At 39.9% G+C, this 50,886-nt stretch overlaps 3 protein-coding genes across 5 annotated transcripts; 1 reads left to right on the top strand and 2 right to left on the bottom strand.

The window, feature by feature from the left end:
- Window positions 1–20,369: 20,369 nt before the first annotated feature.
- Window positions 20,370–27,767, bottom strand: LOC131219360 (uncharacterized). 2 transcript variants are annotated; one of them, XM_058214451.1, is made up of 2 exons: window positions 27,365–27,748; window positions 20,370–20,860 (listed from the first exon to the last, which is right to left on the bottom strand). In XM_058214451.1, exons 1-2 carry the CDS (start codon window positions 27,542–27,544, stop codon window positions 20,687–20,689), a joined length of 354 nt encoding a protein of 117 aa, XP_058070434.1. In that variant the 5' UTR covers window positions 27,545–27,748; the 3' UTR covers window positions 20,370–20,686. The 2 variants fall into 2 exon arrangements, with proteins under 2 accessions (XP_058070434.1, XP_058070437.1); XM_058214454.1 differs by having other exon boundaries at window positions 20,740–20,879; window positions 27,365–27,767.
- A 1,343-nt stretch (window positions 27,768–29,110) lies between these two features.
- On the top strand, window positions 29,111–32,142 carry LOC131219339 (pentatricopeptide repeat-containing protein At2g03880, mitochondrial). Its single transcript, XM_058214429.1, has one exon. It carries the CDS (start codon window positions 29,249–29,251, stop codon window positions 31,169–31,171), a length of 1,923 nt encoding a protein of 640 aa, XP_058070412.1. The 5' UTR covers window positions 29,111–29,248; the 3' UTR covers window positions 31,172–32,142.
- Window positions 32,143–34,826: 2,684 nt separating this feature from the next.
- On the bottom strand, window positions 34,827–48,245 carry LOC131219346 (uncharacterized). Of its 2 annotated transcripts, none has more exons than XM_058214437.1 (4): window positions 47,307–48,245; window positions 44,019–44,156; window positions 41,788–42,036; window positions 34,827–35,165 (listed from the first exon to the last, which is right to left on the bottom strand). In XM_058214437.1, exons 1-4 carry the CDS (start codon window positions 48,168–48,170, stop codon window positions 35,052–35,054), a joined length of 1,365 nt encoding a protein of 454 aa, XP_058070420.1. In that variant the 5' UTR covers window positions 48,171–48,245; the 3' UTR covers window positions 34,827–35,051. The 2 variants fall into 2 exon arrangements, with proteins under 2 accessions (XP_058070420.1, XP_058070426.1); XM_058214443.1 differs by having other exon boundaries at window positions 41,788–42,027; window positions 47,307–48,242.
- Window positions 48,246–50,886: the final 2,641 nt, after the last annotated feature.

Below are 50,886 nucleotides of genomic sequence, written 5' to 3'. Positions count from 1 at the left end.
ACCCACCATTGAAACCTTCCTAGGGACCAAAATGGCGTTTATTTGAGATCACCTATTTATAAGTTAACACAGACATAGAACAACGGAAAACATAAATATCAGCTTGATAAAAAACCTTCATTGGCCCACAGAAGTTTTTTGATGGTAGGCGTTCAATCGTCACTGATAACTATGATGGGATCGGCTTGAGCTTTTAATCTGACTCAATCAACGGTGCGGATACAACACATACATCATAGTGGGGACCACATAACATGGTGACGTCACTTCAGTAGCAGCGAGACTCCTACTGTCGAGTTCAGTAGCTAATCCGCGTCCCCGCAACTCTACTGAAAGTAATTGGAGGGGCAAAATTGTCTATTTGCTCCCACATTTTATACGGCAGGATGTAGAGTTTTCCCTTGCGTTATTTTTCTTGAGCGTCTATTTGCAAGAGACTGATCAATGGATTGGTATGTTCTGACTTGGATATTTTATTAGCATCTTACATCCACACAGGGCCCCATCAAATAAACGGTTTGGATCACTAAATCATGGGTCCAATTGCTCAAATGGCAAAAAAGGTCACTAGTTACGTTCTTGGTTCATCTTCCGTAATGTTTTTCTTTACCTGATCTGTTAAAGTTGAGAAATCTACGACTGTGGACCCCACCTTTTATCCATCGGATATTCTTGAAACAATACAAACATAACATACTCACTTAGACCTCCTCGTACGGACGACAAATTCCAAGACGAAAATACCCCTCCTTTTAACAGAAACGGATTGGCTACTCCGCCTGCCAACCGCCAATGGCAGATCGTTGTGATCTGTGGGCCCCAACATGATTTATGCCTTTCATCCATGCCGTCCATATATTTTTCCGGATCATTTTATGGTATGAGACAAAAGATAAGGTATATCCAAATCTTAAGTGTACCACATTACGGGAAACAGTGTTGAATGAGTGTCAACCATTAGAAATCCTCCCTGTCTAAGTTGGGGCCCACTGTGATATTTGTGAGAAATCCTCCCCGTCTAAGTTCATTCATAGGGTCACAAAGACCTGGATGAAGATGAAAAACAAACTTCATAATGATCCAAAACTTCATTAACCCCTGAAAGGGTTTCAATTGTAGACGTTCAATTCCCAACTGCATTTTACAGTGTGGTCCACTTGATAGTTAGATCTATCTTTTTATTTTTTTTCCCTCAAGCCTTAATATGAGCTCACCAAATAGATGGACGGTTTGGATATAACACAGACATTATGATGGGACCCACGAAAACAACTTAACAAAAAAAAATATTTGGCACAGACGGTCGCGGCACTGCCACCGGTTCGGCGGTAGTGCCGCGGCTGTCTGGTAGTTTTTTTTTTTTTTTTTTTTTTTTAACAGAGAGAACTTTTTCTCTCCTACATTTTTCTCTAATACATAATTATATAAATATGTATATATAAGTATATAAAAATATTTTTCTATCTTTTAATTTATTTCTTTGTCTATTTATTAAACAAGCACATCTCTTAAATTAAAATGTTTTTTTCTCTCTTTTTTTTTAACATGCACACACACACCCCCATGCACTCACACTAGTGGAATTTCACCACGTATGGATACTCTAACACTTGACCGAGTGTTGAAACTCCTAAGAGTCTACCACCGGAGTAAGAGTAAGAATCCTAAACTAGCGGGAAAAGCATGAAAATTAGTGGGGCAAGTATGTAAATGAGTCGGGCAAGCATGATAATCAGCAGGGCAAGCATGAAAATGTGCGGGGAAAACTAGAAAATCAGCGGGGCAAACTGAAATATGAGCTGGGCAAATTAAAAAAATAGTGGGGTAAACTGAAATATGAGCGGGGCAAACTAGAAAAACAGTGGGGGAACATGAATTGAGTGGGAGAAACTAGAAAATCAGCAGGGGAAATATGAAAATGAGTGAGAGAAACTAGAAAAATCAGCGTGACAAACTAGGAAATCAGCGGGGCAAACATGAAATTGAGCGAGAGAAACTAGAAAATCAGTGGGGCAAACATGAAATTGAGCAGGAGAAACTAGAAAATCAGCGGGGCAAACTAGAAAATCAGCAGGGTAAACATGAAATTGAGCGGGGGAAATTAGAAAATCAGCGGGGCAAACATGAAATTGAGAGGGAGAAACTAGAAAATCAGCGGGGCAAACTAGAAAATCAGCAGGGTAAACTAGGAAATCAGCGAGGCAAACATGAAATTGAGCGGGGCAAACATGAATTTGCGCGGGGCAAACTAGAAAATCGGGGAAACATGAAAAGCAACTGGGCAAACTAGAAAAACATCAATGGAAATTGAGCAGGTAAACATGAAAATCATGGGGAAAACATGAAAATGGGAAACATGAAAGCAATGGGTAAACTAGAAAATCAGCGTCCCTTTTTCTATATTTAGAATGGTTTATAACAGTTCCATCTATTTTGAGAGATCATTTTAGGACATGAGACCAAACATGAGGTGGATCCAAAACTCAAAGTGGGCTACACAAGAGATGAGAAATTTACATCGTCCGTTTTTCTATACTTAGAATGGTTTATAAAAGTTTCAAATTTGGAACAGCTTAAAACCAACTCAATATATTAGTTACTTATAAATTATAATTGGGTGTGGATTGTTTGTGTAGAAGGTACAGTAGTGATGTCAGGTCTCATTTGTCCACGTCATTTCCAAGGACTTAAGCGAACAAGATATGTCGGATTTCTCACTCCCAAATAGATTGCGTGTTATGCTACATGACTTTTTAAAGGAGTAGTCCTATATTTTAGCTTGATTTTTTAAAGAAAAAAAATGAAGTTCTTTATGATGAATAATCACATATATAATTAATAAAATCATAGATACAAAAAATAAGTCCTATATTGAAATATAATAAACTAATGTAATAAGACCTAGACAGGTATACACTCGACCAACCTAATCAACCCGTCGAGCCCTCTTGGGTTGGGCTTCTCAACCCAAGATTGGGTTGGGTTGGGTCAAGGTTTAGGTATAAGAACCTTGGGTTGGGTTAGGGTTGAGCACCAACCCGAACTAACCGACCCGACTTTCAGCCCTAATTTCATGTTTGCCCTTCTCAATTTCATATTTTATCCTTTAAATTTCCAGTTTTCCCCACTCAATTTCATGTTTGTCTCGGTCAATTTCATGTTTGCCCCGCTGAATTTCCAGTTTGACCCCGAAGTGATTGAAATTGACCACGAACTGAATGAAATGGATTTTCGACCATCGACCCGATGGAATCTTGAAAAATAGCTAGGTTGATATTCTAGTTTGCCCTACTCATATTTCAGTTTCTCTCATTGCTTTTCTAGTTTGCCATTGCTTTTCATGTTTCTCCCGCTTTCTAGTTTGCCCCTTTGCTTTTCATGTTTCCTCCGCTGTTTTAATCCCTTTCTGATTTTCTAGTTTGCCCCACTCATATTTGTTTGCCCCATTTTTTTCTAATTTGTCCCATTGCTTTTTATGTTTTCCCTGATTTTTAGTTTGCCTCTTTGCTTTTCATGTTTACCCTGATTTTCTAGTTTGCCCATTGTTTTCTAGTTTGCCGCTCATATTTCAGTTTGCCCTTTTTTCATGTTTCCCCCTTGATTTTCTAGTTTGCCCATTGATTTTCTAGTTTGCCCATTGCTTTTCATGTTTCTCCCGTTGATTTTTGCTCATATTTCAGTTTTCCCCGCTATTTTTTTAGTTTGCCCCGCTGCTTTTCATATTTCTCCCGCTGATTTTCTAGTTTACCCCACTCTTTTTCATGCTTGCCTTGCTCATTTTCATGTTTGGCCCGCTCATTTTCATGTTTGCCCCGCTAATTTTCATGCTTGCCCTCTCATTTTCATGTTTGCCCCGTTGAATTTCATGTTTGCCCCGCTCATTTTCATGTTTGCATGAAAATCATATATGGTACGTTAAGCAAATCATTCTAGTTTGGATCCTTACTCTTGCTCGGGTGGTAGACTCTTAGGAGTTTCAACACCCGATCAAGCGTTCGAGTATCCATAGGTGGTGAAATTCCACTAGTGTGAGTGTGTGGGGGTGTGTGTGCGTGTGTAAAAAAAAAAAACAAATCATTCTAATTTAGGAGATATGCTTGTTGAATACATGGACAAAGAAATGAATTAAAAGATAAAAAAATATTTTTATATACTTATATATACATATTTATATAATTATGTATTAGAGAAAAAATATTTTATAACCTTGTTATTTTTCAAGATTCCATCGGGTTGATGGTCGAAAATCCATTTCATTCAGTTCATGGTCAATTTCAATCAGTTCGCGGTCAAATTGAAAATTCAGCGGGGCAAACATGAAATTGAGCAAGGCAAACATGAAGTTGAGCGAGGCAAACATAGGTCTATGTTTAAAAGGACATGTATCAGCAATCCCATGGATCTTAAAACATGTCAAGCTACCCCTCAATGGGCATAAACACTACCAGGAAGACACCACCTCACTCACCAACAACACGGAGGCAAATCTGACTCCTCCACTCTTCGACCTTCTTAAAATCCCACGGGCGGAAGCGACCACTCTCCCTACATACAATATTCCACTTATACAAACCAACCAGCTGCCACACCTTCCCATCTAGCCCTCCCAACTTCTAACCATAAACCATAGTCTGCTGCTATAATCTCACATCCAAGACCCTAAACTAACCTTAGCGACAACACTTCCAAGGGAAGGCCCACCACAACAACACATAGGCAGCATCCACTAGAAGAAGTAGAGAAAGACTGAAGCAAAAAATCATGAAATTGAGCAGGGGAAACTAGAAAATCAGCGGGGCAAACTAGGAAATCAGCAGAGTAAACATGAAAATCACATTGAATGTATGTAGTATATCCACGCCGTCTACCCATTTTTCTATCTAATTTAGCGGTTTAGCCCCAAATTAAAGCATATCAAAAGATCAAGTGGATCACACCACGGGAAACAATGGGCATAATGATTTCCACCATTGAAACCATAATAGGCCCAACAATGATATTTGCTTGTTATCAAACCTATTCATAAGATCATACAGACATGGATTAATAGAAAAACAATTATAAGCTTGATCCAAAACTTCTGTAGCCTCTAAGAAATAATCAATAATAGAAGTTCAATTCAAAATTTCATTTGATGTGGTCCATTTGAACATTGGATAAGTTTAGATTTATCGGCTCAAGCCATAGTTTGCCCCGCTGATTTTCTAGTTTGCCTTGCTGATTTTCTAATTTCCCCCATTGATTTTCTAGTTTGTCCCGCTGATTTTTTAGTTTGCCTCGCTGATTTCATAGTTTGCCCCACTAATTTTCTAGTTTGCCCCGCTGATTTTCATGTTTGCCTCGCTGATTTTCTAGTTCGCCCCGCTGATTTTCTAGTTTGCTCCGCTGATTTCATAGTTTGCCTTGCTGATTTTTTAGTTTGCCCCACTGATTTTCTAGTTTGCCTCGCTGATTTTATAGTTTCCTCCGCTCAATTTCATGTTTGCCCCTCTGAATTTCTAGTTTGCCCCCCTTAATTTCATGTACGACTGAAAGTTGTGCGGGTACAACCCAACTGACCCATGATCGACCCGACATTGGGTTAGGCTCGGGCAGGATATATCAAGTCCGATCTCAAGCTTGGACTATACAAACACCAACCCGATAAAACTTAGGTTGGGTTTGGGTTAAGGTCTCAGGTTGCCTGACCCAACCTGAACCCAATAAATATATTAGTTACTTATAAATTATAATTGAGTGTGGATTGTATGTGTAGAAGGTACACTAGTGATGTCGGGTCCCATTTGTCCACGTCATTTCTAAAGACTTAAGCTAACAAGATATGTCGGATTTCTCTCTCCCAAATAGACATGTATACACTCGACCAACCTAATCAACCGTCAAGCCCTCTTGGGTTGGGCTTGGGTTGAGAATTCCCAACCCAAGATTGGGTAGGGTTAGGTCAAGGTTTAGGTATAGGAACCTTGGGTTGGGTTAGGGTTGAGCACCAACCCGAACCAACCAGCCCGACTTTCAGCCCTAATTTCATGTTTGCCCTACTCAATTTCATGTTTTACCCGCTCAATTTCATGTTTTTTTCGCTCAATTTCATGTTTGCCTCGCTGAATTTTCAATTTGACCGTGAAGTGATTGAAATTGACCACGAACTGAATGAAATGGATTTTCGACCATCGACCCGATGGAATCTTGGAAAATAAATAGGTTGGTTGGCTTAATTAGCTTCTCCTGCCCCAAAATCATATGTGATACGTTAAGTAAATCATTCTAGTTTAGGAGATATGCTTGTTAAATAAATAGACAAAGAAATGAATTGAAAGATAAAAAAATATTTTTATATACTTATATACACGTATTTACTTAATTATGTAGTAGAGAAAAATGTAAGGGAGAAAAGTTCTCCACGTAAAAAAAAAAAAAAAAAAAAAAAGAGGTCGACTGCCGCGGCACTACCGCCGAACCTGCCGCCAAACCGGCGGTAGTACCGCAGCCCTCCATGACTTTTTTTTTTTCTTTTTTGTCATGTTACTTTTGTAGGTCCCATCATGAGGTTGTGTTATATCCAAACCGTCCATCTATTTGCCGAGCTTATATTAAAGCTCGAGACGAAAAATAAGATAGATCTAACTATCAAGTGGACCACACTGTAAAAGGCAGTGGGGAATTGAATGTCTATCACTGAAACCCTTTTAGTGGTTACAGAATTTTGGATCATTATGAAATTTGTTTTTCCTCTTCATCCAAGCCTTTGTCACCTTATGAATAGATTGGATGGAAAATAAATGTCATGGTGGGCCCTACAAAATTTTTAACGTTGAAAATCAATTTCCCCCTTGGTGTTTGTGGTGTGGTCCAGTTGATCTTTGGATATGATTTTTTTTTTTTTTTTTGGGGATAATGCTCCGAAATGATCTCGAAATATGGATGAAAATTGTGGATATAATAAATACATAGCTGTGGGGCCATGTAACTTTGATCTCTTTTGAGCCGTTCGTACAACTCTCGGTTGGAGGAGCGTCAGCGCTCGTCTTCGAAAGGAAGGTGGGGGTATTTAAATTCCGACTCAGTACGAGGAGGTCCAGGTGCGTATTTTAAGTTTGTATTGCTTCCAAAAAAACCACTGGATAAAAGGTGGGGTCCACAGTCGTAAATTTCTCTTTAAAGTTTGATAGCGGTAGCAATAAATTATTTGAAGGCGCGCAAAGAATTCGTGCAGTGCACGTGGGTTCTTAATTTCAGGCTAATGGACCCATTTTCAGTAATCTAGACCGTTAGTTTGTTATATCCCACCATAGACGGATCATGCTAAAAAAATCTGGTCGATAGGGGCAATCAAGACCGTTTGATTATTGGTCTAACAAATAAAAAGTTAAAAAGAAACACCTAAACAGTCCATATTCAACTGGAAAAAAAAAAAAAAAAAGGTTCCAGAGATTGGTGGTGAGGATTTCTCATGGGAGATTTTAGGAGAATGGCCCACCAATAGTGGGAACGGATCATGGAAAATTTTAATGGTGCATAGAAGTCCAGGAAACATAATCAAGGGACCTGAAACAACTAAGCTTTTTAAATTTAACGGCTAATATTAATGGTGCTTGGTTGTTCCACCTATCATTGGCGAGATTTTCAAAATCTCGGCAGTTTTAAATTTCTCGTGATTTTTGAAAAAAAAATATTGCAATTTTTACAAAATAAATATCTAATTTTTAAAAATAAATTCGTTTTACTCAAATTCTAAAATTGTAAAGTTATTTACTAATTTATAATAAATATTTTTAATGTTATATTCTCAGCGAGAATTTCCCGATATTATCCCGAGAAATTCCGAGAACGAAATCTGTCACTGTGGACGGAAGATCCCACGAAATCCGGATGCGCCGTGATTCAACCGGACGGGAATGTAACATAAAGAGCCTAAAACAGCCAAGCTCTGTGGGGCCCATTATGTAGTATATATATATTATCCACTCTGTCCATCAGGTGGGAAGCATTATTTTCACGGTATATAAAAAATATTGGCTCGAGATAAAACTCAGGTGGGCCACATAAATGACAAAAATGTAAATAAACTGAAGCTCAAATGGTGTCGCCCCGTGAGTTGTCGATCAGGTTGATTTTTTAAAATTCAATTTAGTATGGTGATATAAACCTGATTAACAGATTTGATGAAAGATAACACCCCATAGTGGGCCCTACACAAACCTACGGTTGGAATCCCATCGCCAGCGTTCCATGTGGAATGGTCCATCTGAGTTATAATGTGAGTCGAGGGCAGAACATGATGGACAGAGTTGATTTTTCGCGTACAACATGGTGGGCCCCACAGAGTTGGATGGTTTATGCACTGCGTTAGTAAAGCAGGCGTTGTAGACTGTTGTGGTCCGATGCAGCCACGCCCCTCATGTGAGGGACAGAACACTTGGCGGAGATCTAAGTGTAAAGCAGACACGTGTCGGAGAGTCAGCACATCCACCTGTTGGATACACTGACAAAGTGCCACGTACAAAACTCATCAGGTCAAACTTGCATGAGAAAATGGGTGGTTTAAAAAAAATCCAACCGTCCAAAATTCAATGTAGACGTGTGACTCATTTGATGAGTTTGCTATCCTCGTTTTTGGCATATGCCTCATTCACAATGTTCCCTGCTTGATGAATGGTCCAGATCTCTGATATTCATATTGTCTTCCTTTTTCTTTCGAGTTAATTCCACGTCGGATTTGCAAAAGTTGTACCTTTTTCAGCTTGGAACAATCCCTGACGTTAAAAGGTGAATATGACTGTTTCATAAGCGTGAGATATTTAAAAGGTGAATCTGGCTCATAAATCAGGCAGTCCCACTCCTATGAAGGAAATGGACAGCTGTAAGAAGATCACCAACAGCTTATATCCAACGGATGGGAGCGGATCCATACGGCCTTTGCCATGATCCACCATTCCTGCATGCTCACTCATTGATTGGCCATTGGCCCAAATTTAAAGCCGCACATGAGTCGAACCGAGTTCAGCTTGGCTTGGCCACCAGCTAACCACTGCTTGAATTTAGCTTGGCTCGGTCCTTAGAGCATGTTTGGCAGCTCGGTTTAATTTGGTTAGCAGTTCAAGCCAGTTAAAATGGAATTTGAGCATGTACGCTTTTTCTCAAATATGTATAATACATCTTCAATTTCTCAAAGAAAGCAAAACAATAACAATATTTGTATAAGTATTTTATCAAACACATGGAGAGTAAAGTCAAAATCATACAACAAAGGAGCCATGTCAGAATCAAACAACCGATATATCCCCTCCTTCCTCTCCAACACTTCATTGTGTCATTTCATCAAATACACGACCAGCAGCATTCACATCAAAATAATCAAGTCATCCAATTGATTTGCTCCGAGTTATTTTGAGTTAAGGCTCGATCCAAGTTGAATTGAGCTTGAACTTGGCTCGAAATTTTTTCGACAGCCAAAAACTGTAACTGGTTCCAAATTCAATTTTGAGCCTTGACGAGTTTAGCTTCTCAACCCTCGTACAAACTATAACCAAATTTCCTTTGATTGGACTATTTTAACTAAGACTGTAAAATGAGAGTAGCTGCTGATTTTTTTTTATATTTTATTTTCCTTTAAGCGTGCATGTATATGGTGCCCGCTAAAAAGCAAGGTTTGTCCAAACATGGTGATTTTTGGGCGATGATCAATCCACTGTCACAAATAACAAATGAATGGATTAATCTGATCCATGTATGCCGCATGTGCAGCTCCTGAAAGGCACTGAATCTGTTCCCTCTCATACATATATGGACCACCATATAAGTAGACAAGCCTAGATTCTGAGATAGGGTACGTAGGCATAGATATTCATGAGGGATGCAACAGATAAATAGTGAGGATTATGGAGCCATTGGTCCAAATTGTAGAATAGAATCCTGTGTATATTGTACAAAATAGCGGGCGGTTGTATGATATAATCCTGTTTAAATGGCGAGAAAATGACCACTGTAGACGCCACCTTTTACCCTTTGGTCTTTCATGGAGAAATGAAGCTTAACTTTCCAACTTGGACTCTGCACGTACTGACAGCAAATTTGAGGACAAAAATACCCCTCCTTTTCACAGCTGTTGCTTTCACCTCCTTTCCTCACTTCGTTTCTACTAAGAAAGACAAAAAATCCATTTTCTCCGGCACCAAAATCTCTCCATTGGATCGCACCATTCTCCTCATTGGATTGCATCCTCTCCATACATCAACATTTTCTCATCTTCTGAAAATGGGCAGTCCACCGAAGAAAGCATGCACCACAGGTTATTTTAATATATTGCCCATTGGATGAAGCTTGCATCTGAGCTTTTAGTTCATCCATGTATACATCATCCGATGAACATGATGGATTACAAATAAAACATCATTGAGGAGCGTAGCAAGCGAAATCGGATTGCATTCTGAGTTACTCAATACGCTCCTATCATACTGAGTAAACTCAGCTGGGCCCACCTTCAATGTATGTAGTTTATCCATGTCGTCCATCTGTTTTCCATCTAATTTAAGGGGTTGAGCCCAAAATTGAAGCATATCAAAAGATCAAGTGGATCATACCACGGGAAACAGTGGAGATAATGATTTCCACCATTGAAACCATACTAGGCCCAACGGTGATGTTTGTTTGTTATCAAACCTGTTCATAGGATCATATAGACATGGATAAAAAGAAACACAAATATAAGCTTAATCCAAAACTTATGTGGCCCCTAAGAAATTTTCAACAGTAGAAGTTCATTCAATTTTCATGTGGCGTGCTTCATTTGAACATTTGATATGTTTAAATTTTTGAGCTCAACCCATAAAATTATCTGTTAAAATGAATAGATGGAGCGGATAAAATACATAAATGATGGTGGACCTCACGAGGTTTACTCAGTATGTTAAGCATAGTGAGTTACTCACTACGCAATCCACTTTTGTAGCAAGCTTTTTATAGTTGAATCACTCTTTCCTTTCATAGGATCCACCTGATATTTGAATATGCTACGATTTTGGGCTCAAACCCTTAATATAGATGGAAAAACGGATAAATGTCATGGATAGTCCACATACATTCAAGGTGGGCCCAAATTAGTTAACTCAGCACGATAAAAGCATAATGATCAAAATGATTTCAAATTTCAAGAGTTCTTGGTCTATTTGACCTACTTCTCGGAAATATGCTCGAGTTGTCGCCGTCATTCCTAGTTCATGATTGGTTGAATTCCCTGAGTAATACGTGAATTTGATGTTTGGCTACTTCAATTGCATTTCAAGCTCATTAAAATTCATGTTAGGCTAGTTCAATTGCATTTGAATTATGTGCTAGCTCGAAAAACTCACTCGACTCGACTCAAGTCAACTCGGATTGACTTGGCTTGAATGGCCGATTCAGGCCAAGTCAAGCTAATTATTTGAAGCTCGAGTTGAGTTCAAGCCAAGTTCGACTAGAGGGCATTTCAACTTGACTCCACTGGACTCGAAGCTCAAACTTGAGCTCGACTTGGTTCGATTAATAAATATATTAAATATTATATATTATATATTATATATAATATATATATATATATATATATTATATTAATATAGGTTTTAAGTTTTAACTTAAAAAAAACAAAAAAAAAAACCCTAAAGTCTTTACCCGACCGCACGCACACCCTTTCCCTTTCCCTTTCCCTTTCTTCTCTTTCTCTACCCGCTGCCAGCCGCACGCCCGCCCGGACCACCACCACCAGTTTTCATTTCAGCTCCACAATAGTATGATTTCAATCTCTTGAGATCTACTTCTTGGGCGAGAAATCCAATAAATCCGAGATAGGTTCTTCTCAAATTTATTAGAGCTTCAAGGAAATCCAATGATTTGATTGGATAGATCTTTTTATTTGGATTTTTGATTTGTGTTCTGTTTTGTTTCTTTTTTAGTACTTCAATTTCTGCTGGTAAAAGAAGATCAAGAACAGATCGGTTCTTACAAGTTTTCTCATCTAATTTGAAGCTTTGTTTGGTTTTTTCATCGGGTTTTGCTTTGATTCTCCTAAGATTTTTGAATTTTTCATCAATAGAGGAGGATCAAGAACATAATCCATTACTCTCTCACCCAACAAACTCGAGCTCGACTTGAGGTAAACTCGACTTGACTCGAACCACTAACTCGACTCGACAACTTTGGCAAACAAGTCAAGCTTCAATGTTGAGCTCGAGTTCGAGCTCGAACTCGAGTACAACATGGATAAGCCAAGCCGAGCTTGGCCCACCTCGACTCGACTCGGCTCGATGCCCACCTCTAGTTAGGCTAGTTCAATTGCATTTCAAGTTCATTGAAATTCATGTTACCCTCATTGAATTTCATATTAGCATTGCTGAATTTCAAGCTAGCGTCGCTGAATTTCATGTTTCTTTCGCTCAATTTCTAGGTTGCCTCGCTCAAATTGCAGTTTGCCTTGTTCATTGTTAAGTTTGTCCCACTCAATTTCCAGTTTGGTCCGCTCAATTTCTAGGTTTCCCTGCTCAATTTCCAGTTTGCCCCGCTCAATTTCTAATTTGCCTCGCTCAATTTCATGTTTGTTCCGCTCAATTTTATGTTTGCCCCGCAGAATTTCATGTTTCCTCATTAAATTTCTAGTTTGCCCCGCTCAATTTTCAGTTTACCCCGCTTAATTTCATGTTTGCTCCGCTCAATTTCCAGTTTCTCCCGCTCAATTTCATGTTTGCCCCGCTCAATTTCCAGTTTCTCCTGCTCAATTTAATGTTTACCCCGATCAATTTCTAGTTCTCCCGCTCAATTTCATGTTTGCCCTGCTAAGTTTCATGTTTACCTCGCTCAATTTCTAGTTTGCCCCGATCAATTTTCAGTTTTCCCCCATCGAATTTCATGTTTGCCCCGCTCAATTTCATGTTTGCCCTACTCAATTTCCAGTTTCCCCTGCTCAATTTCCTATTTTTCCCACTGAATTTCATGTTTGCCCTACTCAATTTCATGTTTGCCTCCCTCAATTTCTAGTTTACCTCGATCAATTTCCAGTTTTCCCCCATTGAATTTTATGTTTGCCCCGCTTAATTTCATGTTTGCCCTGCTCAATTTCTAGTTTGCCCCACTGAATTTCATGTTTGCCCCGCTCAATTTCTAGTTTGCCCCGCTCAATTTCATGTTTACCCTACTCAATTTCCAGTTTCCCCCGCTCAATTTCCTATTTTCCCCACTAAATTTTATGTTTGCTCCGCTCAATTTCATGTTTGCCCCCCTCAATTTCTAGTTTGCCCCGTTGAATTTCATATTTGCCCTGCTTAATTTCCAGTTTTCCCCACTCAAGCAAAACAGGATGTTGTAGGCTTTGCAAAAGCACAAATATGAAAGCAATGCACATCCCAACTATCAAAGAGAGACCATTTCAAATAAGAGAAATAAGGCCATGGATGGACAAACGAATTGAATTGCAAGTATTCAGTCTAATCAAGGAAATGACAACTAGAACTTGTTCATAATTTTGGAGCTGGATTTCTAAATTTAGTTTTTAATCACTGAATATACATCTTGCGTTAGAATTGTTGTGGCTTATTTTTAATCACTGTTTGGAATTTAATATGCAACTAATTGGGTCATTCTAAACTTGGATCAATCCTACTTTTTATCTACCCTTCGTAGACCTAACATTTGTTTGATTTCAGCCTAATCAAGTTCCGAAATGATGCCATAGCTGCAGCTGTAGTTACAAGTGATAGATGACATAGGAGAAGTAACTATCTTCAACTCTAGAATAGTCATTTCAACCATATACAACATAACTGGATCAACCCTGCTAGCTTACATATCACTAGATTCTCATTTGTTAAACCTAGTACTTTAATACATATAGTCCATGATTCAACATTTTTTGGTAAAACCTTATAATCAGCAATCAATCATTTTATTTTACAAGTGCAAAAGTTGATTAGTATATTAGTATTATAGAGCTTCTGATTAATCATGTAATAGAATCTTTTGGTGGGTGCTTCCAAGTTCCATACAATGTTGATTATGATGGGGATGAAATGAACATGCATGCTCCTTAGTCATTTGAAACATACACGTTCCTTAGTTATGCAAAAATTTACACAGGCTAAAGGCAATGATAGACTTAACACTTTAGGCGACTAGGATTGCATGATGCATTTTCGATTGTGATAGTGGAGTGCTAAATTGTTGTTTTAATATCATCAGAGTTATGAAACATTGGATTAACTTGTCTTTTTTTAATCTCCGGTAGCATTTGTGAGTTCTGCGATCCACTGAATGGTTGTGCGAAACCTAACTGCTGCTTTAAATATGCCAATTTGAAATGATAACCTAAAGGTTACTTTCTTTGATAATGATGAGCTTGACTATAGAACTAGTTTGCATGGAACCTGAGATTGGGAATGGTTTGCTTGGTACAAAGTAAAGAGAATTGACTGAAAGCAGTCTAACAACTATACTTTAGGTCGGATAAGATATGACCCAGCTCTTTGGATCAGATGTCAACCTAAAAATGAAAAATTATCATTAGTGCCTGAAAATCTACATTTTTAAAATCAGCATTACAGTTTTTCTTTCAACAAATATTGGCGTTACACATCCAAATGACACCTTGTAAAGCCTTTCTCTAGCCATATAGATTTTCTCTCTTCAGCTTTTCCGCTGCCAATTGGTCATTTCTTTTAAGACATTCCTCCTACTTGGGAGTTTCATGATGTAAGTTCACTTGGCCCTACGTTATTTTCTTTTCATTTTTATTTTTTTATGGATCTCATTTCATAGAGTTGTCTGTTCTTGGACTGAAGTTTTATCACTGTTCTCTATTGGTCATTCATCTTATGCATTTCTTCCCACCACTTCCTAATTTACAACATGTTTATCAAATTGCGAACTTTTTGTGGTATTACTGGATAAGAGTTCTATTCGATGTGTGTGTATCATTAAGAAAATCTGATCCAAATAGAAGAATCCTTCCAGAATTTCATTATTAGCAAATATGTACTCATGTATGGATTGAATAAATTATGATGTCAATGAACTCTTCTTTTAAATGAGTTAAAAGGCATGTTTTGCTTCTTTGAGCATGTGTTGCTCCATCTGTAGCATTAGTTGCATGGGTGATCTCATTACATGTGTTGCGTGATCGATTTACTGGGTTTCGTTATCAAGTGCAATATTTGTCAATGGTATGTAGATACAATTTGGATGAATCAAATTTGGTAACAAAGAAAATTTCCATTCCTTCTTGGAACCCATCTTCTCAACCAAATTTATTTTCTTTTGCATTGATATTTGCAATATGCAAACATCTCTATCCAAGAAACTTCTAGGCCTTTGGTGTGAGATTGATTTTGATTTTGGAGAAGAGACTACATGGTGGGGACCACCTATAAACACCATTAAACTACTAGCTTCTATATACAGTCTTCTTTTTTCATGTACATCACCAATTGTGCTAGTTGTGTTTTTGTGGACATTTAGCAACATAGAATTTAGAAATTACTAAAGAATTTATTTCCAAGAAACAAATTTTCCAAGAAATTAAATATGTTGGTTAGGTCTGGAAACTGGGAATAAAATTCAGCAGATTCTAGAAATGTGCTTGGGAACTTGGAATTCATTACCTTTGAGTATCTACTTATATGAAAAATTCAAGAAATATTTATGTTTACCCTGCTCAAATTTCAATTTGCCCCACTGAATTTCATGTTTACCCCACTGAAATTTAAGATTGCCCTGCTGAATTTTATGTTTGCCCCGCTTAATTTCAAGTTTGCCCTGTTCAATTTCCAGTTTGCCCTGTTGAATTTCTAGTTTGCTCCGCTCAATTTTCAGTTTCCCCGTTCAATTTCTAGTTTGCCCCGCTCAATTTCATGTTTACCCCGCTGAATTTGAAGAACTCACGGAAATTGAGACGAGCTCAAGTCGATGACAATTGATCGACTACTCATTCAATTTTATGTGAAGTTCGATCAATTCCATGTTAGGATCGGTGAATTTCATGGTCCTGTAAGTAAGTGACTTCTTATGATACATCCTATATGGTGTGTGACTAGAATACCAAATATGAATAGTGTAGAGTCTGTGAAAACGATGGTTTTTTGAAGATTTCCGGCCACACATTCCAACATAGAAGTTTTTTTTTTTTTAATTGGATATGATTGGTGAGAGTATGTAAAAACAAGGTTTTATGAATGTTCGGATCGCTGATGTGTACCATGGATCGGTGATATGAATTTCATGTTTGCTCCGCTGAATTTCATGTTTGCCCCACTTAATTTTTAGTTTTCTCCGTTGAATGTTATGTTTGCCCTGCTCAATTTCACGTTTGCCCCGCTCAATTTCTAGTTTTCCCTGTTCAATTTCATGTTTGCCCCGCTCAATTTTCAGTTTCCCCCACTCAATTTCATGTTTGCCTCGCTTAATTCCATGTTTACCTCGCTCAATTTCCAGCTTCCCCTGCTGAATTTCATGTTTGTCCCGCTGATTTCATATTTGCCCCGCTTAAATTCATGTTTGCTCTGCTCAAATTTTAGTTTGCCTCGCTTAATTTCTAGTTTGCCCCACTCAATTTCCACTTTGTCTCGCTGAATTTCATGTTTGCCCCGCTTAAATTTCAGTTTGCTCTGCTGAATTTCATGTTTGCCCTGCTGAATTTCAATTTGCCCCGCTGAATTTCATGCTTGCCCTGTTGAGTTTTTAGGTTCCCTCGCTGAATTTCAATTTGCCCTGCTGAATTTCTAGGTTCCCTCGCTCAATTTGTACGTTGCCTCGCTTAATTCTTATGTTGCTTCGCTCAATTTCTATGTTCCCTCGCTGAATTTTTAGGTTGCCTCGCTCAATTTCTAGGTTCCTTTGCTTAATTTGTAAGTCGGGTTTTCTTTAGGAAGTTGAAAGCTTTATATCCTACAACTAAGCATTGTTACATCCAACGGAGAGAATGTCAGAGAGTTAAAATGCTCAACCTAAGAGATTTCCAGGGCATCCTCTCTCCACGGTGAGGCTCATTATTTCAAATTTTGGATTTTTGGACCGTGGACCCCACATGAACACAAGTCTTAACTCTTCAACAAATGCTTGATGGCCAGGAACCATAATTCTTGAACAAACTAAGAGCTAAACATGCTTGAATCCCCTGCATTTTAGGTATAAGACTCAAGCAACAAGATCAAGCGACAGCATGTATCTGAATTTCAATAGGGTCACTTCACTCTTTAAATCAGCACAAGGCCCAATCCAGCAATTGTGATGTTTGTGTTGAATTGAACCATGCAAACAAGGAATTCAGCGAGGCCTCACTCAAATTCAGAAGATGGTAAGCTTGCCATGATCGAGGCAACCTAATAATTGAGCGAGGCAAGCTAGAAATTCAGCGAGTCAGGCTGATTTTAAGTCAGGGAAGCATGAAGTTGAGCGAGGCAAGGTGAAAGTTGACCGAGGTAACATACGCATCAAGTGAAGCAAGGTAAAGACTGAGTCTGGCAAACAAGGAAATTAGCGAGGCAAGTTAGAAGATATTGATAATCTATTATGATATTAAGCAACTAGATCTTATACTTATATAATGCTTACCTTTACCCTTTTGAAATCCCACTATTTTATTCCAAGTAAACTTGTACTCTCACCTTCTCTTTCTCAGCTTCCAATGCGGACATCAAAAACCATTACACAACGTTTCATAGTCAAATGGTTATAGAAAATGTTCGTTGGCAACAATCAAACAATTTTGCTTCTTGCTAGAAGATTGTCAGGATTTACAAAGAGTATCAAGATATGCTAGTCACAAGAGTCATTTTTCTTATTTTTGTGGGCTGACTTGGTACTTTTTTTATCATTCTGCCTAGTAAAAAAGATCCCCTTTTCTTATTATAATTATCTTCAATGAATAGTGGAGGGGAGAGCCATCACATGGAACTTGTGAGGTAAAGGGGGGGGGGGGGGGGCTGCCAGATTAGGTTATGATACCTATGATTATGGTGAGGGTCACCAAAGGCTGCCAGATCAGCTTATGATACCTATGGCTATGGTGAGGGTCGCTAAATCGGCGTGGCCTTGCCGGGGGGAAGGGGGGGGGGGAGGCTGCCAGATCGGCTTATGATACCTATGGCTATGGTGAGGGTTGCCAAATTGCCGTGGCCCCGCTGGACAGGCTGACAAGTTTGGCGAGCCCACTCCGATTCGGATTTCATTTTTGGGGTTCATGTACTTATGGCTACAGTTTTAATCCGTAGCCATATGTCTGCTTTGACGACCACTTTCATCCTCAAATGCTCTGTCCGTACTTGCAATGTTCGAGCTGGGAAGTTAAGTTTGGCATGCTCCGTGAAAGACCACTGGGTAAAAGGTGGAGTCTACAATGGTCATTTTCCCTTTAAATTGCACACCCACGTTCCATGATACTGACCCAGTCGACAAGTCAAGCTCAAACAAAAGGTCGTCGATGCGACATGGTCAGACTCATTTGAATTAAATCATCTGGTCAGCATCGATGGAAACGTGGGTTAACCAGTCCAAACTCCAGAGAGGACGAATTATAGAATCCTCCCCCAATGCTTTTTACAGTATGCTCGGGTGCGGGTGAGGCCCATTTTTAAAGCAATCCCATACAGTAAATATGTAAATATGTAAAGCTAAGCGCCACCGGGGATGGAAAATGCTTCAAAAATAAAAATTAAAAATTAAAAAGGACGACCACCTTAATAGGAGAACTGATAAAGGCCGTCCAACTCACCAACACTAGCCGTTTTTTTTCTAGGAGAAGCTCATCCTGCGAAAACTTTGTATGGGCCCACCATGATGTTTTTATATGACGTCTTTAAATCTATCCATCACGTGCGTCCTAAAACATTCTCCATGGAGGCCAAAATCGGACCAATCCAAAACTCAGGTGGGCCGCGCCATGTAAAATCACATTTTGTGGCTCACCTGAGTTTTGGATTGGCCTGATTTTTTTAGGCGTCCATTCATCCTGGTCAGAATCATCTTTTGAATGGTTTGGATGGCATAAAAATACAAGGTGGGATCCACATATAATCTGGAAGGTTTTAAATGGTGGGCGTTCCCATTCCAACCGTTCCCACTGGTTTGGCCAACCTGAGTTTTGGATCAGCCAGAGTTTTGGCTGCCAAGGAAAAAAAAAAATGAAAAAGCACACGTGATAGACGGATCGGATGTCATTTACACAACGTGGACCCCACAAAAAGCTTTGTGGTTTAGTGTGGTGCGGAGGATCCGGCCTCACTGTCAAACATTCGCGATTTAACACCTCCCACACGTTTTCGAATGGATTGCAGATGCACAGGATCTAAACCATTCAACTGAAGCCTATCGTGTGTCCACGCCTCAACGGTAATATCACGTCCGTCCATGCACATGCAGGCAACTGCAGTGAATTGAATCAGTTGAATTCTAAGAAAACAAATGAATGATTTTTCACACAATGCCACTAGTCATGTGTACGGTGGATAAGATGATCCAGAAGCAACGCAAACCACCGCTAAAAAAAACAGGAAAGAAAAACAAAAAGAAAGAAGGGACAAAAATGAGGCCGAGGGAAGGCAGGTGGGGCCACTGATGTCTGTGAGAAATCCACCCTACCCATCCGTTTTGTCGGATCATTTTAGGACTCGGGACAGAAAATGAGGCATATCCAAAATTCAAGTGGGCCCCACAACAGGAACAGTGGGTAGGGAGATGCCTGTGGTTGAAAACTCCCATCAGGGTCCACGGGATGAAAAGAACTTCCGTAACGTGGCCCACTTGAATTTTGGATATGCCACAGTTTTTTATCCTATATCCTCAAATAATCTGAGCTCTCTTCCAAACAAGCCAATCCTGAGCACATTTTAACCTTCCTGATGCCCACCATGATGTTTATTTGTCATCCAACCTGTTCATAAAGTCATATATACCTGGACAAAGGGAAAAAAAAACACAAAAATCAGCTTGATCCAAAACTTCTGTGGCCTACAAGAACTTTTCAACAGTAGGCATTCAATCCCCACTGTTTCCTATGGTGTGGTCCACTTGAGCTTTTGATCTGCCTCATTTTTTGGATGATGCACTAAAATGAGCTGGAAAAATGGATGGACAACATGGATAAAACACAAACATCATGGTGGGGCCCATGGAACTTTGTTCAGTACGAAGCTTGATACAGGAGGGGTCACTACCGAATCCGAATCCGAATCCGAATCCCACTTTTGGTGGATTGAGTAGCCGACTCCAATTTGATTGGTTCAAAAAGGCACCAGTCGATGCACGCAAGGGTGCCATACTCTCAAAGGTGTGGGTTCCACCATCTACTTTAATCCAATCAAAATCAGCTGGGAAAAGCTCACGGGCTTATTGCAACTCAAAAAACCCGCTGTATGTAGAAAAGAAAATCACAGCTAATGGTTTTAAACAAATAATCGTGAATGATATTACATTTCCATTTAAAAACAAACAGTAAAACTACAACTTCAAATTCTCCATTTGTGTTGAGCTTCTATTCTACATCTGAAACCAATCAATTGACATGATCGACAACACCATTTTCATTAATGAGAAAAGATTGCCAACGAGTACCCACACCCACACCGATGAGACTTGCTGGAACTAAGCACTTCCTGCTTGTATGCATCTTGATTTAGATTGATCTTGGCACAGGTCCTGGGTAGCTAACAACTCTTTCTTTTGTTGACAGATCTCATTTCTTTGCCTTTGAAAATCTGAGGCACCGATACTTCTCACCACTGACAGTGATCTCGAGAGCACCGTCTTGGTTATCCTGATTCAATGCAGTGCCCATAAGTACACTTTTCTCTTTTTCAAGGTATTCTTTCTCCATCTTCAGCCTTGCCTCTTGCCGGGCGATCTCAGCCTGTAAAATGGAACAGGTTCTAGGAGATTCAAACATCAGCATTATCAATACCGGAACCTTTAATATTTTTTTATCACTAAAAACAACATAATTTAAAAGGAACTTCACTGAGAATTGAACCTAGAGAACACATGCAATTATTCATGGATTTGACAGTCTGTTTATATAAATAGCCTATGATGAAGCTAGTATGCAGTGATACCTTGGTAGCATTATCAGGAAAGTCTTCGATCTGATAGAGGATTTGGGTTTTCTTGATTCCTGGGTGTTTGGGCGGCTGCAGCCTTTGTTTTTTTCCATTTCCTGTTCTCTCTTATTATTCTCTTTGCCTTTTGGCTCTTTTACTAATCAATTTTAATCTTCAGAATTTATTTATTTTTATTTATTTATTTATTTATTATTATTATTTTTTTAATGAAGCTAGTATGCAGTGATCCCTTGGTAGCATTATCAGGAAAGTCTTCGATCTGATAGAGGATTGGGTTTTCTTGATTCCTGGGTGTTTGGGTGGCTGCGGCCTTCCTTTGTTTTATTTTTTTCATTTCCTGTTCTCTCTTGTTATTTTCTTTGCCTTTTGGCTCTTTTACTAATCAATTTTAATCTTCAGAATTTTATTTTGTTATTTTTTTAATGAAGCTAGTATGCAAGTCTCAAAAAAACATGGCTTTGTAGTAAAATCACGTGCGGGTTTCCCAAACGATGATGGTTTTTATAAGATCTCCGAATTCTAATTATAGTTAGGTAATATGCATGAACAGTTTGACATTACTGTATAGCTGTCAAACGTAACAGCTGGAGAGATTGGCAGCTCGTGTCTGCATGAGCCAGACCTTGTCCATTCCAACAAGTAATTTGAATTTCAAATGAAACCTTACATTAACAGCCAAAAGGGCATCTCATTGCTCGTTCACTCCAAATATTATTGCTAGTTGGGTTAAGGCTGTGAATATTATTGATTGTTACCACAATCATCTCCATTAAGCCCTTGCACAAAGCCCATACCACTATTGCAAGAGAGGACTTTGTTTATGAAAATCCTCCTGTTCCTTTCCTACCGCATGGATCACATAGTAGATATGGAAGCATCTTCCATATAAATTTCTTCAAAAGAAAAGCAAGCCCTAACCACCCATAAGTAAGGCCTTTCAATGATTCACTCAAGACCCAGTTAATTCCGGGCATGCTGAAACAATGGTTCCAAACCCTCAGAAATGGCCAATGCAAGAAAAACATGATCAACAGATTCCTTGCTCATCCAAAAGTGTAAGGCTGGCTATGTCTTCGTAAATGTTTTTAATATAGGTAGGTTAACAACACGAACAGGGAGATGCATATGCAAGAAAACTGACACAACAATGAGCCTCAATAAAACAAGGCAGGTATTTTACTCCATAAACACAATATGAAACTACAACTGCATTGGCAACAAGGGTGAGAGGATAATTATGTGCATGAGAGAGCTATTACCACAAACAGAAACCATACAACATACTACTCAAAAATAAGAAATATCAAAATACATTTGTCAAGAAAATTACCTTATGATTTAAACAGGGATTAGTGTACCCCATTAGAAACACATGCACAGCTTTGCCGTGCTTTCTTATGCTCCCACAAAAATCTATTGCACAAACTCGTTGATACAAATGAAATACAAATCATCATTTAAGCCATATCCCAACTGATTGGGGTTGGTTACACAAATCCTGTTCTGCAATTCCACTCTGTGAAGGAGCACAAATGGAAATACAAGCATGGAGGGGAAAAAAATGAAGTCAAGCATGCCACTTCTTAGTGATTGTCATTACCATCTGGCACTCACTGTGACATTTATAGACTAGCATGTCTATTTCTGGCAATTTTTTCCATGCATAAAAAATCCAGAAATAAGCCCATTTAAATGTTTTTACATTTTTCACAAGTTATGGGGAGCAGTTATGGGCTAAAGAATCAATGCAATTCGCCTGGAAGAATCGATGAAGCTAGAAAAGGAAGCCCGCCCGGCTAGTCTTTTCAAACTATCAACTAGACATGAGGCAAAACAGGATACGGGCCAAACGACATGAAACCGTATAACCAAAATCCAAAAAATGACCAGCCACTGTGACTTCAGATTGGACAATCCCTGTCTAGAAGTATGGTAACAGGTTGGATGGTTGGTTCATGGGCACCCATGCTGGGGTTGTGGCCCGGAAAACCAATGTTTATACTCTTAGATGTTGCTTATTAATGATACATTTATCCATTAGCCCCATTAATGTGTGGAACATGGAAATTATACTATGTGAGTGGGTTAAAAAGAGGGACTCCTCGGCTTGTCCCAGGGAACTTAAGATTGGACAAAATGGCTATTGGTCAAGGGGTATTTATGGACCCATAGATCTCAATACCATCTTTAGACATGACCACTTAGCAGGTTGTAAGACAAACTTTTGTTTCAGTCATCCTGTGGGGTTGATGACGAGCCAGGATGGAAGGTATCCACAATCAAGCACAACGAGTTGGCGTGCCGTTGCCCTACCCCAAATAGGAGTGTTAGTGTGCTATGGATATAGCTCCTGGTGTTGGACTTAGTGGAGACGGCATTAGTGGATCAAGCTCAAGTCTCTAGATTGGGCCCATCATGACCGAACTAGATTGACTTGGCAATGTACTAGCTTTGACTAATCCCTAGACTTGAGCACGTGCGAAAAGTTCAATGTCTTGATGACATGTGCTTTGGCCTAGTTTATGAGGTCATCATATGGCCAACAAAAAAGAGTGCAGTTGTGTGCATACATCAAGGTAAGGTTGAGGATCACATGATTCAACAATGGATCCACTTGGTTACCTAGGGACATTACTAATGGATTGATCTTATAGTTTAGACCATTCATCAAGTGTTTTAAAGGTTAGCAAAGGTTTTCTATTGGTTAATCAAGGTTTTTCAACCGTTAACTTTTAGTTTTAAGCAACAATTTGTTTTAAATTGAGCTTGATGAACATCCAATGGTTAAGATATGTGATCCATACATTAGGTCCACATGTATTGGCTAAGGATAGTGGCCATAGTGAGTGGAGGGATTTGATCGATTTGAGTGCATGGCTAAGGCAACATCATAAAATTTTAATTTGGTGAGACATACCAAAGTTTATAGGGTGTTGAGTACCATAACTAGTGTCACCCCGTACAACACTATTTCCTTATTATAAATATATCCTATCCTAGAGGGAGTGGTTAAGAAGAAGGGTCAACGTTGGACGTCCAAAGTCCACTTAAGCACCGCTTTTGGGGGGGGGGGGGGACCTATCTCTCTCCTTCCACATCACACGTGTGGAACATGTGGGTTCCATGGTTGGACAACTCTCGTGTGTCAAGCTGGCTCTACTCTAGGGCTTGCCTGTAGCTCTCATCCTACCATCTAGGATAGATTGGGGAAGGACCTTTTAGCTTGAAGGATCGGCATTGACATTTTTCAGTTATTGGCAACATTGGTCAAGGTAATCATAGCCATAGGAAATGATTTTATTTTATTTTATTTTTATTATTTTTTTAAATATCTAGAAATTGATGATATCTAAATGGAGATCCTTAGGGTAATTGAACTTAAATCTGATTTTTTTTTTTAAAACCATTTTTTAAGAAGTATCTTTTAAAACTTTTATATTCCTCTACATTTTGAAAATCCTAACAACCCAAGTACATCCATGGTGTGCCGTTAAGGCCGCTACGTAAAGGTAACGGTGGCAACCGTTACACATTATGGGGTCGTAAAGGTTGTAACAGCCGTTATGGATAAAATGACCCGTAAAGGCCGTTATGGCCCCCGTAACAGCCCGTTACGTCCCCCGTAAAGGCTGTAATGGCCCCGTAACGGCCCGTTTAGGGGCCGATACAGGTTTTTCGGGTTTTTTTCAATAGAGAGAGAGAGAGAGAGAGAGAGAGAGAGAGAGAGAGAGAGAGAGAGAGAGAGACCATAACAGCCATTACGGGGGCCGTAACGGCCGTTATAGCCCGTATCGTAAAGGTAACAATGGTGGCCGTTACGGCCACTGTTACCGTTACGGAACACCTTGAGTACATCATTACCACAAAAATAGAAAAACAGAGCAAGCAGTCTAGCGGCTGACATCCCCATATGGGAAGTTTAATTAATAGAGGAAAGTCACAAACAAAGACTGTAACAGGATCAATGGGCAACTGCAAGAGCAAAATGTAGGGAGTGCGACAAGAAAAACCCACAATGGAGCATTTCAGGAGGTCTTTTTGGGAAATGAGGCATACATTTTCTCCAAATTCCATGAATTTAAAAAGATTTAGAGACAATAGGGCACTTGACAAAAGACAAGGGGCTAGTAACTATGTTGCTGCTTGCAATCTCTCTTATTTGCTCATAGGTCTGTTTGGATAGCAGGAAAAGAAAAGAAAAGAAAAATTAATCATTACTTACTGATTATTTCCAACCCTATTTTCTCCAACGCACTCCAAAAAAAGGGTTCGTGTTTGGGTAGCAATGGGAATTTTCATATATACTAGACATCAGTCAACTACTTTCTTGTGCTTGAGAATCCTAATTATGGACAAGTCTATCATTGCTTTATGTATTCCAGTATCATTTTGCTATCCAAACAGAAGGCAGGAAATTATTTAAGTACTAGCTATAATTTTCATTTCTTTTCGTTGCTTTGCTTTTCCAACTATTCCAACATATAGAAAATTGGGTTCGAAGGAGAGGGCCAAAGTGAATTGGGAAATCCACTTGGGTATAGTAATGTAATGATCAAGCTTTCCTTTCTTCTTAATATCGAGAGAGAAATTATGAACATTTATTTAAAGTAATGAGGCAATCAGTTTGTGAAAGCTAGGAGATAAAAGCTGGAGACAAAAACAGAAAAACCAGCAATTTTAGGGACTAAGGTAGTTAGAAGTAATCAACTGTTCAAATTCTGTGTACAGTCATCCGGGCCATCCAAACGCAGGCCTCACCATGAAGATCACTTGAGGAAAAGGATCAGGCCAGTCCAATCATCATGTAGGCCACACTAATCATCACCAACAACATATATATGTGTGTGGGTGTGTGGAAAAAGCGAGAGACATGCTCACCGGCACACCTTTGTACACGTGTCATGGGCCCAAAATCTGAATGGTCCACGTGATGCAGCACCCCCCGAAACCTCTAGGGCCCAACTTTCAACCTGATCCAACACTCTGGTGGGTCGTAGCAAAGAGAGAGGTGAATCAAGGGAGGAAACTGTTTCCTTTCACCATGGCCCACTAAAGTTTTGGATCAGGGTAAAATTTGGGCCCTGGGGGTTGCATGGGGTACTGCATCACGTGGTCCGTTCAGATTTTGGGCTCATATCACTTGAGATGAGTTCTCAAAAAATTCTCACGAGTGACGAGTTCTTGTGAGAACTGGCACCCAGGTGAGCATTTCAATATATATATATATATATATATATATATATATATATATAGAGAGAGAGAGAGAGAGAGAGAGAGAGAGAGAGAGAGGCTTAGATGATGATAATGATGAATATCACAGTGCCCACCTGATGAGTGGATCATCCAGATTTTCACATCAACTGATCTTCAATTTGGGGCCAACCTTTCAGGCAGTGTGTATGGATTTCAGATTCAGACTCGGTGACTTCTTCTTTTTTTTTTTGAAAGATCACTTGAGTTTCATTAAAAGAGAAAAGAAACAAACAAGAGAAAGATAGTCCAGAAGGCAAACTCTACTAAGCTCCTAGAAACAGAAAATCGGATTCCTTAAAATGGACAGCATTAACCGCCCATTCTATCAATAGGCACTTAGCCTTACAAGCTATAACCTCTACAGAGTTTGAAATGTTTTCAAAAAATCTGTCGTTTCTCTCATTCCAAACAGACCACCAAACTGCTAGGATAGACATTCTCCAAAGCCGACTCCTAAGCTTGCCCAGGCTGACCCTGTGCCAAGCAAATCGTGGGTGAATAATCACTTTAGAGGTCGTTTGGATGCCTGTAAATGATTTACCAGCCTGTCCTGTTTGGCTGTAAGCTGTAAATGATTTACAGGTAAATGATTGTCTGTGTTTGGATAGCCTGCAAATTGTTTTAGTCCTGCAAATGGAGAGCCAATCTTTCCATTTAGAGCTGTTAGGATGTAAATGGAGAGCCTGTAAATGAAAACACAGTTTTTTGCCTATAAATCAAATGGGGCTGAAAGCTGTAAATGATTTACAGCCTGTAAATCATTTACAAGCATTTTTCAGCATCCAAACACAGATTGCAAACCATTTACCTGTAAAGCATTTACAGTTAGCCCCATTTACAGGCATCCAAACGATCCCTTAGCATCCATTTAGCTTATTTGATCATTCCTCATAAAAGGATGGAAGCAGAATAGTGAAAATTTAATCCACACTTCAAGACATCGGCCAAAAACGCAGAGAGAAAATTCTAAAATCTCAAGACGGCAAATAACAGGCAATTTCTTAAAAGCATGCGAGTATTCGTATTCAAATTAAGATATTTACCTCGCGGCGAGAGAGCTCGGCCTTCCAAGCGGCCTCTCTTTCGGCAACCTCTCTCTCTCTTTCCTCAATGTAGCTCTGCATCTCTCTCTCCTTCATGATCCTGTCTTGAATGTCAGCGTCGAGAGCTTCTTGCAGCTCTTTCACGAACTTGTCGACGACGGCTTTGATTCTCATAGACATGCCTCCGAGATAAGAAGATCGCGGTTCGATCGTCTGATCCAACGGCTCAGAGCTCGGATTCCGGATTTCTGTCCGATCACCTGCTTCGCTGTGGCCTGAGATCTTCCGTTTCCGACGGATATTTTCTGAGAACCGCCACTTTTCCGCGTTAGGGTTTTTACAGCCACGAAAAGGCCGTTGGAGAGACGGAGAGAGAGAGAGAGAGAGAGTATTAAGTTCCATACGTTTTGGGTTAGAGCCGATTCGGTCAGGTCGGAAGCGGATTGCGTCCTGCGCCCTGATGGACTGGGTCTAGGCAGGGGCTCTGTGGGGGCCACCGTGATGTATGGGTTTTATCCACGCCGTCCATCCATTTTTCCAGATCATTTTAGAACATGAGCCCAAAATTAAGGCAGATCCAAGGTACAAGTGGACCACACCAAAGTAAGCAGCAGTGGGAATGATGCCCACCGTGATGTTTGTTGAGTGATGCACACGCCACCACATGTGCCATCGTGGCACAGGGGAATGTGATCTGAGCCGTCCATCAGGTGGGTCACGTTACACTGACCTCAGAAACAGCTAACCGGATCAAGAGGTGCGTGGAATGAGCGGTTGGTGAGTTCTTCTAAGAAGTCCGACTATTTCTAACTATGTGGAGCACTTGACGAGAGAAGGACCTGATTCTCCAATACCGATGAGACCTACGTGATGGACGGGTTCGATCTCATGCCGCTGTGGTCCATACGGTGGGACGCGGCTTGGCTACTGAAGCTACCATTAACAAGTCAGTAGTACTATGTGGGCCCCACCATGATGTAAGTGTTTCATCCACGCCGTCCATCCATTTTTGGAGATCATTTTATGCCATGATCCCAAAAATGAGGTAGACCCAAATTTCAGTGGACCACGTTACGGGAAATAGTGTTGATCAAACACCTGCCGTTAAAAACTTCTTAATGAGCCACAAGAGTTTTAGATCAAGCTGATATTTGTTTTTTCTTTTTTTCTTTTTTTTTTACCTTTTTCTAACCTTCATCCAGGTATGACCTAATCAACAGGTTGGATGTCAAACAAATATTACAGTGTGCCCTAAGAGGTTTTTAACGGTGGACATTCAATCACTACTGTTTTCCTGCGGTATGGTCCACCTAACTCATCTGCTTCATTTTTTGGATCAATTGCTAAAATGATGGACGGCGTGGATAAAGCACATATATCATGATGGGCCCACAGAACACCGACCAGTAGCCAGATGGCTACGGTCAGCGTCATTAACCAAAGCGCGTCCCATATGGTGGCGTATACATGAACCACCTTAGGGAGATCCTCAATCCCGACTCAGGATCCAGCGTGCATCGCCACCCTTTGAGACCACACGATTAGTGATCCGATGATCAGAGCCGTCCATGTTGTGCTGATGGACTTACAACAATGGAAATAAATTTTTTTATGGCATGCATTCAACTCTAAAAATCAAAAGTTAAGACTACCAACGAAACGTGATTGCGTGAGAATAGCTTATTTGTTGTAGCATGGAGAATATAGACGGTTCAAATCATCATATATCAGCATGTGGGCCCCAGTGGTTGGCGACACACCGCTGGATTCTGAGTTGCGACGGAGGCAAAGCGAGCTGCTTTGGCAAACCCCTACATTTGATGAACTAGCTTCAGTTAGAAAAAGGGCTTTTTTTGAAAATTTGAATTTCCAAACGCGCCACATATGAAATCCTTGTTGAAATCCATCACCCCTCTGTCTTTCAGTAGAATTGCTTCTCCTCTCTTATACTCTTCCTCTATCTCCCTACAGATCCAAAACCCAACACCTCTCTCCACCTTAATCGATGATTTCACCCGATTCTGCTACCAAAAAGACCTCCCAAAAGCGATCAATGCCATGGATTCCCTCCAAAAACACGGGATTTGGGCTGACCCCATCTCATATTCCACACTCATCAAGTGCTGCATCGACAGTGGCGCAATCGAGCAAGGCAAGCTCATCCACCGGCATGTTTTCTCAAATGGGCATGAGCCCAAAACGTTCCTAATCAACAATCTCATCAACATGTATCTGAGATTCGGCCTCTTCAACGACGCATGCAAGCTGTTCGATGAAATGCCTGAACGAAATGTAGTTTCATGGACCACCATGATTACAACTTTCACTAATAGTAAGCGTGGTGAAGAAGCTTTGAAGCTTTTGATTCTGATGGTTAGGGAAGGTGTGATGCCCAACATGTACACTTTCTCATCTGTGCTGAGGGCGTGTGATGGATTAAGTACCCTACAGCAGCTCCATTGTAGTATGATTAAAAGAGGGCTGGAGTCAGACGTCTTTGTAAGGAGTGCCTTGATCGATATCTATGCGAAATGGGGCAATTTAGATGATGGGTTTCGTGTTTTCAGTGAGATGGTTACCTATGATTTAATTGTTTGGAATTCAATCATTGGTGGATTCGTTCAGAACAATGATGGTCATGAAGCTCTGAATCTCTTTAAACGAATGAAGAAAGCTGGTTTTCAAGCAAATCAGGGAACATTAACAAGCGTTTTAAGAGCCTGCACGGGGTTAGTACTGTTAGAGCTGGGAAGACAAGTGCATGCTCATGTGCTGAAGTTTGAGAGAGACCTGATTCTGAACAATGCCCTTCTCGATATGTATTGCAAATGTGGGAGCTTGGAGGATGCAGAATCTGCATTCAAGAGGATGTCGGAAAGAGACGTGATCTCTTGGAGCACCATGATCGCTGGCTTGGCACAGAATGGTCAGAGCCGGCAAGCTCTGGAACTGTTTGAGTCGATGAAAGCTTCTGGAATGAAACCGAACTACATCACCGTTGTGGGTGTCTTGTTTGCTTGCAGCCATGCAGGCTTGGTCGAAGATGGATGGTACTACTTTCGATCAATGAAGAGGCTTTATGACATCGAGCCGGGAAGAGAGCATTATGGTTGTATGGTGGATCTCCTTGGCAGGGCGGGCCAGCTCGATGAAGCCATTAGATTCATCCATGAAATGGAATACGCCCCGGATTCTGTTACATGGAGAACACTCCTTGGAGCATGCAGAGTTCATCACAATGTAAAGCTGGCAGTGTATGCAGCAAAGCGGATTCTAGAATTGGAACCTAACGATGAAGGGGCATACATACTCTTATCTAATATCTATGCGAATTCTTGGAGGTGGGACGACGTCGAAGATGTGAGGAAAGCAATGAGAAGGAGAGGCCTAAAGAAAGAGCCTGGTCGTAGTTGGATTGAAGTGGACAAGCAGATTCATGCCTTTGTTGTGGGAGACAGATCACACCCACAAATAGATGATATCAGTAAAGAGCTGAGCAGATTGATCCAGAGAATAATGGATGTGGGGTACGTTCCAGACACAAATTTTGTGTTGCATGATCTTGAAAAAGAGCAGAAGGAAGATTCACTCCGCTATCACAGTGAGAAGCTGGCAATGGCTTTTGGGCTGATGAACTCTGCAAAGGAAAAACCGATCAGGATCATGAAAAATTTAAGGATCTGCGGTGACTGCCACACATTTGCAAAGCTTGTTTCGAAGATGGAATGTAGGAACATTGTAATCAGGGACCCTATCCGCTTCCACCATTTCAAGGATGGCACGTGTTCATGCACAGATTATTGGTAATGCAAGTGGAGGATGCAAACATACAGATGCAGCTTTGCTTGCTTGCTTCTGTTGAGCACTAAGATCAGAAATAGCTAATGATCAGAAACTGGTGGGGAGTACACATGGTGCTGTAAAGGCTAACTGTTGAGCTTGGCCCAGCGTCCTGGTTGATATCTTGTTGATCATGAGGTAAAAGAGCTGGGATTTTCTGCCTGTTTATCTTTACAAAAAGACCACCACGTGACATTGAGCCCATGTGGCAGGTAAAGAATAGTTGAAGATGCAATTCAGGGGGAGAAGATAAGAGAAAGCAATGCCCAAGATTGTCCTTTTTGTGTGGGTTTTGAACCATGGCCATCTGGGGGTTCCATGTGGACAATGGTTAATTCATTATCTACTGTTCTTTTGAAGGAGGCTCTATCATACTGTGATCAAGAAGGCCCTTTCGCATCATTTTCGTGAAGACTATCCATTCATTTTGGAACTTTGACGTGAAAGGAGCAGGAAAAGAAATCTGTGCAAATATCTAGGGTTGAAATGAGCATCCTTGGAGCGTTTTTTTTTTTGGAAGACACAGGGTGTCCCCACCTCTTTTTTGAAGTGAGACTAATCCCAGCGGATACACGCAATCACCCACAACCATGTGTATTGGGTAAAGCCAAGGAGGGGAATCAAACCCTCACCTTGGAGGGTTTTCTTTCATCCCTTATTATGGAATACTATAGAATTTTATTAACCAAGAAATAGAAAAGAAGGAAGCTGCTCATTATGGCAATGGATGGCAATTACCAATTACAATAGTTGGCATAGATCTTTAGCAGGAGAATCAAGTACAAATTTTCCTATGAACAGCACTAATAGAAAATGATTTTTCATTATCTCAATTGAAGTAATGAGCTACTGAATATGGGAGGTTTATTATTGTAACTAGTCCTCATGTTCCCTCAATTGACCTAAATATATTATTAAAATGGACTAGTTGAGAAAGAGATAGTTGAATCAAAATAAATCATTTTTATGTTCTATGTTTTATTTCTGTTTGAAAGGGTAATAGATTGAAATTGCATGGAATAATGTGTGGTGCGTGCGAAAGTTTCTTAGAGCTATAGAACTATGCTTGAGCTATAAAATTATGCTTAATTTTATAGACTAAATAAAATTCTTTGCATAATTAATACAATTTACCATGTGTCCAATCACATAAACTATAAATAATCTACCAATTAAGCAACTAGTCTATAAATCCAATCATATAGACTATAAATGATCTACCAATTAAGCAACTAGTCTATAAAAAATAGTGACCTTGTGTATGCCTACAAGTTAAGTGCTTAATATACAACTCAATTCAAGCAATCTTGTAATTTAACTAATCAAACACATAAGCATGAATAAAATTATACTCAAATGACAATTGCAAACACAAGTGTATATAGTAGTCATTCAACAAGATTGAACTATCCTTCAATACCATTGAGAAAATCTAAGAATTTTCTATTTAGTTGTTGGACTATTTCTTTGATCTCATCGAGCTGATCTTTAATTCTATTGAAACCCATCCACAACCTGTCGATGAGATCGATGACCACATGAAAATTATTGTTTTCGGCAATGTATTTTATAGTAATTTTGCATGTCTTTTAGTATTACTTATCATGTTCTATTTAAGGTCCTAATGTTATGTGATGATCAATCAAGTTTTACCTACTAAAGTTAGGATCATCTAGAGGCCAGGTTGTTTTGGATTTAAGGTTAGGGTCACCAAGGCACATTAATTTATTTTTTCTTTACTTCCTTGATGCTCCAAGTTTTCATGTATCTTTGGTCTTCAACTTCGAAAAGTTCAATTGACTCATTGACGCATGAATGCATGTGATTAACAAATAGATATACAAATCAATGCACTAACATATACTACTGAACTAGTGGCCCTTGTAAGCCTCCCATAGAGAGTCTACTAAGCCAAAAGTGAGAGAGAGCCTATCCCTCTCTTTCCTATTTGCACGAAAACGGTTTTCAATGAAATGGGAAATGAGAGCTATTAGCCCCACATGAGGTTCCCAGGTTCCAATTAAAAGGGGAATTGATTCCTAGCTGATTTCGTAACAAACGAATTGGCATTGCTAGTTGTCGCTCGTGAAAGCATACGGCTTATTATAATTTTGATCAAGCAGCAAGCATTATTTCAGAAATTTTCCAAATGAACAATTTCAGTGAAATCAAGGAACCAGCTGCCCCTTACGGACTATTCTCTGAGATAGGCTTTGGGCCTACATTGGACCGAAAGACCTTAAAAAGCTTTTTACTATTCCCTGGGATCAGCTTTGGAACTTTCCTGTGCAGCTTATGTGGTTTGGTTCACACTCCATCTTCTAAGAAAAATACACTATCAAGAAAGAAGAAAAATCAGACTCCCAAAGTTTCATGTGTGGTTTTGAATTAGAGACATTAAAAATGAAAAAGCCTTCTAAGCTAATGATCTGGGTCTAACTCCCAAATAAATTTCTTCCTACAAAAAAAAAATCAGCTACTTCTTACTGTGAGAAGTATGATGAGGATAAATCATCCAATTCATAAGTCTTATTGATTCAGATTATTCCAGAGCTTTACTACTTGTTTATAGCACAAAAGGACCTTTTCGATATGCACACATTTAATGAAATGAATCACTTGAAAAATAAATGTATTTGTTTCTGTACCAGATCTTTTACAGGTTCAATTCTGATTGCCTCTCGTTCATATCAAAAATGCATTTGGAAGGGGCCAAACACGTAGCAAAGGCCCTAGAAAGCTCCACTAATATGAGAGTAGATAAAGATTAAAGGACCAGTTTAATGCCCCCACGAATAGCTTCCACCTTGGTTCTGCCAGAGCTGCATTCATCACTCGGGCTGAAGAAGACCAGCCCAACCATGTCATGCTAATACCCTCTGCTTGCTCGACATATTGTCATCGAAGCGGAGGACCTATGAATATCTTTTGATAGATACATGATGCAGCATGGACGAGCCATACAGATCACCAGTGAACCTCAGTCATCTTCATCTAGCTTTGCCATGAACAAAATTCAAGAGATTTTCTATCCACCGCCAGGATGGGTATGGTCCCGCTTTATGTCCCAATAAAATCTCAGCTGCTCATCAAAAGGGGAAAAAAATGGTACCGCACGTAGCATATACTTCGTAGGCATGATATTGAGATGGCATCTCAGTTACAAAAGCATCCATTTATGCTTCTTTTTTTTTTTTCTAAAGATCGCATGCATAAGGGTATTGAGGTTTGCTAGTATTCTTAACGTGCACACCTTTACACCCAGTGCACATGGCAACCTGACATGTGCACCGAAGATCTGAGCGGCATATAACATGGACCTTAATGTGATGATGCCCTGGCAAAGAAATGAGGACAATCCACTCCCCAGGTGGGTGAATTGTGTGGGTTGAATGTGAGTTATTGTCAAGTTTACCCCCTAGTCCATTGTTTTCATACAGGGATGGCGTGCCTGATGAGCGGACCAGCTTGACTGTAGTGCTTGATCACCTGCACAGATCAATCCACCATGTACACAGCTCAGATGTCCTAGGCACCAGCCAGCTTGGCACGTGTGCCACCTCTAAAGCTGGATGGGGGCTATCGATCCGATGACTTCATTCAGAAAAGAGAGGCAAAAAAATTACAAACTTGCCAAATTGCAATGCAAATAAAATTCACAATGCAACTCGAGCCATGCTTCGTTCAGTTTCTGGATCTCAGTGGCAAGATGTAGTCGCTGACTACATTCTCAGCTTTGATTCTTCAATATTACAGGCCAGGGTCTGTCTTACCCATGAAATGTATTGCAATGCGGGGCCCACAGAAGATGTGTTCTGTGCAGAGAGGGAATGGCCATGCTGCCACTTTATAACTCGTCTTTCAAAGTTTCACCCCCGGCAGGTCCAACATAAGAGGCATATGCTCCAATGATCGACTCATACATCGTAATTCCTTTCAAGTACTCTTCTTTGCTCAGGAACTGCATGCATTGAAAAAGAGAGCTTCAGATACCCAAACAAACTTTATCTGTATAAGTGCGCATGCATGTTTCATTGACACGAAGCACATTGATCAAGCCTGAGGAAATCATCAGAAATAACGTTGGCAATGGTACGTCATGTTGAATAGGTCAAGCACCTACCGTTCAAATTTTGGGCATGAGACTTTTTCAGGCCTGACAATTTTCATCCCTAATCAAAAGCAAATCCTTCCTGTTTTATGCATATTAGCTCATGTGGCACATGCAGTGCACCTGGAAATTGAAGCTGTTGCTTGCAAGACGTGCCCAGTTGTAAAAAGTGAGAGCTGAAACCCTCTCAACCTTTCCTACAGAGTGGTACAACACTCGATCCATGTGGGGACTGCCTTTTGTGTGTATGCAACATCTGGTCCATCCATCAGGTGTACCTTCAATGTTAGGCCTTGAGTGAAAAACATGTCCAGTCAGTCGTCCCACACTTACATTATCGCCCACCTAAGTGTGTATATTCCATCCAATTGGTTCATCAGGTGAGACTAACCTAAAAAAAGAGAATCTAAAAAAAAAATCAGACTGATCCAAAGCTCAGGCTGGCCCACACTGCATGAAATTGGAGGTTCTAGGTGTAATTTGAATTATTCCTTACATTATCGGCCACCTAAGTTTTATTTCAGGCTGCATTTTGGGATGTGCTGTGAACATGACGGGCTGCCTCTGGTGTACGGAGTGGACGTCAAACAAACAACAAATAGGCCCATAGAGCGCGTTCCATGCACTTCCCATTGCGTGTAGTAAAGGTATTTGGGTGTGGTGCCTAGGGTAAGCAGGTAAAATCCACCATCTTGCTTCCTGGGGAACCAGCAAAATCTGAACCATATGGTGTTAACCACATGGAAGGAGTGGCAGTAAATTACCCCTTTCTTTGGTCAAAAACTCTTCCCATATCTTCAAATAAGGCAAAGTATTAGCATCTCAAAAATTAATTGTGGGAAAAATCTTGACCCTGGCCGCTATATATAGTAGAGAGATTTTTAGTGGAATAATTTGATATTCTGGCAATACTATGATGGCTGATCCACAGGCACTCAGAAAATGTATGTGGCAAACATTGACCTTAATTAAACCACTAATGCAGAGCCTACTGTGAATTGGTGAGCACCCCAATATCAGATCCTTTCAGCAATCCCAAGCTTTGACTAACAGACTTTTTTTTTTTTTTTTTGTGGAATTTGGACCATTGGCTGTTTTCAGTTTCAACTATCTATTAATTGTCCACCAATTTGACAGTAAAAAAAAAAATCAAATCACTATAGCTTCCGGTTTGCGGTCCATCTAAATTAGCTTCCACAATTTGGACAGGTATAATTTCAGTAACTGGTATGTAGCATGGGCAAGTAGGCTAAAAATATACCTCGCGTACAATATGCAGCTTGCAAGAAGGCTCCACACCAGCAGGATCAAATGAAGCTACTCCTGCTCATGATATAGGTGATTTGGGAGGCTTACATGCCACACCAACATGGGAAGTAGAGATCCTGGATCGAAACAGCATGGCTTTGCTGGGTCAATTCATAGAATGAAGAATTTGTAACATGAATGGGGAAGGTAAGGAGCTGCTGCTAGCATTAGGCCACCAGCCATCTCTTTGGGTTTTCTATACCACACTTGATATGTAATGACCTTGAGTTGGATGCTTCAGTGCATGTTTCTTACCATGCACTTTAACATATGAATAGTTCAGTTGTCAAAACAATTAGACAAGAATATGTCACATGTATGATTTCTTAGTGGCTGCATATCAACAACAATAACACTTTGCCAGTGTCAAAGTTCTTCTCTATTTTATAATACACAGAATTACAGAGGTGCTGCATGCACCGGCCATATGTGTGTTAGAATGATTTCAACATGAACAAAAAGCTCCAAGAAGCTAATGCCAGAAGTACCCCAAGAATGGCAAATCCTTCCAAAAGGTATTCGGATTGCAACATAAGGTTCATGCGAGGTCCTTTCTTTCCCTCCTCAATAGCACTATAGTCAAGGTGTTCCATAACGGTAACGGTGGCCGTAACGGCCACCACCATTACCTTTATGATACGGGGCATAACGGCTGTTACGGCCCCGTAACGGCTGTTGTGGTCTCTCTTTTTTCTTTTTTCTTTTTTGAAAAAACTCCCGAATAACCTATATCTGCCCCGTAATGTTGATTAAAAAGTATGAAAAACCTGTATATGTTCCGTAATAGACCATTATAGGGCTATTATGGCCTTTATAGGGGATGTAATGTGCTGTTAATGGCAATTACAGGTCTTTTTTTCTTTTTTTTTTTTTCCATAACGGCTGTTACGGCCGTTACGACCCCGTAACGTGTAACAGTTGCCACCGTAACCTTTACGGCACACCATGACTATAGTTGAATGTCAAGAATTTCATCATTTCTTAGAGCACTCTTTTCGAGTGGGACAGTTTTCAGTAATTGCTCCTATGAGTATACATAGCACATGCACGGCTAAAGTTTCTTATAACAGGACATTATGGCCAATGGCCGAAATTGTTATGATTTAAAAGCCAATATAACAGCTTTTTTTCTTTTTGAGTTGCAGAAATTTTATTGAGAAAGAGCCAATAGGTGACAAAGAATACAAATGCACAAAACAGCTAACCACCGTCCCGAAAGCAAAGAAACAACAAGCCCTTAAATCCCAAAATACATCAGCCTCACCACTGGATAAGCCCCCAAACTCTCCCTACAACCTACTCAATGTTGTGGCTAACATTACAGAAGCACCTTCCATTTCTTTCCTCCCAAATCACCCAAAGACCCGCCAACGAGCAAAGCCACATATACACCATGCCAAGCCACTACCAAATCTCTTATGGAATATGGCATAACCCAACGGACATTGAATCTAGAAAGGACACAAACGGGGAGTGGATGAGTAGGTGATTGACTGATACCAAATCAGCCCTACTTAACAAGAAAACATTGGGACTGCATAGGACCAAACAAACTTGGTATTCCTGGAGATTATCCACAGTAAAAACTCTCTCCCCACGAGCCAACAAAAAGCAACAAATTTGTGCGGAGCTGCATAGGACCAAACAAACTTGGTATTCTTAACTTCTCCATCCACTTCGGACTTAGCGAGCATAGCATTAAAAGGTCTAACTAAAAAACATCCTAACGACTCCTTTTTCCACACAATATGGTCCCTTTCCCCACTGATCGGATAGTAGAATTGAATGAGAGAAAAAAGCAAGGCTAATTCAATCGTCTCTTCATCCGAAAGAAATAAGCGGCAAGGAGGAGCCCAAGCAACTGAAATGACACAAGTAGACATAGTGAGCGACAAGGATGTTATGAGCTGGCGATGAACAAGCGATATTAGCAAACAAGTTTTTCAAAAGAACATCACCCACCCACACATCTTCCCAAAATCAAATCATCTCCCCATTCCCAAGACCAAAACCAATCCCATTGTCAAATTTTGATTTCATGGCTAGAATTCCTCTCCACATCGCTGAAGCTCTATACATGGAAGACTTATTAGCACCCCAACCACCAACCTCACATCCATACTTAGAGGCAATCGTAGCTCTCCATAACATCCTCTTCCAAACCAAACCACCACAACCATTCACCCAACAATGCTATATTCATCACCTTGAGGTTCTTAATGCCGGCCCCACCCTCATCATAAGACTTACAAACTTATTCTCATTTAACAAATCGAACTTGGAAGCACCTTCCACACCTTCTGCACCTTGCCGTAAAAAATCACACTGCAACCTATCTAGCTTAGCTAACACTGACTTTGGGCAACAAAATACGGACATGAAGTAGATTGGCAGCTTTGAAAGGGCCGCTTTAATTAGAGTAATACGGCACCCAAGAGAAAGATATCATCACTTCCATCTTGCTAATTTTCTTTTGAATCTTTCAACAACTATGTCCCAAAGATGCTCTGCCTATTTATATTTTCGGGAAACCAAGCGAGGGGAACTCTCTTATTAACTAACCCAGGGCAAAAGCCTAAAAGATACACGTGGGGCGAACCCCATGGGAAAAAGAAAAAGAAAAAAGAAAAAAGAAGAAGCAACCCACACCCCAGGCGCAAGGGAGAGAAAGGAAAAAAAAAACAAAGAAAAAAAAGATAGGAAAGAGCCTGCCTCACACCTGCTAACCTTAAGAGCTCATCCCTAGGCAAATGAATACCCAATATAATACTTTTCGCAATGTTGACCTTCAATCCTGAGACAACCTCAAATCAACGAATAATCATTCTCAAGTTTTCCAACTTCTCTTCTTCAGCCTCGCAGAATAATAACGCATCGTCTGCGAACTAAAGATTAGATATAGGAGGGGTCATCCTGCCAGCACATAATTCCTAAAAGAGATCATTCTGTTGCCCCCTTCATTCTCCCAAGTGCTTCGGCGCCCACCACAAAAAGGAGAGGAGATAGTGGGTCCCCCCGTCACAACTCCCTTGAACTTTGAAAGAAACCTTTAGGCGAGATGTTATCCAACACCGAGAATCTAGCTGAACTCACACACTCCATCACCCAGCTTCTTCATCTCGTGCCGCATCCAATTCTAGCAAACATATAGTCCGGGAAGCCCTAATCCACATGGTCGTATGCTTTTTCGATGTCCAACTTACAAACAACGTGCTTAAATTTTCTCTATGTCTAGTGTTGATACACTAGTGAGCTAACAAAGCACTATCCAAGATATGCCGACCCTCTACAGAAGCACCTTGGAACTTGGAAACAACACCTAACTTTCCTCTAAATCTAGAAGCTAGGACCTTAGCAAGGATTTTGTAAATGCATCTGATGAAGCTAATGGCCCTATAATCTTTGAGGTATTCTGCACCCGAAACCTTTTGTTATATTGGTTACAAATTCTACAATATATATATATATATATATATATATATATATATATATATATATATATATATATATAAAGAGAGAGAGAGAGAGAGAGAGAGAGAGGCATGCTCTCCTACGCACCTGCGCACCTTTGCACACGTGTCATGGGTGTCGAATCCGAACGGTCCATAAGATGCGGAATCCCATGAAACCCGAGGGGGTAAATTTTCACCCTGTTCTAAGATTCTGGTGAGCCATAGTAAAGAGAAATTCAAATCAATGGAAGAAACTGTTTACATTTTTATGGCCCACCGAAGTTTTGGTTCAAAGTAAAAATTGGTACCAAGGGGTTTCATGAGGTTCTGCTTCATGTGGACCGTTTGGATTTTCGAGAATCTTCAGATATGATGAGTTCTCAAAAAAGTTCGTAGGTAGTCCGTGTGAACTGGTTCGCAGGTGAGCGTTCCGCTATATATATATATATATATATATATATATATATAAACTGCCATTGTGAACTGAGATACTAAGCAATACAGAGGCTGTTGCTGTCGTTATTGACCAATATTTTTGAAAAAGAAAGTACACATGCTCATAATACCATAATGATATTTTACATATTTTAAATTTATTGTTGAACTCTAATCTTCATTATTTGCTTTAAAAATTTATTGTTGAACTGTAATTATTATTTAATTGAGTCTAGTTGCCTAATCAATTTAATAATTAGCAAAATAACAGCCATAAAGGACCTTTTTTCTTGAGGGGGAATGCAATTAAACATGTCTGCCTATTGTCAACCATAACAGCCCTTATATTGCAAGATACCATTACTTCTCTGATACAACAGGCTATAATGATGTCATGGAAACCATGAGTACGTGGTTGATAGAGCATGCAAACGTGCATATCTATGCATGAACATCAAAGTCATGTAGTGCATGTAATCACTAGGCTTGTAGACACACACACACACATGCATGCATTTTCTACTTACATAAAAAACTGCCATGTTCATACACAAGCTTGATTAGCTCATGGTGATGAATACACAAATTAACACAGCTACACATGCATGCACTGAGGTACACAGGTTACAGGGAACAGATCCAGTGATCCTAGAGGCATGAAAAATTTTGTGATTCCACTCTCTGTATCATACACATGGAATGTGTAAGATTATCTAAACCATTCCCTCATCAGGGGCAACCATGAATGCTACATAGGCCAGAAGTCACAACGATCGGACAACCCTAACAATTTAAAATTTTGGGTACAAGAATCAGTAAATCCATTTAATGAATTTCACACATATTGTGATTTTTGGTCTATGGTCCATTCAAGAAGCTAATGATGAATCAATGGCACACATAATTATACACATCCCAAGTATACAGTCTAAAAAGTAAAGGCACGAAATTTTCATACTTTTGGGAGCATTGGATCTCATCCCTAAGTTACATTTTTACATGATAAGGAGTATGTGAACATGTAGGCCAGCAAATGATATTTGCGAATGCATCTGGGGTCCTTACTCATGCCTCGGTGGTAGACTCACGAGAGTTTCAACACAAGGTCATGGGTTTGAGTACCCATTGTGGTGAAATCCCACTGGTGTGAATGCGTGTAAAAAAATTTATATATATATATAAAAGCACGTGCAAATTCTTACACAGAAGTACAACTGCATGTGTTTGTAAAATTGTTAGAAATATACCGAAAACAAAGGGCAGTATGTGTAACATACCTCGTTATGGTCATGGAGCAGAATGGGAGTGTTTGCCATTGGAGAAAAGCCAATTGCTGGTATTCCTTGTTGGCGGAAATAGCGAGAATCAGTTGAGGCTGGAAAAATCTCTGGCTTATTGATTCTGCCATTAGCTTTCCTTACAGCTTCCTCCAAAAGCGCCCACCATGGGTTAGAACTGTCAGTGGCAGTGAGTGCTCGCTTCCCAAACATGTCATGCACCGAACCTTTCTGCTTGAACTGTCCAAGCTAGAACCACAGTTAGATGGATTGAACTAAGGATTTTTCAATATCATTAGATGAGAGAGAGAATCTAGAAAAAATTTCATGCAGTGCCTTTGCGTAGCAGTTGTCCTTCTATAAAGGGAATGCTTCAAGACTTGAATTAATGCTCCTCAATGCTATGTAGTTGTCAACTCCCTTCCCCAAAAAGAAATTCAGGGACCAGCGTGAACATGACCACAAGGTTGTCAAAAAGTATTATCCAGTTAATTCCCACCCTTGCTCTTGTGATACGGCCTATCCCAGTATTTTAAATAGTGGTAGCGAGTTGCATGGTATTCAGCCCTCTATAGCGTGTAGCGTAAGCAGCGTAAGTGATACGATACTTCTATTTTTTTTAATTTAGAAATAGAAAAAATATGATAAATAATAAGAAAAAAGAAATATATATATATATATATATATATATATAATTTATTTTTTCAAGTATAAACATGTTCAAACAAGTTATTAATTATCATTTATCAAAGCCAATCCACATATATAAACCAAATCAAATCATTATCACATCAACAATTCTTTCTGAGCCAGGGCCAAGAGGATGTTGGTTGAATGGGCAGTCAATGTAAACGGGTTGAAAGGCTATGACCTTTGCTTCTTAGGTTGCTAGTTTTCTGTTTCCAGTTCTGCTATCTCAGCAGTTCTGTTTTCTTCTTGTTCTTGCTTGTTTTCTCTCTTTTCCTTTTTTAATATATTTCGATCGTTGCTGCTAAAAAAAAAAAAAAACAATTCTTTCTGAGCAAACCATTTTAATTAATAATGTTTAATTGAAACCACTAGTCACAGGTATGAAAAGAGATAAAAATACAACAGGTTAAGAGTATTAAGTACAAAATACAAATGTCACATTCCTCAAAATCTCAATTAATAGGCTCTAGACTCTAGACTCCAAAGGTCATCTTCATCATTTAATAGATCGTTCAAAGTAGAAATATTCTCCATCTACAATAGGACTAGATGGACCTACTATTTCGAGACGGTATGGATAACTTAACATCATTGCCACGTGTGAAAAAGAATGGGTAACCACCATTTTACATAAAAACTAAAAAATGCAGTTTAAGAAAAACTAAAGAAAAATAATACAGTGTAGTGTACGCTACATACGCTACAAGCTATGCTACACTAAGAGAGCAATTCAAAACACTGGCCTATCCATGCGAGACCCAATCAACAGTCCCAATCACCACACAGGCTTGCCACATGTAACGGGATGGGAGCTGCACAGAACTACTATGATCGAGCTGCTACCATTAAACAATCATGACGGAAATGCAGATAAGTAGGTTTTCTCGATTACCTTGGCTAACCCAGAATAAGACAGGAATACAGGATCATTCTTCCTGGTCAATGGATGCATCCATTTGCATGGAACCAAAGCTAAGTGAATGTGAACCTTAATCATAGAAACACCACTAAGATAGACAGGCTATCTAAAATTATAAAATCTCTTAAAGGTTTACATTTCATGAAGAGTATGACAAGGTGAAACTGTTTGCTCTATCTCCACATTTTCACAGAGGAAGATAACACAAAGATGTCCTGAGATAGCTTCCACTATAAAGGAAAAGGCCAGAAGATATGTGATGCTCTTGCAACTGGGAATACAGCAATAGATGTACAGGCTGTGAAGTACCGAGGTTCAAACAAAGAAGTACATGGATTCCAAAGTACATGCTCTTCCATAGCCTCTCAAGAGAAAAAAAAAGAAAACAAAAAAGAAAAAGAAAAGAAAGAAAGAAAGAGAAAAAAAAGAAGTTCAAAAAAGTTGGATACTAAAGTAGATGTATGACCTCAAAAAATAAATACTAAAATTGGGATAATTAGAAATTTGGGAGATGCATAATAATAAACTTCAGCTCATTCAGGAGCAAGTACTCGGCGAATGCTCAAATTAAACCTACATAAATTATAGAAATAATCAAAGACTCTGTGAAGTGCTTCCATACCTCAAATGTCATATTACGGGAAGAAGGCGCCCATTCTTCAGCAATACGTTTCTCCAAAGATTCTTCATCAGCATTCGGAGGGACCCGGATATCAAAACCTGCCTCTGCTTCAGATGGCTGGAGATTCATGACAAAACCCTGCTCAAAGAAAGTAGTCATTTGTGAGAACAGGGAAAACATTAGAAAATACCACGAAATAACTTACAATCTATTTCCCCAATGCATTATATAAGAAAGTTCTATTATTGAACAGGGTCTGCATGTTTTGAAAGCAGCAGAAGCTGCTCATGCCTGCAGCTAGATTGCAATATTAATAAAAGCCACAAACCGAAGTTCCTATGTACAGAGGATGAACCTGATGCTAAGCCTCTGAAGGATTCAAAAATAAATCATAACCCCACATGAGAACATGGAAACAACAAGAGGAATGAAGAGTAAATCGTAATGGGGTTTGATTCTTCAAATCAACAGCCATTAAACATATGTTAGCAGAGCAGAAAGGAACTGTGAACCCTATTTCAAGGAATACCAAAAGCAATTCCCAGTCCTCTACAAGTTGTAGCTCCCTATTTCGTGCATAAACATAAAGAAACGTAAGAGATACAGGATAAATCTTTAGGGTCAACGACAAGCCCACACTACTTGAACAGCCTGCTTGAAACATTCCTGTGATGTTGAGAAATTCAAAGGCTGCAAAAGTTCATGTTGGACTGAAAGAATGCCGCGCCTAACCCTTAAGAAACCTTTAATGTCAAATGCAACATCACAACCTGGCTATATGCCTATACATCCCACATTTTTTTCCCCTTTCATTTTAGGCTTTTCTCCAGCCTCTTTGGTTTGGTCTTTCTTGTTTTTTGTTTTCTAAGTTACGAGCCGTGGTTTAGTTGCAAACTGGTGCTGTGGTTATATTCTTTTTTTTCTTTTGGCAGTTGTTCGCGTCTTTCTTTGAATAAATTTTGATTTTTTTCTTCTTTTTTTATTCAAGTACCATGACAAGTAGAAAGTGAGTATTGATTTCCTATCACCAGATACTTCTTCTTCTTCTTTTTCTTGTAACATGACATGTAGAAAGTGAGTAATGATTTCCTATCACCAGATACTAGCAAAGCTTAACAAACCACCCATCTCACATGCCAATGTGTCAAGTGTGTAGGACATTCAAGCCATGCATGAGGTGGGCCCACCACGAATATCATCAGATAAAAAAATCACATTGGCCCACTCATAAGATTGGATACTGTGTATAAAAGCAATGGACAGCAGACTGCCCACAAGCTGGCTGTGTGGCCTGCCCGGTGCATGGACCAGCTCGATTTAGGTGATCTTCTTGGTGGGGCCCAGTTCTCACATGGTTTATAAGCCCTAGCACATCAGACAGGTGACAGGTCGCATCTTAAGCTGAGATACAACTGACTGTAGGCGATCATACAATTATGAAATACGTGTCCTTAAATAGCACACAAGACACCATATGTTATATATGGTTAGAGTGATAACTATTTTAGTCTCACATCCAAGATATAGAGCCAAACAAGGGTGTCCATGCCAAGACATTTCAATGCCACACAACATAGGTTTGGAGCACTGACATAACATAGTTCACTGCATATGGTGGACCTTGAATTCCCCTAACTTGTTTCCCGAGCACCGTAGATGTGCGTATATCATACAAAATTAAAAAGTTAACACAAAAGTACATCATCATTATCATAGCCTTGTCCCAACCGCAAGGTATTCAATAACAGTATGATACGGACCATAACGGGCGTTATGGCCATTAGTATCGGTCCCATAATAGATCGTTGAGTACCAGACTGGCAGTAACAGCCGTTACAGGCCTTCTTCTTTTCTTTTATTTTCCAGTAAAGGCCATTAGGCTCCATAACGCATGATGGTTCCCACTGTCACCGTTATGAAACAGCTGCTACATAACTCTTTTTTAATGCATTGATTTGGGGCAGCACACAAGAAAGTACATGTAATGCATGGAAATACCAAAGGGATTCCCCATGTTGCCAACCATCACACACACACACACACACACACACACACACACACACACAAAAACACTGTTTCTATATATGCCAAGACACAAAACTAGCTTTGGAGGGTGGATGTAGCTTGGCTTTTGTATATTTGCATCACCATGAATACCACCCATTTTTTTTTCCCCCTTTTTTTAAGTATTTGAAGGGTATTCCACTCATTGTTTTCCATACGTTGCCTACAAAAAGTGAGAACAAAGATTCTCCAAAGTTGCCATTCCATGAATCCGTCGCCCGATATGTGCAGGCATTGCCCATGAACAATACAGCCGATACAGCCCAATAAAGTGGAGTTACAGGGCGATGCAATCCCACATCAGTTGTGACTTGTGACCAATACCATACACCAAAACCGATGTGAAAACCATGCTCACTACTTCATGCTTGATTTCATAGAAGGGGTCCTGCAGTCTAAAGTAATTCTCAGATAAGAAGGCTAAATGCATCCAATGGAAAATTATCTTAGATGGCTTGCATAGGTGATGCTGAACAAATCAGATCTGTCGATCAAAAGATTTTTTTTTTTTTTAATACAGACCAGAGGAAGTTTGTAGCCTACTTTCTTCAGTCTGCTGTTTGGAATTGAATGGGATTCCTTAGATCGATAAACCACCAAATTGGCACCTGTGCTTCAAATTCGTCATAATCTCATGAAACTCACTCTTGGCTGTAATTCCCAATGCTTGGTACTATCAGCTTGGTTGTGAGGCCTTAAGAACAAGAAAGCTTAGCAACCAAAATCAAACTAAGTTTGCAAATGGGTAGCCAATAAATCTTTTTCAGAAGGGTATGATCCATGAAAAGCGCATACCAATTATGGAGAACATGGAGCTTAACTTCTTTTTTTTCTTTTCTTTTCTTTTTTTACACACACACCCACGCACGCCGTAGTGGGATTTCACCACCTATGGGTTTCAAACCCAAGACCCCATGTTGAAACTCCTCAAAGTCTACCACTCGGGCAAGGATTGAAACCTGAGCTTACTTACTACTGATAGTTTGCCACTTTAAGTTGTTGTCTCACTAGCCTTACAGGTAACATGCATATCAATCTAGACCGTCCAAATCATAGAGCCATTGTGGATGGATTATGATGACCCACGAAGCACACTGATTGAACAATGCTTTTCTTCCCATCAGTTGCAACTCTTCAATTTTCCTCTACTTTCTATTGTTTCCCATGGTTTCAGTTATTTCAGCATAAATCAGAACTACTTAAAAAAGAAGAAGAAGAACTTACGGTTGGGGACGGAGTTCCCGCCTTCAAGAATGCCATATTCACCGAAATGACTTCTCCTTCAGCCTTCAACCCCGCCTTCACCATATCAAACTGTGCTGCCCGAAACCGCCTCACGCTCTCGATACTCTTCATCAGGTTCTCCATAGCACTGTTATCATAAAGCTTCGACCCATGCCCGGGGGCCCCAACCGCCCTAATCACAAGCCACCATGGACACCTCTCCGCATAGAAGACCCTGTACTTCTCATCTGTCGATGCCAGCCCTTCATCAAGCACAATCCCGACATCCATCTCGCCAAACTTCTCCGATGCCACGAACGACTCCACGCCACCATGGCCGCCGATCTCCTCGTCGGGGACGAACGAGAGATAGACGGTCCGGATCGGCTGGAACCCGGAGCTCTTCAGGCGGCGGATGGCTTCGAGATACTGCATACCGACGCACTTCATGTCCTGGGAGCCTCTGGCGTAGATTTTGCCGTCATCATCGATGTGGGCCCCGAAGGGAGGGTGGGCCCACTTGAGGGCTTCGGAGGGGACGACGTCGGTGTGAGAGTTGAGGAGAACAGAGGGGAGCGTGGGTTCCTTGCCGGGCCATTTGAGGAGGACGAGTGGCTTTCCCGGCGCGAATTCTAGGGTTTCAGATTCTAGGGTTAGGGTTTTGGCGAGAGAGAGGATGAAAGAGGTGGATTGGGCGTAGTCGGGGTTTGGCTGTGCGGTGTTGATTTGAAGGTATTGCTGGAATCTTGAGATGATGGCCCACTCCTCATCTGATGATGATGAAGATGTGATGATGAAAAAGGAGAGTAAGATGATGAGAAGAAGAGAAAGAGCTGGAAAGAGATGTCTGAAATTTCTCTCCATTTTTTGTATTTTTCCTTGTGCTGGGGAACGTTTTTATGAGTGAGTTTTTGCTACTACTCTCTCTCCACTCCGGGATCCATGACTGTAACTGAGTTCGTTTTGCCTCTCTCGCAGTAAAAATCCACCGTACATCGCCGCTCAATGGGGCCCACATGCTGACTGGTCCGATGATCGGAACTGTCACCATGTTATCTGATTTGTGTCCTACAAGAAATTTTCACTGAATGGATGATCTTGATTATCAGTAGATGCAGATGAATTTAGAACAATGAAAAGAAAATTTTCAATGGCTTGAATTTAACTCTAAAAATCAAAAGTTAGGACCATTAATGAAGAATAATTACGAGATTATATCTTAATTATGCTGGTGAGGAGAATATGGACTGTCCAAATCATTGGACCATCTCGACATGTGGGCCCCAGTTGGTGGAGACGCACGGTGTTTTCTTAGTCGCAACGGAGGTGGGGTATGCCGTTTAGTGGAGTCGATATTCGATCTGCCGGCGGAGGATAAGAGGATTTACAAGGGTACACAAATTCCGCCTCTGATTGGTGGAGGATGCCTGTTGAATAAGAACCGTTGATTGTTTTGCATCTAGGCCGTCCATTGGATGTCCCCAGCTTATCTACGGGTTTAATGCCGTGAACTAGTCACAGATATGATTGAGGACGATTTGGATCAATATTTTTTGTTAATGTGTATGGATTAGGGTGAACAGCAAAGTACCAAAACTTTATCTCTTCTGGCCGGCGGACAAGAATCTGGAAGAGACGGATAACGAAGCATCTTGTACGGACGGGGATTGGTGGAAGCGACATCAGCTGTATAGCTGCTGTAGGTTCGTGTCGTGCGAAGACGAGCGCTGACGCTGTTCATCCACTTTTAGAGATCATTTTAAAACATTATCAAAAATTAATTATATCAAAAAATAATTATATCCAAAGATCTCCTGGACCGCACCACAAATAGCAGCGTATACAATGATCTTCACCGTTAAACAATTCATAGGCCCACCATAACATTTATTTTCCATCCAATCTGTTCATAAGGCCACAGGGACCTGAATTAACAGAAAAAACAAATTTCATATTAATCCAAAACTTGTACGACCCAAAAAAGATTTCAATGGTAAAGGTTCAATCCCCCACTCCTTTTCGCAATGTGGTCCACTTGATAGTTATATCTGTCTTATTTTTCGTCTAAAGCCTTAAGATGAGCTAGTCAAATGGACGGACGGTTTGAATATAACACATGCCTCGTGATAAGACCCCACGGCTATATAGCTCGCGCGAGGTACACTGGCCAATCTGCTTCCGGGATTGGCCCCCCAAGTCCTAGTTAGAGAATGATGGTCCTATCAGGCGGTCTGTGAGGTGCACCGTGATGTATATGTTTTATTCACACCATCCATTCACTTTTAATGATCATTTTAAAATATAAACTATGATAGAGGCATATTGAATGCTCAGGTGGACCACATCACATGAAGTTGCAGGGATTGAATTTTTACTGTTGATAACTTCCTAAGCCCACCCTGATATTTGTTTGTCATTTAGCCTGTCCATAAGTCACACAGACCTGTACCCAGGAAAAACATAAAGAAAACTGTTCGTTAAGTACGCATGTGGAAAGGTAAAATATAAATATCGATTCAAAACTTCCGTTCTCCCGGTTGTTTTTCAACAATAAGGGCCTGCATTGGAGCGTGGATTTGGTCACTGCCTCTCGAATTGAAATCCTCTTACTGTGCTTCGCACCCTGCATTGAAAATCAACTTTAATTCAAAAGTATATTTTAAAAAAATAAATTTTAATTATTAGATCAAATTTAATATATCTAATTAGTGAAAGTATGTAATGTTTGACACAATGGTGGTAATAAGCCAGCTGAAATATATACTTTGGGAGAAAATGATGAAATTTCAAGTCTCGGGTGGGCCACAAGCACAAGATCATGCCGAAAATGATGAAATTTCAAGTCTCAGATGGGCCACAAGCATAAGATTATGTTTGAGTGACTAACCAACGATTTTTAACCATTGATTTACATGGATAATGTTTGAACGATGCTAGTTATCATATTAAAGTAATTATACTGTTGCAATTGATTATCTAATTGTTGGATATCATTAGTGAGTCATGTGTCCAAAAGATTTATAGTTTAGTGACACACATGTTACATATGCAATTATTGGAAGGATTTTAGATATAATCCAAGCTTTCACTGTAGATTTGAAACCCGCTCCTTGAGGGGATTTGAAACACCGCAGTTTCTTTATAGTGCCAAACTATAAGGGGATTTGAAATCCTCTCAAATCTCTCAGAATTCATGTTGCCAACTCCTAAAATAGGTGTTGAATTTTTGAGAGAGTTGGCATTCTATAAAATAAACATTGCAGTCGCTTATTAAAAAATTGTTGGATTGTTAAGATTATGTATTATCATATCATATCATACCATTTGTGTACCTGACAAGAATAAATAAAAATAGATTGTTTACTTGTACTATCATTATCTATGCTGATTGAGTCGATAACATGTGCAATTTGAAATAAAAGTTACTACTGAGTTGATCACTCACTTCCACTATAGAATGGTGTTTTAAAATACTAAACAGACATTGATATAGATGTGGGTATCATTGAGGCCAATGCCTTGGAGGACGCTTGCATAAACCTAAAGGAGTTCATACTTCTAGCTCTCTAATGAACATCTC

This window comes from Magnolia sinica, chromosome 1, assembly GCF_029962835.1.
Source record: "Magnolia sinica isolate HGM2019 chromosome 1, MsV1, whole genome shotgun sequence".
Lineage (NCBI taxonomy): Eukaryota > Viridiplantae > Streptophyta > Magnoliopsida > Magnoliales > Magnoliaceae > Magnolia > Magnolia sinica.
The sequence above is the reverse complement of the archived record's forward strand: the minus strand, read 5'-3'. Positions and strand labels throughout refer to the sequence as shown.

Bases quoted from the DNA above. Each gene is read 5' to 3' on its own strand.
- LOC131219360 (XM_058214454.1), bottom strand. From the start codon at position 27,766: ATGGAACTTAATACTCTCTCTCTCTCTCTCTCTCCGTCTCTCCAACGG. The intron at 20,880-27,364 runs GTAAATATCTTA...TGAATCTCCTAG, and splicing joins CCGAGCTCTCTCGCCGCGAG to AACCTGTTCCATTTTACAGG.
- LOC131219339 (XM_058214429.1), top strand. From the start codon at position 29,249: ATGAAATCCTTGTTGAAATCCATCACCCCTCTGTCTTTCAGTAGAATT.
- LOC131219346 (XM_058214437.1), bottom strand. From the start codon at position 48,170: ATGGAGAGAAATTTCAGACATCTCTTTCCAGCTCTTTCTCTTCTTCTC. The intron at 42,037-44,018 runs GTATGGAAGCAC...CTGTGGTTCTAG, and splicing joins CCCGTAATATGACATTTGAG to CTTGGACAGTTCAAGCAGAA. The intron at 35,166-41,787 runs GTATGTTACACA...CAATGCATGCAG, and splicing joins TGCTCCATGACCATAACGAG to TTCCTGAGCAAAGAAGAGTA.